Raw genomic sequence first — 72,089 nt, 5'->3', positions numbered from 1 at the left:
TCATGGAGATATGAATTTATTTGTGTTATGGGACAATTCATCAAGGTTGGCCAGCAACTAAACTGCCCCCTCTTGTGCTCCACGTTTTGGTATAAATACAAGTGCTTTGCAAGTCATTTGCACACGCAACTCTCTTGAGATTTCTTTTTTTCCATTTGCTTTGGATTTTAGTGGAAAGAAGAATCTCTAAGGGATAAACACTGTCCTAAAAGGATGCCCTAAGCGCAGTCCTAAATGATGCCCTAGCAGCTCTACGCATGACCTAGATCTAGGAAGCAGCCAACCCTAGTCCAATACGCTGCCAAGGAAGACGCAAGTCATATTATGAAGAAGACAACCCTAATCCTCTATGCTGTCAAGGAAGACGCAAGTCATATTATGAAAAAGACAACCCTAATCCTCTATGCTGTCAAGGAAGACATCCCTCATCTACTACGTTGTCCCAAAGGTGACTCTAACTGCAGTTATGGAGATGCCCTAAATACATAGCCATGAAAATGAAGGCAGAAACCCTAGCCGTAGGTCTAAGGAAGAGAGATGCCCCAATCTTAGTTGCTACGCTGCCTAATGGAGATGGTACCTAAACGCTGTCTTAAAAGAGAAGTGCTACACAAATAATGCCTTCACTGTCATGGAGCTCTCACACTTAAATGCTGAGGTAAAGAAGCCACCTCTAACTATCCTTAACATTGTTCTCTAACTGTTGTTTTGATTATCATAGATTGATGTCTTAATGGAAGCCTATTGCTGTCACCTAAACGCTGAGAGAAGACATTGACATTGCTATGTGCTAGGCCGCACGTTGTAGCACTATAGCTAGCCACCTTGAATATGACAGCTAGATGTATAATGCAGCATATGGTACAACAATGGTCAATGACATATAGTGCGCAATGGGACAACAATGGTCAATGTCATATAATGCACAATGGTACAATGATACAACATTGTGACAACAAGGTACATGGTGCTGCAAACTCATTGGACGACACAACGATAGGACAACATGTTGGGACAACAGAATGTTAGGACAACAACATGTTGGGACAACACAATGATTAGGACTTATATGACATTGTGCAGCAGTGGCACAATAGGACAACAACAACAAGAAGTACATGGTGGCTGTACATAGTGATATGGTACATGGGACAACAACAACAAGAAGGTGCATCAAGCATAGTGCTGCAAGCACATTGAGACAACAGTATGGTACTTGGTGCAACAAGTACACAAAGGAACAATGGCGCAACAAGCACATGGGTGACAACATGGTGCAACAGTGACACAAGGTACAACAGTGCTAAACACTGGGACAACAGTGCAGCATAAGGTGCAATAGTATGATGTGTACAACATGGTCATAAGGTCCAGCATTGTGATGATGGGTGCAACACGGTGAGGTGTAACATGATGACAAGATGCAACACAATGATAGGTGAAGGTGTCACCTTGGAGAATTAGTTGAAGCAACATGTCTTCAATTGATCTCATGTATCTTCTTAGAGATGATCTATGCTCTTATTTAGATAAGTCAAAGTGTTGACTTCTGTTGTAAATGTACTATCTCTCTCTCTCTGTGTTGAACTATTGAAGAACATATAAGAAGAATTGATCAAGGGTTTCCCTACATTGGGGTTTGTCCTTGCTAGCGCCACATCTTGTGTCCTCTTGTCTTGGCTTGTCTTCTGCAATTTATGTTTATGTTCTATCTGCAGTTTACTTTAATGTTGATGTGATTGCTAATCTGGAAAAGGTATTGAACTAACTATGAAAATTGAAATAAATTGCTCTAAGCATAGAACATACCTAAAATTAACATGGTATCAGAGCTGAGGTGAAGACAATGCCCAAGCAAGAGTGAACGAGCAATCATCGAAGATAGTTGGGTAAGGACGAAGGATCAGTGGATTTCTCATCCCTCTTCAAATTCACCTAGGGTGAAGTCGAAGTAGAGTATATTATCAAAATGGTGCAGCGGAAGCTTCTGATGGCCTACCTAAAAATCACTTCAATGGGAAGTCCGAATCTAAGGGTGGAAAGAAAGACAAATGCCTTGTTTGTAATAAATTCGGCCACTATGCGAAGGAGTGTTCGAATGGTAGGGACACATCTCTTGATGAAGATAACAATCATTCTAGGGACATCTTCAATGATCAGAGGAATGACAGGTAATGCAGGTTATTAAGGAAACCACTGATTCTTCAAAGAAAGCAAGGAACCCTAGGTATGAAGAATCAAATGTTGTTTATGATAAGATAAAGAAGCGTTATCTTGTATTTGGCCTTCTCCTTCAGATTCTGTGGCAATCTGGCTTATTGATTGTAGTGCTTCAAGGCACTTCATCGGATAGAAGGGTGATCTCTCTAATTTGGTAGAGATGGAAACAATTGTGGGATTATACTTGGAGCTGAGACCGCCTATCTCAGAAAGGGTGTATGGAATGTTACCCCTCAATTGAATGAGGATAACTTGATTCATTTACAAAGATCTCTTTTGTGTACCTGATCGCAAGAAGAACCTGATGTCCATTTTGGCAATGGAAGTCAAAGGTTTCAGGGTGGCATTCCTCGATAGAAAGGTATGTGTTTGAAAATAATTTTTTCAAAGATGCTTTTACTCATGGGTTCAGGGTTGGCAATTTGTATCAAGTTGTAGGATGGTCCATTGGGGATCATGTCAATTGACATATCTCATCTATAACACCGGAGGTCTACTTATGGGGCCCTACCTGATGTGAGCCAGATGGTGATATGGATGCTTGAATTCAAGAAGAGCATGAAGGTACATGTCTGAGATCTGTTAAAGGAAAATCTTGCAAGGGGACCATTCCCCTCATGTACCAGGTCCACAGGTTTGGAACAACTCGAGGAGTTTGAGATTCATGATCGAGAATCTCATGTATACAAGTGGAAGAAAGCCCTTTATAGATTGAAGCAAAACACCCCGAGTGTAGTATGAGAGGATTGATAATTGACTGATGAAGCTGAGATTCACTATGAGTGAAACCGATCCAAACCATTGCTCGAAGGCTGTGGATGATAGACCTCTCATACCGACACCTTTTGAGGACGACCTATTTTTGATAGGTGCAGACCCTCTCATTTGCAGAAGTAAGAGTGTTGGATTCTAGATGTGGAATGGTAAACTACAAGCCTGTGACTACCTCGGGGATCTTAACTTTCAAAAGTTATATGGTAGTGATGCCGGATCAGATTTGGGAAATGCTTCTGAGTTTCATAAACTCATTCGCGTTGATGTTCTTGGTGAACTTTCGTTCGGACATATGTTTTGCAGTTAGCATGATGAGCTCATATATGGTTGAGCCTCACTGGATTCGTACCAAGAATCTTCTGAGATATCTTCGGAGCACAATCTCTCATGAATTGAGATACACTTTTGAAAATGTGAAGCTTCATGATTATTCGAATGTTGACTAGGCAGGCAATGTGGAGGATCTCAAGAGCACTTATGAGTGTTGATTTTCTTTGGGTTCTGCTCGATATCTTGGATGAGCAGAAAGCAGATGGCAGTTGCTTTGAGCACCGCTGAGACTGAATACATAGCTACGAGTATGACCTTGTGTGAAGCTGCTTGGTTGTGGGAGCTCTTCAGTGAGCTATTTGTACACATGATGGATACCACCGTGATTTTCTGTGTCAACCAGGGGGGATTCGATTGTTGAAGAATCCCATATTCTATAATCGCTCCAATATATAGACATCAGATACTACCTTATTTGGGATATGGTACGTCGATTAGCAAGGAGGCTCTATCGCATTGAGATTGATGTACAGGTCGTAGACATTTTGCCAAAGCCCCAGGGAAAGGTCAAATCTGTGACTTTCCCAAACGACTTGGGGTCATTGAGAGACCTTCTTATAAGGGTTCTACATGTTGCATGCATTGAGCTCTGGGAGCTCCGGGGGGCTTGGGGTACTATTGGAGAAACACGCGACCATAGGGCGACTCACCCTCCCCTAATGGTGTGCTGTGTACAGGGTGAATGGCTCAACCTTCCCCTGTGATACCCCGAGGCGACTTAGGGACAGGATGAATGGTTCTCTTGTCGAGGCATCCTACCCATGCAGTCTGGGACTCATGGGAAGTACCTCTCATCTGGCCAATGAGCAGGGAAATGGAGTTAGGGACCATAGTAGTACTATCGATGGATGCATCGTTGTATCTACCATACTCCTTATACTAGGATGACCTCCATTGATCTGGGATCAATGTAACTGATCTGGGATCAGTATGAGTGGTTTGAGACACTCTCTTGTGATATCGATCTGGGATCAATAAAACTAACTTCGGGTTAATAGAGAATGGTACGAGACATTCTCAATCAATTCTTCTTCATGGTTCAGCAGAGCAAAGCTCAGCACAAAGCTCAGCAGAGTAGAGCAGAGTAATGCAGGGCATTAATGGTAGAGATAGTATAGTTTGGCAGATGGATTAGCGGATGGAGTTATCTCTAGTTGAGAGGGAGTGTTAAAATTGGCAACTAGGGCCATACTCCATGTGGGTAATCTTATTTATGGTAGCTGATATTTTTCTTGGATCCATCTCATTGAGAGGTGTAGGATTAATCTAAAGATCATCCGATTCCGATAAGTATTCATGGAGATATGAATTTATTTGTATTATGGGACAATTCGTCAAGGTCAGTTAGCGACTAAACTGCCCCCTCTTGTGCTCTACGTTTTGGTATAAATACAAGTGCCTTGCAAGTCATTTGTACACACAACTCTCTAGAGATTTCTTCTTCACCATTTGTTTTGGGATTTAGTGGAAAGAAGAATCTCTAAGGGATAAACCCTGTCCTAAAAGGATGCCCTAAACGCAGTCCTAGATGATGCCCTAGCAGCTCTACGCATGACCTAGATCTAGGACGCAGTCAACCCTAATCCAATACGCTGTCAAGGAAGACACAGTCATATTATGAAGAAGACAACCCTAATCCTCTACTCTGTCAAGGAAGACAACCCTCATCTACTACACTGTCCCAAGGGTGACCCTAACCGCAGTTATGGAGATTTCCTAAATACACAACCATGGAAATGAAGGCAGAAACCCTAGCCACAGGTCTGAGGAGAGATGCCCTAATCTTAGTTGCTATGTTGCCTAATGGAGATGGTACCTAAACTTTGTCTTAGAAGAGAAGTTCAACACAAGTAATGCCCTCGCTGTCATGGAGCTCTCACACTTAAACGCTGAGGTAAAGAAGCCACCTCCAACAATCCTTAACACTGTTCTCTAACTGATGTTTTGATTATCATAGATTGTTGTCTTAATGGAAGCCTATTGTTGTCACCTAAACGCTGAGAGGAGAAGACATTGGCATTGCTATGTGCTATGCCACAGACCATAGCACTATAGCTAGCCACCTTGAATATGATAGCTAGATGTATAATGCAACATATGGTACAACAATGGGACAAGAATGGTCAATGGCATATAGTGTGCAATGGGACATCAATGGTCAATGACATACAATGCACAATGGTACAATGATACAACAATGTGATAACAAGGTACATGGTGCTGCAAACTCATTGGACAACACAATGATAGGACAACATGTAGGGACAACAACTTGTTAGGACAACAACATGTTGGGACAACACAACAACACAATGATTAAGACAGCTATGACATTGTGCAACAGTGGCACAATAGGACAACAACAACAACAAGTACATGGTGGCTGTACATAGTGGTATGGTACATGTGACAACTGTATTTAGCGCAACAAGTTCATGGTGCTGCAATAGAATGGTATCGGGGACCGCAACAACAACAAGGTGCAACAAACATAGTGTTGCAAATAGATTGAACAACAATATGGTACTTGGTGCAATAAGTACACAAAGCAACAATGGTACAACAAGCACATGGGTGACAACATGGTGCAACAGTGGCACAAGGTACAACAGTGCTAAACATTAGGACAACAGTGCAACATAAGGTGCATCAGTATGATGTGTACAACATGGTAATAAGGTCAAGCATTGTGATGATGGGTGCTACATGGTGCAACACGGTTAGGTGCAGCATGATGAGAAGGTGCAACACAACGATAGGTGAAGAAGTCACCTTGGAAAATTAGTTGAAGTAGCATGTCTTCAACTAATCTCATTATCTTCTTAGAGATGGTCTATGCTCTTATCTAGGTGTTGATTTTTGTTGTAAATGTACTATCTCTCTCTCTCTCTCTCTTTCTCTGTGCTGAACTATTGAAGAACATATACGAAGAATTGATAAAGGGTTTCCCCACAATAGGGTTTGTCCCTGGCGAGCGCCACATCTTGTGTCCTCTTGTCTTGGATTGTCTTTTGCGATTTATGTTTATGTTCTATCTGCAGTTTACTTTAATGCTGATGTGATTGCTAATCTGGAAAAGATATTGGGCTAACTATGAAAATTGAAATAAATTGCTCTAAGCATAGAATATACTTAAAATTAACAGTTTCAAACTTCAAATCCCAAATTGATTTTGGACTCGTTTTTAACTAAACCAGTTAATTTGGTCAAGAATTGGCTAAGTTGTTCAGTCCAATAATATAATTGGTTGTACTCATTGATTTTGATTTGAACTAGTTGGTTTGGCACCAACTCTACCTGCAACACCCCAAAAGGCCAAAACCACAAAAAATAAAAATACGAAAATCCTTTGCTTTTCTTGCCCCTATGATTGAGCTTTTGGGACGATTTGAAGATTTCAAAGATGTAGCAAAAAAAGTTGATTTAGAGCAAGATTTGAGTTGTTTGTGAACTGATTTTGGTGGATAAAGAATCTACATCAGCAATCTTTGTGCAATACAAACTTTAGTAGACACGTAACTAGTTGAAGAGAAAAACATTTTGTAGATCTCATTGTCTTAGAGGAGACTGATCCCTCTTGATTATGATCTAGGATGAGGATGATGTTGTTGTTGAGAAATCAATGGCTGCTCGATTAGGGTGATTTCTCTTATCTTTGATAATTGCTTGTGATGTTTTTGTACTTTAACTTGTAATACTTGTATTTAGCTTTTTCTTGACTTGATTATTATAATGTTCTTATCATCAAACAACTACCAAACTATAAAGATCAATAGAACAAGAGGACACAAAATATAGGCTACTATCCAGGGCCAAAACATTTCCCTTGAGAGTAAAACCCACAAGAATCCTTCTCTTCTTATAGAATTTTCAAATGATGAATTCCAAGACCTAAGACCTAAGACAAAGAACCCTCCAAGGCCAAGTAAACCTTCTTTAAATGATTTTCTTCTTCACAAAGTCAACCCATGTCAAACTGCTCCAAACCTTTAGATTTTGGCCTCACTTCAGAATTTCGGTTACTGCTTCAGGTTTGCAATTTTAGGCCTTTCTAAAATCACTGCAATTTCGCACATGTGGGAGGAATCTGGGAAATCAAATCTCCTTGTTTTGCTTAGTGTGCTTCTCTTTCCTTAATGATACAGTCTTCAATCTTCATGTTTTTTACCCCAAGTTTCAACCTTTTATGTTGACTAAGATTTCGATCGTGTAGTAGTAGAATGTGCCCTAATTCTCTTCACATGTGTGAGTGGATGTAGCCCAAAAACAATGTCAAAATTTCGACTTTTCTTCCTTTGGTTTTCCTGCTTTTCGCTTGTTCCTTTAAGTCTTCTTTTTGTCCTTAAATGAACTTCTTGGATACTCTCTAAATGAGGTCGAGTTCCATCTTATGTAGGCTTCTTGTGAGGGTTGAATAGCCCTAATAAGGTCGACTTGACTTCTTGCACGCTGACTTGGTCTTGGAGGGAAACTTTTGTCTTTTTTTGACTCATAATAAATTTGTTTGACTTGATACATAATGCCCAATAGGGTCTTTTACATATTACAATGAATCTTTGATTTCTTTGACTCAATGACAAAGCCTTAGAAACACACAATGGATGCTTGACATAAAACAAATTAACCTAATGCATGAAACTCATTCTATAAAGATAATAATAATAAATTTCTCTCTTTACAACAAATACATAAAATCAAGATTACATAAGACATTATGAAGACTAAACCTAGTTACATATTTCAACAAATGTAGATAAGGATGATGATGTAAATGTCGATGAGGATTTTGATCTTGGGGATGATTTTATTCAAATCTAAAGATTTGTTTGTGTAGTATCAATGTGATAATGTTTAGACTCTACACGTTTTTTTTTCCCTTAGTTGGACTTTACAAGCTTTTTAAAACCATTTTTTTTTGTTTTTTTTTTTTAAATATTAAGAATATCTTTTTTTTTTTTTTTCTTTGAGATTTTTTTTAAGAAATATAAACGATTTAGTCCTTGTGGGACTTTTAGACAACAAAGTAATATCTTTATATTTCATATGAATAATATACATGTTTTGGTCCTGAAGGGACTTTCAGTTTGAAGTTATTGCAAGTATATACTCATATGAGTTTAAACACGTCACATGTGGGAATTGAACTTAGGTGGAGAGGATAACAACATTTCTCTCAACCACTTGAGCTACATCTAGTTGACCATTCAAAATATCAATTATTGGGTTGAGAGACACATTTTATAGTTGAATATGAGGGAGATGTATAATTCCTTCTATGCTCAACTTGGAGTTGACATGTGTTCTTTTTAAAATAAGAATAATTTGTTTTCTAAATAAAAGAAGAATGTCAGTGATAATAAAAAACAAAAATGAATATGCATGTTTGGTTAGTTTTTATTAAAAACATTATCAAATATAAATAATCTTGTTGTTGATATTACAACCCAATATAAAGGAGATGTTGTAAAAATATTTCACTTTCACTCATCATAAATAAAATTACAATCCAATATGAAGGGGATGTGGTAAAACTATTTTACTTTCGCTCACTATAAATAAAATATTTCGATGTTCATATGAGATAACATTGTCTTATATCAACTATATATATATATATATATATATAGTATGAGGAAGATGTATAATTCATATATATTTTAAAAATATATGAATACATAAATTAAATGAACTATTTGAATACCCATGTTAACAAATTTGTTTCATTGAGAAGCACTCTCCATCTTAGTATGGAAGAGATGCTGTAATGTTGTAAGTAAACATTTTGATTTGGTTAAATTATATAAAAATAAAATTAAAAATTGAAATTAAAAATCAAAATAAATTTGACGTGAAATAGTCAATTTACCATTGACGATGTTTGGTCTTCAAGTTTTGACAACCCATAGTTTTTTCAATAGTATTATATATATATATATATATATATATATACTCTTGGTAGATCTAAAGTTAAAATTGATCTAGTAACTTAGATTCATTTTAACTCGAGATCTACCAAGGGTTGAGAGGGATTAAATTATTTTAGGTGCAGTCCTCTTTTTTCCCTAGGTAAAAAGACACATAATTCTTTCATTATATAATGGAAAAAGTTAAATTTGTATATACACTGACCAAGGTATTCAAAATTTGTAAGTCACAAGTTAAGAACTTCATAACAATAGGTAAGGGGAATCCACCCCCACATGTCAGCGATTATTGCATCATACAAACAACATAATTATAACGAGTTTGATAAGAGTCCGAACATATATACAAACAAAGATCGCCAAAAGATCACATGTGATAGAGTACTAACATGATCCATCAAATAGCTTAGGCCATAACAAAAATATATAGCGAGAATGCCCAATTAAGGGCTAAAAAAATATGGGTTGTTGTGAGCCATAGTTGCAGATCAAAGTTTAGTAATCAAATCTGACAACAAAAAAGCAAACAAAATTGTAGATCCTGAACATGGCGAGATGATTCCACTCGCTAATCTCAAAGCTGCTGCACTATTGTCCAAAGATCTTTTTCTATATCCAAGCCATCCTTTGATAAGCAATAAGTGTCATAATTCCTCTCCTTGCAAGTGTGTGAAAAATAGAAAGAATCAAAAGAGTTAACAAGATGAATATTCTCCTCTAATATAGGACAAAGGGTAATATTCTTGTGTGTGATGATGCCACAAATCCAATTAATAGCTAACTTGGAATCCCTGAAGATGTGAATACACGTGCAACCTTGTTCCTTGGCAAATATAAGTAAATTTTTGCATGTAGTGCGCTTTGATCTATTGTTTGAACTTGGGCCTAGACCCATTTTGACTTTTTAAATAATGGGATGGAGAGAGATAAAGAATAAAACTGCGCCCACAAGATTGGCCAAAATATTTGGAGGTGCCATCGAAATAGCCCCAAGGCTTTGTAGTATCAATTCCTTTAGCCAGAATAACCCTTAGAGTAGGCTCGTTCTTCTCAGAGGCAATATTAGAGGGGATTGAAACTTTGTCAACAAAAAATGCTTTGTTTTGTGATAACCAAATGCCCCAACAAATGATTAGGGGGACAACATGGAAAGGGAAACAATTTGGATTTTAGTTCCATGATCTCCAAGCACTCTCCACATCAGGACCAGACAAGTGAATTGTGTGGCCAAGGGCCTCATCGCATAATTTCCAAATCACCTGAAAGAATGAGCATTCCATAAAAACATGAGAAACACTTTCACCTTTGTTTTGACATAAATAACACCATCCCGGGCCCACCAAGAAGTGCCACTAGAGGACATCCCAAGTAGGAAATTTGTTATCATCAAGCACCACATGGAGATTTTTGATTTTGACAGACATTTTTCCCTCCATACAAATTTCCACCCCCATCTCCCCTCCAAATTTAAATGATCAGAGATAAGAGAGATAAAGCCCACTTTTGGTGTATAGACACCTAAATGAGATATACACCAAACTAGCTCATTCGGTCTATCAGTAATGTGAATACGAAAATGCCTGAGATATTGCATGTAATCATTCCAGGAAGCACAAAAATCATCCCTAATACCCAGGTTTGTCGCCGAGAGGCAACCCTGGTGCCACATAGAGGACCACAAAATTAAAGAGATGTTTGAACTCTGCCTGATTGGAAACCTCAACCAATCCTCCACTGATAATGGAGCAATATATACAAATAATCACCGCAGTACACCGACTATCAATGGATAAAAGCCTCCACCTACAATTTGCAACAAGAGCCTTTGAAAACAATGGGCGATATTTGAGTCCCCACCACACAACTATTTTGGTCTAGCAATAAAGTCCCATTTGACCCATGGTAGGACATGTTTCTTGTTTTTACCTGACCATAAGAAGAATGAGCATAATTTTCTAATATTTTCCAGAATGCACTTTGGGATCCATGCCAGCGATGCCAAATAAATCGGGATAGCCTCCAGGACTGACTTAATCAACACCAACCTACTACCTCTAGAAATCCACTTGTTGCACCAATGGTTGATGTGGCGACAACCTTCGTCGCCAATCAAGCCCAATCCTCTTGGACATAAAAATTTGGCTTGAGATAAAAACCCAAATAATTTACACCAAAGTCCAAATAATTGGCATGGAAGGGGAAAGAAACAAAAAGGTGATGAACTGTTGACTTAGAGAGATTGTGATAAATGATGGAAGACTTTTGGGCATAGCACACATGAAAAGGGAGAGAATATCAACAAGCTTGGAGAGATCCTAAACATACCCATTGCAAAAGATTAAGATATCGTCCACAAATAGTAAACGAGAGATAAAGAGATTCCTGGCCACACATACACCTTTGAAAGATCCCATGTGCTTTGCATCATTAATAAGCTAACTTAATCCCTCCACCACAAGGAGGAAGAGGAGAGGGGATAGGGGATAGCCTTGTAGTAAGCCCCTCTGAGCCTTAAAGAAAAGAGAGGCAACACCATTTATGAGAACAAAATATCATACCAATTGCATGTAGGTCATGAACCAATTGATGAAGTCAAGACCATAGGCCAAATGAATGAGAAGAAGCTTGATATAAGTCCACCTCACCTTGTCATATGCTTTAGATAAGTCTATCTTCATGATAGGCCCCTTCAAATTCTGAGCTTTGAGATTGTGGATTCCTTTTTGACACACCAATGGCCTCATGAATCTAGCAACCTTCCAAGAAGGCAATTATTTTTATTTATTTATTTATTTTATTTTATTTATTTATTTTATTTATTATTATTATTATTTTTTTTTTTATTTATTTTTTTTTTTTTTTTTTTTTTTTTTTCAGAAAAATTATATTGAGAAAGGATAGGCTTGAGACGAAGGGCAATAACTTTGACAATGACCTTATAGATAACATTACAAAGGGAAATATGACATAAGTCAAAGAAGGAGGACGAATGGCTAGATTTCGGAATGAAAGCAACAAAAGGTGGAATTGAAAGTAGGTAGGATGAAACCTTGTCGGAAAGATTCTTCAATCACCGCAAGCAAGTCCAGACCCATGAGATCAAAGAATTCCAGAAAAAATTCCACTCCCCAACGATTAGGATCGAGACTTTTGTACCTTTGAAAACTGTGCAGTGTTGATTTTAGTTCATCCAACGAGACCTCTTCCATAACACTGCAACATTCCTCATCATCAACCATACGAGGGAAAACTTGAGCCAAATGAATAACTTCAGCAATTGATGCAGTTGAGGGAACTCTAAATTGATTTTTGAGAAAATGTTTCCCCAAATTTTCCAGATCCTGGAAAGAAGAATGCATTGTGCCCTGATCATCCTTCAAGTTCTAGATAGTATTCAATATTTTCCTCCCTTTTGCAAAAGCATGGAAAAACTTTGAATTTTTGGAAACACATTTTAACCATATAGCTCTACTTTTTCAATCTCCATTCCTCCTCCCTAGCTTTGAGAAGGGCTAATCTCTTGCTCTCAATGGATTTATGCGCAATTAGAGATTCCAGGGAGAAAAAACCTTTGCCCTCCCTGGCCAAAGAAGCTTCCAACTCTTTTTTCAATTTCAATCAATTCTTTAACTTCCATACTCTTCTTTCTCTTAGCCCATTCCTAGGTGAAAACTTGTTTTAGAGTGAAAAGAGATTTGATTCCTCTCAATGCTTCGTAGATCTGGGGCTAAGATAGATCTAGGTTGGTTTTAATATAAACTTTATATATAACCAAAAAGATTATTTTAATGTTGACTATAACAAAATATTTCAATGTAAAGAAGTAATAGAAAGTAAAAAAATCAATTGCTTTCTAATAGTAATAACAAGAGATGTGTATTTCATTCAATCTTTAATATAAAATGAATATGTGACTTTAAAAAATATTAATAATAATAAAAGAATTCAACGTGAGTCAAATAAAATGTTTCAATATACATGGTTAAGTAATATTGATGTGCATTTAAAAATATATTAATAATAAAAATTCATTGTAATGTGGAGAATGTGGTTTATAAATAAAATATTTCAATTGGGCATGGAGAATGTGTTAACACTGTTTTTACTTGGCTAAGAGTCCTTTCTCGGACGCAAGGAAACAAATTAATGGGCCAATACCTAGAAGCATTTGGCAGAAGTGAAAGCCTGCCCCATTATGGACCACCACTGGGTAATTCCAGGTGGTGTGTTTTCTTTGAATAACCGTAATGAGTTAGCCTGCATTCATGAATACTAGCCATGGTGACTGTCTCCACTTTGGTTTGACAACTAATTTATGATAGTTTTTTCCATTGTAGAAAAAAAATAAAAATAAAATATTTCAATGTCAACTATATACATATTATATATGGTTCAAAATGAACATGTATATACTATATAAAACAATTGAAAAAAAACAAGTTCTTATGGTAACATCATCTTTAAAAATTCACACTTGTCGAGAATTATGATCTACAAATTATCCACTCTCAATTTAAACAAGGGTAGGGAGGATAACACCATCTTTCCCAACCAATCAAACTAAACCTAATTGGTTATTTATGGGGTAGTCTAACTTATAGATGAAATGGCCTTTTTTCCACAACATTTTTTTCTGTTTAATTTTAACTAAAATCTGACAAATATTTTTAAAAATTTGAGTTTAAGTTGTTTAATTTGTAAAATTCTAGTGCCCTAAGGGTTTTTCAGGGCGTTGAATACATTTATGCATTCAAAGACGTATTTTAAATAACAAAAAATCACATTCTTGCTTGAAATGGTAACACCAAATTTCGGTGTAAAAAACGATTTCGTCTATAAATTAGACTACACCTTTATTTATTCATTATTATATTGATTTAAATTTAATTTTTAAAATATTTTGAAATATAAATGCAATAAAAGTTACATTCATTCTTATATTACTTATAAAGATTTCATTCTTATATTATTATTATCCAATTTTAAGGTCACGACCAAGCCAGACACCAAATTGTTGTATGAGATCCCCTTGTTTGTGGGACAAGAGACCCACCTCCACGCAATGATTTGATTGGTAAGTCTACAAAGGCATACATCCTCTACCCCCCTCTGGTTTTGAACCCGAGACCTCTTAGGAGGAAACACATGCTCTTAACCATTAGGCACACTCATTCTTATATTATTATCAATGTGTAAAACGTTTAAAAATAATATTTCAATGCAATGTTATAAAATTATATAAATGTGATAAAAATGTGTTAAAATCATTTTCAATAGTTTAGTCTTCCACTACATATGTTCTATTGAAATATGATTAAAACTTTTTGTCCAAAAGTGCTTGATGACAACACTATAGGTGTATTGTTAAATACTTCGTCCTAATTAAAGAATGACAATACGTCTAAAAACATGAAATAAAACTAATTTAGTTCAAAATGGGCATCAACATCATTAAAACTTTTTGTCCAAAAGCACTTGATGACAACACTGTAGGTGTATTATTAAATACATTGTCCTAATTAAAGAATGACAATATATCTAAAATAAAAACATGAAATAAAACTAATTTAGTTCAAAATGGGCATCAACATCTCGATCCATTTGTGTCGTTGAGTCTTCATGTTGCATAGTTGCATTATTAGCATTGATAATTAGTCAATCGAGGCTCTAACTCCGTGTATAAGGTTATACAACACCATGTTCCATGGAGGTAGTGGGTAAACCATAGGAAGTTGAGTCCAAGTTGTCCATTCTACAAGGTTGAGGAGACACCACGAATGCAATATGAGGGAGGTTGAGGTGTACCACTATGCGCTCTACTACAAAATGATTGAGGCCACTTGTATATGTGTTCCCCTAAAAATTGTCTGGAGGGCCCAAGATCCTCTTCTCATTCACTTAAATTAAGAATATGTTCACTAGTGTTTATGGTACATTGATCTTGAACCCTATTATTGTCCTTAAATCAACACTTGAACCCTTATTTCCAATAGTTCCATTATTGGCTTGAATTTGTCACATTTTAATTATTTCTATCATGCCTGTTAGACATTGCTTTAGTCCTTTTTTCAATACTTTTAGGCTGCATGCCATGGATACATGCACATGGGGATGAGGGATACCCATAAACACAATACACATGTTTGGTTGAGATGCTAGGCTCTTTCCATGTGGGTAAACAATATCCTCCACATCTTTAATACCTTGAATTAAACCCTCAAACAACTACTTCATCTCACATGTAGGATTTGTCTTTGCCATTGTAACTCTCATCATTGTGCTGGTGCGAATGGAGCATGTTGTGAATGAGGTAAGATGGTGGCTAATGTTTAATTTTCTTCTTATCATCCACGTGTTGGGACACATGTTTCTTTTGTGGTCTCTTTTTAATGGAATTCATGGTGGGGGATACATGGTTCTTAGAGTGCCCCCTCCTTTTGCATAGTGTTACTTCACCTAGTTGGACCCCCTTGCTTACTTGTTTATCCACCTTTGTGTTAAGGTAGTAGAGGACATGGTAGAACTCTATTGCGTAAAATTACCCCCCCCCCCATATATCACTCGATATAAAATTTAGAAAGATAAAGATAGGATGAGATTGTTCAATAGCAAAGGGATCTTATGATAATCATGGAGTTGCCAAGCATTGTGATTTTATGCACTTTGATTATTAAAATAGTGAGGCCTCATAGTAAAACTAGAGATTTTGCCTCATCAGTTTTGGTAGTACCTACCAAGTCCCAAAGCATATTCAATCTCTTTCCTTCCTTTAGGGTCACAGAGGACCACAACTCTGTTGTGCCCAACTCCACTCTCCCCATTTTTATGCCCATTATCTTTGCTTTTGGGTTTTTCTCATTTTGCATTAATAATAGTACTTGTCTAATGGGTACTTTTTCTTTTGTTCATGTGATTTCTTTGGTAAACAAAGGCACACCAAATATTATGTTCTTATTTGAATATCTATAAATATAGAAAATATGTAAGTTATGAGAAAATATGCACAAGTGACTAATCAAGGCTAGTAGTTGACATTGCTTACAACTTCTAGAGATATACATTGGGATTTAAAAGTAGGTGGTTGTTAATCCAAAGATACAATGAGATTTCCTTTTACCCCTTTTTTCTTTTAATCATCTTTCTGATTGAGGAGGTTACAACTAATAGAAGAGTTGAATCTAGACCCCTTGTTGTTTGTGCACTAGGTGTAGACAATGTTTCTTTCTTTTGATCTAAATTGTTTGATTCATGACATTGTTTCCTTTAAGAGGGATTTTTAATAGTGTCTATTTACATAGAAGGGGAAGGCACTAAACCCATATACAAATCACCACCCTCAAATAGAGGGTTAGGTGCTTAAGCAAATGTTATTGTTCTTGGGTTGGGTACTTAAGCCAATGTTGTTGGTCTCGATTGTTCAACATGGTATTTTGCAATTGCCTTTGTTGGGTATGTGTTATATTATTTTCATGACTATCCCCACGCGTTGCGAGTTGTGCTAGGTAAAACAAGGGGGTCACATGGAGTTTGGGGTTGCCACAATTTTTTTTGGGTGGAGTTTTTGCGTTCGATTTGGTAATTTTCAACACATGATTTTCGTGTATAGTAGTTTTTTTTTAGCCCCTAGTTTTTTAGTGTCTGTTAAGGGACTATAATTGGATTCTACTATGTGTGTGTGTGTGCGCGCATGTGTTTTTCAAGGAACAAATTTTGGGCATTGGGGACCATCTGAGGAAAGAAATCAACCTCCCTCTCAAACCGAAGGCAAGAGAGAGGTTGCTGGTACTTGACCAACCCACATTATAGGTGCACTTAAGAGTGCAACATAGTTACTTTATTCCAAAGCTACAACATGTCAAATAATGAGACTTGAACTTATGTGGGGAGAATCACAATGATTCTACTCAACCCCCCAAGCTAAACTCAATTGGTCTCTCTCTCTCTCTCTCTCTCTCTCTCTCTCTCTCTCTATATATATATATATATATATATATATATTGAAAAAATGTTGTTTTCTTTCTTGGTTTGGGTTTCTAGGATAAAATATTTGTGTTTTCTATGGCATCTTTTCTATCTTATTAACAATTTGTTTGTAGCAATTATTTGTATAAGGTTAAAACCTACATTTGGTATTAGAGCAATTTTGACTTCAAGGGAATGGCTTTGTGGCTAAGGGGTTTGTCTAGGGCCTATGGTAGACCCTGCTATAGTGGGAGATTTACAGAAGCGATTTTTGTGGTGAAAATAAATAACAAGTAGTTCAAAGATAGAGATCGAAAAATTCAGTGGTATATTTTTGAGCCATGGAAGCTAAAATTGGAATATTTGTTGGTGGATAGAGATCAATGTGTTGTTGTGGATCCAAGTTTTGCATCGACGAAGATGTTAATAGAATATTGTACCAAATTGGATCAAAAGGAAAAGAGCACAATTTGATTGCCTCTTAGATTCAATATCACTAAATGTTTCAGGGGAAGCTACAAAAAAGGCTTTGCGGAACAAGTTAGGGGCTTTGTATCAGTCTAAGTCCTAGTGGGCAAATTGTTCTCATCAAAATTGTTGTATAACATGAGGATGAAGGATGGAGACTCTATGATAGAGCATCTTAATGCCTTCAATACTGTGATAAGTCAATTATTATATATTGATATTAAGATTTCAAATGAAGATAAATGTATAAGTTTGTTTACTTCATTACAAGGCTTGTCGAATGGTCTAGTTGTTTCCATATGTAGTAATGCAACTAATTTGAGTTTTGATAAAATAGTCTCATTCTTGTTTTTTTTTGTAAGCTTGGCAGGACTACATCCTCATCATGTCCAATATTTCACCCCGATTAGGGCGGAGAATTGAATCATTGACTTCACATCAAGGAGTGCCTTAACAAAGCACCCGATCACCGTCTATCCAAGATCCCATGGACATAGTCTCATTCTTGTTATTGGAGAAGATGGGACCAAAAAACATGGAAAGTTAGAACATATTACTTTTCTGTAAGAGGATAATCCCAAAATATAAATAAAAATATTTCCTCCAGGGTGCGATCTAAATCTAGAGGAAGATCTAAATCTTCATAAAAATTTGTTAAGGTATGTTGGAGATGTGGAAAAGAATGGAATTAGAAAAAATATTATAGATCTAAAATTACTGAGAAAGGGGATGGATTTGAAGGTGCTCCTTTTGTAGAAGAAAAAACCTCCTTAGATGAAGGAGGGGATGTGCTTGGATTTTTCAAGTACACATGTATACCATGAGGCATGGTTAGTGGACTCAGGTACATCCTTTCATATGACTCCTCACAGGGAGTAGTTTTGCGAGTATGAAAGATATGATGGCAGTGATGTTTTCTTAGGAGATGACCCAACATCCAGAATAATAGTTTGCGAAAAAGTCAAGTTGAAGCTCATGGGTAGAAGGATTAGAATACGACTTGGTGTTCTACACATCCTAGCATTGACAAGAAATTTGATTTTTTTAAGAAAGATGAACAATGAAAGTTTAAAATTAATGTTTGAAAATGATACATGTAAGATGGTTCGAGGAGAAATGGTATTGTTAAGAGGAGTTCAAATTGTGACTCTATATAAGTTGCTGGAAAAAACTATTTGTAATGGGTGCAATAGTTTTGTTGTTCCTAAGAGTCAAGATGAAGAAGGAAAAATTCCTATGGTCTATGGAGAAAAAGCTCTGTTGTGGCATCAAATACTAGGATATAGAGGAGAGTAGGGTCTTCGAGTATTGCATGATAATGATATGGTAGCAGGTATGTTTAATTGCTCTATGGATTTTAATTTTTGTGAACATTATTTATATGGGGAGTAGAATCAAGTAAGATACTCCTCCGGTGCTATAAGGGTATAGGGAATATTACAGTTGGTGCACAATGATGTTTTTGGACCTGTGTTAGTTCCTTCACTAAGAAAATTTGTGTACTATGTTTTATTTATATCTAAATTTTTGATGAATACACATATTTATTTCCTTATGAAGAAATATGAAGTCTTTCACAAGTTCAAAGAGTTTAAGGCTATTGTGGAAACTCTAAAAGAGAAGAAAATTAAGGTGCTAAGGAAAAATAACGGTGCAAATTTATGTGGGAATGAATTTGAAATATTCTATAAGAAGTTTGGTATAAAAAGATAGAACACTACTCCATTCACTTGATGGAGAAAGCAAGGAGCACACTCAATGGCATTGTGTTATGATATGGATTTTGGGCAGAGGAAGTGGAAATTATGTGTTATTTAGTAAATAGATCACCTTCATCAACATTGGATGACAAGATTCCACATAAGGTATGGGTTGGTAAGAAACCTTCTCTTAAACATCTTGGGGTATTTGGTTGTGATGCTTATGTACACATTCCAAAGGATAATAGGAGTAATCTAGATAAGAAAGCTGAAAGTGTATCTTTATTGGATATAAAGATGGTTTGAAAAGTTATAAGCTTTGGAACCCAAACTTTTAAGAAGGTTGTATATAGTAGAGATGTGGTATTTAGAGAAATCAAAGATGTTTTCAAACGGGAAGTCCTACAAAGGGAGAAATAACTATAGAATACAAAGTTTGAATTGAAGGAAGATGAATCATAATTTACAAAAGAACATGAATCAGAGGAAGAAGAACCACATACTTCGACAATAAGGAGATCGATTTGGAAAATAAAGAAACCAAAGATGTATACTCCACCTAATTTTCATTCAAATTTTGCTTTGTTTATTATTGATTATGCTCCTAGAATTTCTAGGGAGGTAGTGGATTTAGAGGATGGAAAACTATAGAAAAAATGGCATGGTTGAAGAAATGACAGCCTTGGACAAGAATGAAGCTGGGGACTTACTGAAGTTACTAGTTGCAAGAAATTCCATTAGCAACAAATGGGTGTTTAAAAGGAAACTAAATGCAGAAGGTAGAGGGGAGAAATACAAAACTCGATTAGTAGCAAAAGGTTTTCTAGGTAGAGGGAATTGACTTTGGAGATATTTTTTCTCTTGTTGCCAAGTTAACTTATATTATATTTATTTTATCTGTTACTGCTGCTTTGATTTTGGATACGGATGAAAAAATCTACATGAAGAATTCTGAAGGATTTGTTATGAAGGAAATAAATAGCTAGCATGCACACCCGAAAAAGTCCCTGTATGGGTTAAATCAATCACCAAGGATGTGGTATAAAAAATTTGATACTTATATATTAGGACTTGGATTTACAAGAAGCAAAGTAGATCATTGTGTGTATTTCAAATTAGTTTGTGACCATGTTATTTAGTTGGTCTTATATGTGGATCATATGTTGCCGATTGGAAATGACAGAGAAATCATTAATGAAGTGAAAAATCAATTGTTCTCTAAATTTGACATGAAGGATATTGGTGGTGCAAATTTTATTTTGGGCTCGGAAATTAAAAGAGATTAGGCATATGGGAAACTATGATTAAAACAGATGAAGAATGTCGAGACAATATAAAGATTTAATATGCATGAATGTCATTGATTTGCCACCATCGACGGCTGCAGTGGCATTGCCAAGATCCTTTTCCGATGCAAATGAAGTCAGACCTCGACCATTGATCTCCAGAATCCCACGATACCTGTGCGATGATTCTTCATCAATCTTCGCACTTATACTTTGCGGCCTTTCTTCATTGATTTGTGGTTTCTTGTCCTGAATTATCGGTCTCTGTTGAGAATAAACCTGCTACTATTGATTGCCAAACTGTCTTGGGTTGCCTGGGACCCTATAATGATACATGTGGATCATGATATACATTCTCGTTATTTATACTGTGAGAGGGGATCAAGGGATACTTTCTTCATAAACTTCATTGTTCTCTTTGACTATGCCCACTGGTTTGTCAACTGCTTTGTTGGCATGGCTATCCGCATCCTTATTTTGGTTTCTCAGGATGTGCTTTAAGGTTATATTTCCCAGACTTTCGAAACTTGCTTTGATCCTTTGATAGATTTTATTGATGGCTATGCTTTTGAAGTCCTTATTGGCATCCAGAGCGGCTATTTTGATAGCAGAGTCCCCTATTATAATAGGGATTTTGAATGCATTTTTGTTTTAAAGCCTTGTGCCTAAGAGAAGGTTGTATGCTTCAGCCCTGTTGTTTGTCATTTCTCCTAGGCTCCATTCATAGGTTATTATTTTTTGTCCATTTGGGTCTAGTATAACTCCTCTTGCCCCTGCTTTTCCTGGGTTATTTTTTGCAGCTCCGTCAAAAAAGAGAATGTGTCTCTTCTGTTCTTTTATCCATTCTGCAAATTATTTGTCCTCAAATGTTAATTTCCAATTCTTGTTTGTGTGGGATTCTTTATTATTTGCTGTAACTGTTGCTTTTTCTTTGTTTTCTAACATTGCTTTACTGTACCAATCTTTCTCTTCTTGTTGTAAATTATTCTGGTCCATTTTTGAGATTCTATTTGTATTGATTATCTCTGCAACTTGGCCCCAAGTTTTGGCTAAGATCTTGCCTAGATTTGGCTTTTGTTCTTTGAAAATGCATTTGTTTCGGGCTAACCAAATTTTCCAACATAGTATTGAAGGGAGACATTTCCATATCCTTTTTTATTGTTGCCTTTTTTCTTTGTATATGGGTAGCTTTTATCCCAGTTTTTATGAATAATTATCGATTGGATTGTTGGATTTATGTTTATTTCCAAAGGACTTGTTGCCTGTTTCTAGTGCTCTCTCGCCACCATACAGTTAACGAAGAGGTGTTGGATAGTTTCTTCCTCCTTTTGGCACATGACACATTTTGAGGGCCCTTGCATTCCTTTTTTATTTTTATTTTCAAAGGTAAGAATTTTACCTTTGAGAAGGGTCTAGGTGAAGAATTTAATTTTGGGCAGACTCTCTGAATTCCATGCTGCCTTCCAAAAGGTGAAGAATTTAATTTTGGGTAGACTCTCTGAATTCCATGCTGCCTTCCAAAGACTCCAGTCATTTTGATTGTGAAGGTTTTGGAGGAGGTTGTACCTCAATTTCGCTGTGTAGTCCCCTCCATTTGGGTCCCAAACAAAGTCATCCCGCTCTTCTATGTTGATGGGCGCAACCTCGGCCAAATGGACTTTTAAAATTTCCCACTGACTTTTAAGTCTTGATGGAGTGGCCAGATTTTTCCATCTAACCCAGCTATTCTGATCCCAATCTGAAATAGAATAAAGTGTGTTAAAACTTTACTCTTCCATCCATCTCTGAAGTCCCCTTAAATTTTGTTGTTGATTTAAGGGGTTTTCCCCATTATTCTATCCTCCCAGATAGAAATTGTTTTGCCATTCCCTGGATTTTTGGATATTTGATCTCTAATAAGAGGAATTATCCTTTTAACCAATTTCTAGATTTGGGTGCATGGCCTGTGTGGAATAGTATCAGTGAGCAACTTTGTTCTATGACCATTCAAGTATTTCATTGTTAGTACTTTTTCCCACCAGTGGTTGTTCCCATTTATCATTCTCCAGATAATTTTTGTCCCTATGGCAATGTTCATTAGTCCTGGCAGTCTTATTGCTATACCTCCTGTTACACAGTAAATTGTCACCGTTGGTCACCGTCCCTATCGCCTCAATTTTAGTACATTGGAGGATGCTTTCCGGGACCTGTGAGCAGTGACATAGCCTAAAAACACTTGCACTATGTTCCCCTGAGTATGTACTTCATGTTCCCTCAAGACACCTTCTGCAAATTATCCCTGAAAAGTGCCCTTTTCCCATTGGCGCAGGTACCCAATGTCTGACCCGCGCCAATAACTCAGATCCTCAAAAAGGGGCGCGATCATTGGCGCTCTGTCTTAGAACAATGCCCGCGCCAGTCAAGTTTAGTAATGTTTTTTGCTAAAAGCACGACTGTATGATTTTTCCTCCCAGATCATGAGCTCCTTTGAGGGAAAAATCCATTTGATAAAGCTCGAAGAGTCATCATATCTATCCACAGTAGCTTTTCATGGATGTTGCCAATTCACAATGGGTGTCCTGGTGCATTGAATCTTTCTCCCTTCTTCATCTATAAAAGCTTGTCCTCATGCATTAGACAAGCTAGAGAGTACTAGTTCCAAGTTTATGAGTTCCGAAGTGCTGTAGCTTTGAGTTCTTGAGTTGTTGGAGTAATGCTAGAGAGGTTATGCTGTCGGAAGTCCGAGAGAGAGGTAGTCTACTGCAAGGCATATAGCTGCTCGCCCAGCCAGAGGAAAGGTTCAGCGTCAGAACCTTGGTTGTAACTTTTCCTGTCTATTATTAATTAATGAACGACTGTTATTATAGTTCCAATCTCATTGTCTATTATGGTGATGTTGATTTATTTCCTTTCTGACTGAAATATAGTTGTGCCTTGGTGGATTTTATGCTTGTATCTGTTTCTTCCTTTGCATGTGCAGGTGTCCGTTTGCAAAGATCGCAAGGATTGTGACCTGCCGGAGCGAGGGAGCGGGAACACCAACTCTGCTTCGACTATAGCATTGGATTCCAGGTTGGTCTTCTTAATTCACCTTTACTGTACAACTAGGAACTTGCGTAGCAGCGTGGATTGATTGTGGCTAGTTCTGTTTTAAGCTAGTGGGATCGCCTCTGTCCGCAGAGGGGATTTACCTCACCAACAATTTGGCGACTCCACTGGGGAGAAGCTATTTGGAGTTTGTCTTGCATGATTAGTTTTCTCTCGCTTGCCTGAGTTAATGAACTTTCTGGGCCACTTTTGAAATTGCTATCTACTGTTTGGTTCTTCTGGGCACTGTCAGTCAGGGTCAGTAAACGCGGCTGGCGCGTTTTTTCTTCTGACAGTCGCGCCAGTTGGCGCATGTTGCTCCATAGGAACCCGCGCCAATTAATTGTTAGCGCGAGTTGCAGTTTCACAGTCGCGCCATCTCTGTGAATTTTGCCAGTTTGATAGTTGAAAGCTCCTTAAACTCGGATTTTTTGTTCTTCCCTATCTTTTGCTGCTTCTGGAAGTGTGTTGGACCTCTGTGTGACTGGTTGTTACTTTCATCCTTCAGTTGTTTGCTTATTTCTATCGATTTTGTATCCCAGCCCTAGAGTACCTAGTGGCTGTGCATGTCGAGCCTTCTGTGGGACGTTGTGGTTTGATCATCCAGTCAGCTTCTCGATTGTTTTCCGCACTCATCTAGTGATTCACTTCTAGCTTGCTTGGATCTTGCTTGACTTCATTTGAACTTAGATCACATGGTTCATTGAACGTCTTTGTGTTTTCCTTTGCTTTGACAGTTCATCTTCATGTTTCTGAATTGGTTCTGTGTCCATTGAGTGAATTGTGTTTGTACTCGTGGATATCTCTTGAGGTTTGTTTACATGCATTATGCCATCTTAAAAATCAAAAAACAAAAGAGCTTTTTGCATTATATTAGTTAGCATTTATTGTTATTTGTCGCTTTTAAAAAGAAAAAGAAAAAACTTTTATTTCTTGTTATTAGCTGCATTAGGACCTTTGTTATTTGCTTGATGATCATTTTGTTTGTGTCAAAAAAAAATCTCTACTCTTCTGTAGGTAGAATTCATCGAATGCAACGATATAATTTTGGCATATAGATTGCATTTAGCAAGTTTGGAGAGACCACATACGGTAGGACCAAAAAACTGAAACATAATTGAAGATAAACTATAAAATAAACTCAATAAACCTAACAACGCATTGGAACATAACGCAAACATTCTAGAGGTCTAGGTTAGAGACGTGTTCCGGCGTCGTTAAACCTGGTAGCTTACCGTCGAGTGGTTGGGTGATTCCTCCACGGTGAAACGATAAGTGCCAATACGGACTGTGCTCCCACGTACCGTCGCGTATATATTGGGAGACCCCTATAGGAATAAAGCCTTTATCCATAGGAAGCCGTGTCGGCCGCCCTACGATTCGCAATGCAGTGAACACAACATTCACGAAGATTGACCACCCGTACCCTAAAAAGTATTCTGTGGTTTTGCGAAAAGTTTGGCACACCCTCTACCTAGAATTCCAGAGCAGTCACTTTTGATCCTTTTCGGACTCCTTAAACGAAAAGGTGCCTGTGAGCGTCTTGTCACTTCATGCTCATTAAATATTCGAAGGAGACTAGAGTCATCTTTTCGTCCTTTTCTCGACTCTTAAAAAGTGAAAAGGTCAAGTTCAAAGTTCAGTGTCTTAAAATTTATTTGACCACGATCACATATAACCCGGTTAAATTTTGCTTGCGTTAGCTTGAGTAGCATTCTTTCTCGCTCAAATGGCATCCTTCCCTGAGCCCACCGGCCAAGGTGGTCCTCCGGCTGGTCCGATTCCTTCTGTCAGAAATGTCGGTGTCCAGTATATAGCAACTTTGTCTTTGCCTGGGTTCACCATCGGTTTACCCGTATGGGTGTTCTCAAACTCAGTGGTCTCGAGTGTGATAACTCCTGTTCCACCACCACCTCCTCCACCCGAGCAACGTCGTTTTGATTCCAAGGTGGATCCCTGTCCTTCTTCGCCTACTGCTGCGTCCTCATCTTCTACTTCGCCTGGTGAAACTCTGGATTTAAGTAACCAGGTGGCTAAGAAGAAGAAGAAGAAGACCAAAAAGAAGAAGTCTCCCAAAACAAAGGTCCCATCTACCCCGAATATAACTGAAGTAAAGTCTCCTCCTGCTCCGCAGCGGAAGACTAAATTTCCTTGTAGATTATGCAAGGAAGACCATCTTCTTCGCGATTGTCCTGGCATCCCCAGGGTCTTAGAAGTATGGGCTCACGATCGGGACCGCCCTGCATCATCCTCTGGAGATCATGGTGATGCTACCCTATCAGCTGGAAATGTTAAGGGAAAAGGGAAGATTCGAATCCCCTGTAGACTTTGTGAAGGCAATCATCCCCTTCACCTTTGTCCATTCATGGATAGAGCCTCTATTGTATTGGAAAGTCTTACAGCTCCCTCAACTCAACTTCCTGCTGGTTATCGACGTCTCTCTGCAATTGCAGAACGTTCCCCTGCTGACCAAGAAATCAAGCCTGATTCCTCTTTGGTCCAGCTTTCTCTTCCCGAACCTGGCTGTGCTCAGCCTGTTCCAGACCAGTACCTGGTCGGAAAGAGTGTTGCTCAGCCTGTTCCAGACCAGTCCCTGGTCGGAAAGAGTGTTGCTTTACGGCCTGTTCCAGACCAGTCCCTGGTCGGAAAGAGTGTTGATTTTCAGCCTGTTCCAGACCAGTCCCTGGTCGGAAACGCTGTTGATTTACCCTCGTCGTCTATACACCACTTTGTTCCGGAAATGTTTGTCATCAAAGATGAACCACCTGAATCCAAACCAGATGAAAGTCCAAAGGTCCAGATGACAAGTGACCCGGTCTTTCAAAAGGTCCAGATGACAGTTGACCCGGTTTTGCCTTCAGAAATTCCATCCTCAGATGATATTATCACTGCAAGAAATGTCTCCACCCCCAGTCCTTCTTCCCGATGAGCGCGAGTAATTCGGAAGGATGTAACTGGAACCCAGGGGGCATGCATCCTGGTCTGCTTCGGGCAGAGAAAACTTTGGGTATAGAGTAGGTTTCCGCGAGAGAATATGACTAGTCCGTACCCCGTCCGTGATTGGAAGAGGGGTTGTTCTAGAATAAGATTCTTTTGTCAAAGTTATGTGTTTGACGGAACAGGGTCACTCACCTTTGTTTATCTCGGTAGACATCGCCAAAGAAGTGTGCTATTTGCAACAGAACAATCTTTGGGTAACCTGTAAGAGGTAGTGCCTTTCCTGATAAAACAAATGTTTTGTCAGCTCGAATAGAAGGCAACCCTTCCTGATAAAACAAATGTTTTGTCAGCTCGAATAGAGGGAGACCTCGAAACTCTATTTTATGCCTGGGGGCATGCAAACCTTTTTTATTGCAAGCAAGGGGCGGCTATTTATTTTTTAAATTTTTAGGTCCTCCCTTTAAACCTGTAGGTCTAACCCTTTAAACTCGTAGGATTAGTCGTTTCCGAACTTGCATAAAGAAAGGATTCGGGGCATAGCTTTGTAAGGCGCAAGCTCCCTTAAAAATGGAATCTTACGTGAGACATTCTTATCATATGACTGGAGATTCGAGCAGTTTTAGCACACAGTTCATGCTCGTTAAAAAATAAACGCAAGATTCGAGCAGTTTTAGCACGTAGTTCATGCTCGTTAAAAAATAAACATAAGACGGAGCATAGTTCCTGATCTTATGTCAAGCTCATTAAAAAATGAAATAAGGGTTATGAGGATAGTTCTTTTACTGTGTCAACCTCATTAAAAAATGAAACAACTCCCTTTCCAAATCGAGTCTTTTGATTAAGATCTCGTAAAATACAAGTCGAGTCTTTCACAGATCTCGAGAGTGAACCTTCATTCCATCCACTCCGTGAATGCCATGAAGCTTGGGGGGCATGTACCTCGATTTGCATTATCATGCTGGGGGCATGCAAATTTATAACAAGCATGGTTTTTTCGTTTCAAGCTTGTGTAAACATGAAACTGAATCCAAGCAGAGTTCTCCATGGTTCAAGCTTGTGTAAAAATGAACCCATACCTGATTTACATCCCGTGATTGCCTTTTATCTGCTAAATTCTGCTAGATGAGCCTTGGTTGTTTCATTCCATCGCCACCATCTCTTTGGCCGATCATATGCTTTCACTTGGTTGTTTATCCTTTCCTGAGGAACCGCAGCGATGAGTGGTTTGTATTAGCCAGCCTCTTGACCATTACGTGTTTTGAGCAGTTCCACCATTACCGGAACCAGTTGCTACCCTTTATACCACTCGTTCCTCTAGGACGAGTCACCTTTAAGCTCTTTTCTAACTCGTAAAATATGAAAAGATTGCCGAGTATTTTTCCTTTTTGACTCGTTAAAGAGAATAAAAATGAAGGTCCGCTTTCAGCTCTTTTCTGACCGTTTAAAAACGAAAAGATTGCCGAGTTTTCCCTCTTGACTCGTTAAACGTTAATAAGGGGCGGTCGTTTTAAGTTCTTTTTGTCGACCGTTAAAACTTAAAAAGATTACCGGGTTTTTGTCGTTTCGGACTCGTTAATGGTTACGAAACGACGTGGTCTTGATCACTTTTTTACTTTTTCAGGTCAAAATCACTATTCATGAAAAGTACTCCTCGATCGTAATGATCGGGCGGTTCTTTCGGGTATTATTTTATACTTTTTCGGGCCCGAGAGACACAACTTTACGAAAAAGGACACCCCTGGAGTTTCCTTTTTGCTGTCTTTTCAAACTCTCTAAACATGAAAAGACGCCGAGTTCTTCCTTTGTCAGACTCGTTAAAACCTAATGACATCGGATCTTGTCGAAATGACGCACCACAAGCATATGCTATCCCCATCAAGCTTGTTAAAAATAATAGGGGTACTCGCCAGAAATGGTGGGGGAAAAGAAATTTTGGAACCATAATTATTGTTGTGTCGGCAGTATGTCACTCTTGAACATGGCACTCCTCTGCTTTCGTGTCTGGGTGGGGACATCTCATCTTATTTTTCATTTGCCTCCGTGGGATTGGGTAATCCTATTTGACCTCTCATCTGCTCATTGCCTCGTCACTATGACCTCTGATCCGTCGATGTCAAATACTGCCAACTCCACTCTAGTGCCGCCGGTATGTTCAAGAGAAGTTGACCTTTGCAAAGAAACAACCTCCCTCTGATAGCTCATACAATTTTGATTCACAACATCATCTCTCTGTCTCGTGTCGATGATGTGGGAAACATTATGGCCCACCTTCGATCAAGGTCACTTCCTGTCGACTTCAGCTCATTATCCAGGAAGCTGATCTAGAGACTCCCTTCCGGTGCCTTGGAGCCTGCATGCCTCAATGGCAGGTTCTTCGTGTTCGACGCGAGGTTTTCATCATTGGCCTCCGATCGAATGATTCTACGGGTGTTCGACGTCAGATCACTAATTCGCACGCCGTAGATTGTACCAATAGTACCTTGAGGGCCATTGTCATTATTGGTGGTACCTCTCGCGTCTGTTAACAGTTCCAAATATTGACTGGTAATCAGACGATGTTCACGCATGCTCGACTTCAGCTCACATATTCGCATGCTTGAACTTGTACTTCTGTTTGGGTCGAGATGGAGCGCAAGACCTTGGATTCTGTCTGTTGTAATCCAGGCGTGATTCCTGATACATGACTCATTCACTGGATGGCTGCGACCATACCTGAGTCAATTCATTGATCCTACCCAGATGGCTGCGTCCATACTATGGATCTAAATTATCATGTACTCTCTTATGGATGGCTGCGACCATACCACGTACATCATGTATTTGAGCTATCAATAGTATCTCTCAATGCAGGTTCTCGGCAGCAGCTATATGTGTTCTTGCAAAGCATTTCACCCCTCTCTCTCGCTCGGGCCTCATGCTTTGGGGGGCATCTGTTACACAGTAAATTGTCACCGTTGGTCACCGTCCCTATCGCCTCAATTTTAGTACATTGGAGGATGCTTTCCGGGACCTGTGAGCAGTGACATAGCCTAAAAACACTTGCACTATGTTCCCCTGAGTATGTACTTCATGTTCCCTCAAGACACCTTCTGCAAATTATCCCTGAAAAGTGCCCTTTTCCCATTGGCACAGGTACCCAATGTCTGACCCGCGCCAATAACTCAGATCCTCAAAAAGGGGCGTGATCATTGGCGCTCTGTCTTAGAACAATGCCCGCGCCAGTCAAGTTTAGTAATGTTTTTTGCTAAAAGCACGACTGTATGATTTTTCCTCCCAGATCATGAGCTCCTTTGAGGGAAAAATCCATCTGATAAAGCTCGAAGAGTCATCATATCTATCCACAGTAGCTTTTCATGGATGTTGCCAATTCACAATGGGTGTCCTGGTGCATTGAATCTTTCTCCCTTCTTCATCTATAAAAGCTTGTCCTCATGCATTAGACAAGCTAGAGAGTACTAGTTCCAAGTTTATGAGTTCCGAAGTGCTGTAGCTTTGAGTTCTTGAGTTGTTGGAGTAATGCTAGAGAGGTTATGCTGTCGGAAGTCCGAGAGAGAGGTAGTCTACTGCAAGGCATATAGCTGCTCGCCCAGCCAAAGGAAAGGTTCAGCATCAGAACCTTGGTTGTAACTTTTCCTGTCTATTATTAATTAATGAACGACTGTTATTATAGTTCCAATCTCATTGTCTATTATGGTGATGTTGATTTATTTCCTTTCTGACTGAAATATAGTTGTGCCTTGGTGGATTTTATGCTTGTATCTGTTTCTTCCTTTGCATGTGCAGGTGTCCGTTTGCAAAGATCGCAAGGATTGTGACCTGCCGGAGCGAGGGAGCGGGAACACCAACTCTGCTTCGACTATAGCGTTGGATTCCAGGTTGGTCTTCTTAATTCACCTTTACTGTACAACTAGGAACTTGCGTAGCAGCGTGGATTGATTGTGGCTAGTTCTGTTTTAAGCTAGTGGGATCGCCTCTGTCTGCAGAGGGGATTTACCTCACCAACACCTCCTTTTTCATAGGGAAGAGTAACTTGCTCCCATTTAACAAGGCTAAATTTTTTATTATCTTGTTTTGCTCCTTGCCAGATGAAGCTTCTAATTATCAGTTCCATTTGCTTGTGGACGCTTGCCGGAGCCATAATGATTGCATACTGATATATAGGCAAGGCCGAGAGAAGTGCTTTAATTAGTGTCACTCTTCCTGCCAGGTTGAGCCACATCACTCCCCAGTTCTGAATTTTTCCCATCATTTTCTCCACTTGCCTATTCCAGACTTCTGGTTTTCCACTTCCTTTGCTAAGGGTAGCCCAAGATAAGTGATGTGGGTCCAATTTATTTGTAGAGGTATTTCCAGAATTTGTGAGATACGCTGCATTGTTGTTGTTGGAGTGTTCCAACAATAAATTCTGCATTTGAAGTTGTTTAAAGTTCCTCCTGAGGCTAGGAGAAATTCATCCAAGACTTTTTTGAAACATTTTGAAATAATCCAGGATGCCCCGCCTATGAGAAGGGTATCATCTGCAAAGAGAGAGTGGTTTATATCTTTGACTCCTCTCTAAATGTGGATCCCTGATATTGTTTTCTCTTTTCTCTGATTTTCTAGCATAGCACTCAGCGATTCAGCCATGATGATGTACAAGAATGGAGAAAGCGGACAACCTTGCCTCAGCCCTCGTGTGCTTTGGAAGATAATCTCTATGAATTTTGTTGAAAAGCCAAACCTTTTGAGAGCTGCTACAAGAAATTTATGGTTAGCTCTATCAAAAGCATTAGCCATATCTAACTTCAGAACCATTCCTCTTTCCTTTCTTTGGATATTGTTGTGGATAGCCTCATGTACAATTATCACATTGTCTATGATTTGCCTCTTGGGCACAAATCCTCCTTGGTTCTCTGAAATTATTTTCGGGAGTAATTTTTTCATTCTGTTTGCTAGGATTTTGGTAAGTATCTTATAAGATGAGTTGCAAAGGGAGATTGGACTATATCTGTTAAAAGTTGTAGGATTGGGTTCTTTGGGAATGACGGCTAGAAAGGAGGATTTAGTATTTCCTCCAATCTTTTTTTCCTGGAAAGCATTTTTGAGCATTATCATTAGGTCTTTTCTGATAATTTCCCAATGTTGTCTGTAAAAGGCCATTGTAAACCCATCTGGGCCTGGTGCCTTATCAGGGTGGAGATTCCACACAACTTCTCTGACTTCTTCCTCAGTAATTTCTTTGTCTAATTCCCTGTTTTGCTGGTCGCTTATTTTTTTTGTTATATGCTGAGAAATTTCTTCATTAGCTGCCTACTGGTCAGTTGTTGAGAGGAGTTCTTTAAAGTGTTTATGGGCTGCGTATTTTACTGCTTCTACTCCTTTTATTTCTTGATCATTTACTTGAATATGTTCAATTTGATTTTTTTGGCCTCCTTATTTTCATTATATTATGAAAGAAGGCTGTATTTTTGTCTCTGGATTTTAGCTAGAGGCATCTTGATTTTAGTCTAATTTCCTCTTCTTCTTGCCTATTTTGCTTATATATTTCCAGATATATTTCCTTTTCTTGTATATAATCTTGCTGGCTTTATTCCTTGTTCTCTTTTTCCTTGCAGAGGTTATCCATTTTTTTTTGCAATTCGATTTTCCTGGCTTTGTCCCAGAGATGATTTTCTCTTGCCCAATTTTTTAGGTGTATCCTTAGGTTCTTTAGCTTAGTTTCCCAAACATACTGTGGAGATCCTGTGACGCTTTGTTTCGAGCTGTCCTTTATTTGCTTGTCAAAATATTCCTTACTATCCCAAATTGAATTATATCTAAAGGGAAGGAGTCCTTGATTTTCCAGTTTCCCCAAGGTTAACACCACCGACTTATGATCTGAAGCTGAGTTGTGAACAATTTTAATTTTCACAAGGGTCTGAGCAGCTGCTATGCTTTCATGAATAAGAATTATGTCCAACCTTTCTTTTATGTTGCTTTTTCAATTCTTTTGTTGTTCTAAGTGTATTTCCATTGTTTGGCGGAATGTCTATTAATTTGTGTTCTTCTATCATTCCTTCAAGAGCTTCTCTTAACGGATCGTTGTGGAAGGTTCCACCAAATTTTTCTTATGTATTCCTTATAAGATTTAAGTCTCCTCCTAGGATTAAGTGCCCACTTTGTCTCTCTGCTATTTCTTCTTTAACTGATTTCCAAAATTGTTCTTTCTCTCTATAGTGATTTGGAGAATACACATTTAAAATGCTATACTGTTCTTTTGTTTTGAGATTCCTCAACTCTGTTCTAATTCAGCGTGTGCTGATTTTTTGGGTCATTAGTTCCCATTTTCTTTTATCCAAGATAGTGTTGATTCCTCCTGATGCTCCTGTGGCTTCTAACGCTACCTCTTCATAATTTTTTAGTTTTTGAATCATTTTTTGATTTTCTTGCTTGTTTAGTTTGGTCTCTTGGATCATATATATGTCTAGTTGTTCCTTGAATAAAAAATCTCTAGCTGCATTGACTTTGAAGGAGGTGCCAAGGTTGCAACAATTCCAAGAGACCACTATCATTATTTACTGTTGTGTTGGTGTGATCCTCCCTTTCCTCTTTGTTGAGTTTTTTCATGACTTCCTGTTTGTTTCCCAAGGAATGAATCCATCGGCTGTTGCGTTCCTAGGGCCATTTCTTTAGCTGCTGCCTCATCTTTGATTTCTTTATTGGATTTCCTTCCCACTTTTTTTTGCTGATCCCAGGCTTGGGGAATTTCTTTGGCTTTGTTTCTAGTGAGGATGCGGTCCACTAAGGGAGGAGGTGGGGAGGATATAGGGTTGGGGTGGATATGAGAGTTAAAGAGGTAGGGTTTGAGGGAGGGGATATGGGAGAGGGTGGATCAAAGGAGTCTTCTAGTGGCTCAAAAGGATTCAGAGTTGTGTGGTTAGGAGGAGTAACCTTCGCTGGAGGCTGAGAGGTTGTTTCATTTGCTTCTTGGGACTGATACATATTTGATGTTGTCTGCTTGTTGGTAGGTGTTTTCCTTTTCACTTGTTCCCATGTATTTTCTTGCTCTTCTACATTTTCATGCTCTACTTTTTTAAGATACCTATTTGCAAAATGACCATACTCGTGACATACCTTGCATTTAAATGGTATTTTCTCGTAGTCCAGCTGCTGAAGGTGTGTCCACTAGTCGACCTTGATCTTTATTGCTTCTGGGAGGTCTTTTCCGAGATCTACTTCCACACATATTCTTTGCGCACGCGTGCATGTTGTCTTTTAGCTCACATATGCCAATACATTTGCCCATTAAGTTTTCTATAGCCTTCACAAATTCGTCTCCCCAACAATGGAGAGGAAGATGCGGGAGCCTGACCCACACTGGCACATCGTTTGGGACATCCATCTCCGGATCAGAGTCTGGCGTCCATCTATTTAGGTATAAACCTCTGGAGTTCATGAAGTAAGGTCCACTTCTAAATATCAGATCTCTATCCTCCTTTGTTTCAAAGATAAAGGTGTAGTATCCCCTTCCACATAATTGAATTGCTATCTTCCCCTGTGTGGTTGCGTTCCAGTTTCTTTCCACCCATTTTTACACTGATTTGGGTAAAGGCCATAGCCCTGTGAACTGTCCAACATGTCCGCGTTCTGCCAAAGATGGTTTCTCTTCTTGGAAGTGCTGGAGGGAGAGAAATCTCTAGGATACTTTCGAGTTTCTTTACAAATTTATTGACTGATGGCCTGTTCCTTGGAGCACCATTCTCTGCGATCAGAGATGCAAAGGCTTCTGCATTTTCTTCAATCCCTGGCTGCGTTGAAGAGAGGGGATTTCCCTCCTTAGAGAGTTGCATGGTCTGGTTGGCCTCAGAGTAGGAGGCTGTCGAGGGAAGGATCTGCAGGGGCAATGACGGCTAGGGTAGCGCAACTCTTAGCAACATACACACTCAATTATTAGTACATTAAGGAAATACTATAAATAGGTGTACCAACTGCCATTTCATGATGATAAACCAAGCACAAACCCTGCGGTTGGTCACACATCTCCAAATTCTCACTAGCCACATGTCTCAATATCCAAATCATGATTAGGAAATTTCAAAAATTAGAATTTCACATGCTCATGCGTATACTAGTTAAATTACAATTGTGATTTCCCCAGTTTAAAAGATTAATATTTTTCTAGACTCTCAACATTAACTGAAAATCAACCTCTTGACTGAGACTATTATTATCAGTTTAAAAATCATTAAATTTTAAAATATTAGTCTTCTTGTCAAGGCTAGTAATAACCATTAAGTTCAGCCTCTTCACCAAGGGAAATTATCAATGGTGTCTGTAATCTCAAAAGGTCAATTAAAATCCTTTTAACATACATCATATGCCATTTTATAACTTATAATTTTTCACTTTTATGAAATGTATCATGTATATATAAGCAATCTCACAATCAATGTATATATATAGCCACTCAATCATAGTTATACACCTAACACCTACTTTGCACAAGAAAACAATCAACATACCATCAACAATCATAGCGCTAAAAATGTTACAAGCAAGGTTCAATACATAATCCATGATTATAGTTGTATAACCAACACCTACAATAAGCACTTAAAACATCCGACTCTCTAATAAAGTCACAAACATTATGCCTCTAATTCATTGAGGCTCTTTGTCATATAACATATTGGCCATGGGATTGCCCCATCCCATCAACACACACACACACACATATATAAACAACCGAAACAACTATGCTATGCAACACAAGCAACACAAGGATTTACCCAACCCCTCATATCATATGAGTGTTCACATGCAAAACTATCCCAAGGGTAAAAGAACACACCATTTAAACAATCATGCACAAAAACATGCAAGTAGTTTTGCAAAAACTAAAGAAATAACAAGGATCCATGCTCGTAGCAATAGAATGCCCAAACCTTCAAGACGCTTAATAGCAACACTTTCCATACCATTGCATTTTCAATAAAATCAATAATACCAAATCATCCTTGCAAACAACATATAAATCACAAAAGAATGTTATACATAACATGCAATTTCTATCCACCTCAGCTAGAACACTTAAATCTAGAGCTCCACCCTAACTCCCAATATCCATGCATTGGTTCCACTGCTTTGTTGATTTTGTAACAAGGCACCAAATATCCCCCCATAGAGGCTTGAAGTTGAAAATTTTGTCTACACATCTTCTATGATAAAGCCCATCCAGTCCAAGTGTTGAACCTTGAAGCTTTGATATATAAAATACCCCCAACTATCCATAGCCCCAAATAAGGGTATAAGGAGGTAGTTAGTAAGTTGACCCAACCTCCAAATTCCAGTTATTGAAACGGGGTCTAAATTTTTCGACCTTTTTCGACTTTCTTGAAACTTAAAGCTAACGACATCATTGTGTTTCTCTCATCAAGACTTTTTGGATGATATAAAATTTGTCTCAATCCAACTTTGAGATCGAAATATAGGGCCCTTCAAAGATTAGCTTATTAGATAGTGCCACATCACCTAACCTGCAACATGGCACCCATGTGCTCATCCCACTCATGTGCCATGTCATCACCCATGTGACAGTTCCACACAATTGTCGACCCATTAACGTCGTGCCACACATTCTTCCATCTCTATGGCTCACAATACCCAACCTATAACATACATGCTATATACACACTATAGGTGGGTGCATGCCCCTCCATGGCCATGTCACCCCAGGAAAATATCACAACAGAAACCTATGCAGTTCCCTGTTGAAACTATCGGGGGGAACCTTATGGGGTTTTGTGGACCCCTTGTCATACCTTCTCCATGTGTCTCAATGCCATTTGTTATCGCTGCTCGCATGGGCTCCACGCTTGCCACATCGTCCTGACCCATTCTAATCTGCCTCCATTCACCACTGTTGGGGTTACATGGAAGCTGCACATGGCATTCCTCCACTTCAATTCTATTGTGTGAGTTTCACTAATCATAATATCTTACACCTGAGCAAGTGGGATTTGCCTCGCTGCCTCACCCTATGAATTAAATATCTGCAGGATTGCACCTGACTCCCTTAGATATTTCTAGGAACAGAGAGTTGAGGTGAAATCATCGGTCCTTTCCTCCAGGGTGATGTCACCCTCCATGTGGATCTACTTTATGGGTGCCACATGTCACTCGAATCCAGACCACTTAGACCCTCTAAACTCTCAAATCGGATGACATTTGTCCTGCTCTCCAGTTGCCACATGACTCTAAGGCCATATCACCTACCATGTTGGGCATGGGTCCTGCATGGTCCATCACTGCACGATAATCTTGGATTTCACGTTATAAATGGTTTGGGGGTTCCTCTACCTTCAAATATATCAACCACTTACCGACTGACTCCACTTGCCAAGTCACCCAAAGAACAAAATCTCAGGAGTTTCCCTTAGGGCTCCCAATTAATCCTCCTAGGTAGAAAATATGAGACACATATACAACTATAAGCACTTGGATTTCAATGCCCCGGATTCCTCCTTCGTACACCCTTGGTATTATCTCTTGGCCATATGGTCCAATGGGGAGCCACTCCTTTAATCTTTGATAATGAACCTTGAACCCACTCTTCAATGCTTGGTCATGGAGTTTGGTCACACAAAGCTTAAACCAAAGCCCCTTTTACCTCCTCTAGGCCATGGACTTTCAACTTTGTGACACTTGTTAATATGTAAATTTGGTGCTCTTTCCACCCTTGGCACTTTGGTAACTATTAATGCACGTATCATGAGCCTTTTCCTAGGCCTCCAACACTTATTCTATAAACAAACAAGAGTATATGCAAGCCCTTCCATCTATCCCTACTAAGCTTGCCAAAGCCTTGACCCAACCTTCAAATATGTAGATAGTTAAACACACACACATGTATGTACGTATGTATGTTATCCTTCATGAGTTTTAATGATGTATGTCTCTCTCATGAGCTTTCAACAAGGCTCAGTCCAATCCATCATACATAAAGATTTTCCCATTCATTTTCATTGTGGCCCATTAAACAAATTTCAAGCTCCTATCAATTCAGAAAGTTACATGCCTCTTAAGCCAATGATAAACAGAAAACAAGCCCATGGATACATATAGGATTCCTTTCATTTACTCAGGAAATACATAGGAAATCAACATTCCTCAAGTAGGCAAAAAATTCCATTCCATGACATCACATGCATTGAATAAGCTAGAGTTATTTCATGGTCATGATTACCATACTTTTAGCAACACAACTCAGCAAATAAGAGGCCAGACAATAAATTATTGATTCCTTAGAGATCTGAGCTATGAATTGCAACTTTATTCTCTACCACACAAAGATATATTACTACAAACATTCCCATCCTGAATAGTTCCATAGCCACACTTATTTGGTGGGATTAGCTAGTCTCATTAGTCCATACACATATAAGGTTCATGATTTCAATCCAGTGGTTTATATTCGGTTCTTTCATTTGTGCAGAGATATATTTACATATGTGTAACAATCAATTCATTCTGAGCTTTGCCTAATCCAAAATTTTAGGCTATGTACTGCAAGGATTCATCATAATGATTCAAGGTTGAGTGCCATACATGTAGACAACTTCTCACATGTGAACTCATTACACTATTCGAGCTTTGTTGAGACAATATGGACTACCATACCAAACAACCACATAAACAACCAAGTCCCGGATCACATCTTATACTTCAATGGCACCATTTCAACTTAAATAACATAAACATGAAATTCATGATACAAGTCAAACATACGAGTTACTTATCTCAATTAGAAATGGGAAACTAAGTCTAAGACTTCAACTCTCCACCCAATCTTAGATAAGGCGTAGCCAAGCCTTTCTTGCAACTGCCACCTCCAAGCCAGATTCCAAAGAGGATGAGTGCTTAAGGGATTAAAAAAATTCTTCAAAATAGGGATTCCATAGAACTATCTTCCTCCACCTACTAGCTACAGTTTCATGCAATCAAGATCTCACATGGAATCTAGAGGTCCACCACCTCCACCCTTCAACTACTCTAATAAGAATTGTGGCTCTACCAATATAGGTTGGAACATGGAATCCAAAGGCTCATCACCTCCACCCTAAATTGAATGAGGGAATCCAGAGGTTTAACATGCCCACCCTCAACAATTCCTTCACATAGCGGTTCCACCCAATCCTGGGAATCCAAAATCCATTGTAAAATCCAGAAAACAAGCAGAGGGGGTTAAGGAAATCTCCTTACCATAATTCAAGGAACAAGCCTCCACCCAAGTTGTCAAGGGAATCCACAGAAAACCATCTCCACCCTCCAATCTTATAGGGAATCCAAAGACTATTGCCATCACCTAGGAGATATTCGTCCACCTCCCAATGTCCAACCAAATGTTTGCTCTACTCCTTGCCTTCTATTACCAACACAAAGCTGTGCATTCTTTTCCTTCCTGCACTATCCTTTCTTTCCTCCTTTGCAGTGCAACAAAATGCTTCTTCAATCTTTTCCTTGAGGCACTCTATCTTTTTTCTTGTTCCATCGAATCTCTCCCTCTGTTATCCTATGTTCTTTGTTTTCTATCTATGTATCTGAAATTAGTCTCTCTCAATGCGTGAGAGTGTGATGGACGATAATTCTCTTATAAATGCTTCTCCTCCCTTTTCTGGAGTGTGTGATCATCATCCCCATCACACTACTGCAACTATTTTTTTGTTACATGGGCGTACATTCTCTGTCACCGCCCTTTCCTCTCGACTACAGTGGTTGTCCTGGGTGGTGGTAGGGAATGCTATTGTATCATCCCCTTCCTCCCCACTTCTGGTTGGTTGACTTCACTATCCCCCAATTGGCAATGCATCCCATTCTTCATTTAATTTTGTCCTTTCTACCTTGTGGATTTATCCAAGGAAGGCATGGTTCTTATGTCCTTTCTTGCTCAATTAATTTGATAAACCAGTCTATTTAAAACACATTTTCCAACCTTCAATGGATGTCATGAAACCAATCAAGGTTCTTTCAAATCCAAAGCAATATCCTTCCTCAAACTCTAGAATATGTGTCCCAATTATCATGCCTATTTAATTTAATCAAAATACATGAAATATTTATAATGCACGTAAAATTTTTCCCAAAGGGGCTGTCACATCACATAAAACAAATTTGCAAGTGACATACCCTATATCACATAGGTGCAACTTCTCCAAGAGGCCATAACTTGGTTCCCCAAGCTTTAAATTACACAAAATAACAGTTGTTGGAAAGCTCTTCATAAGTAGATCACATTGGTGATCTCATATGAGTCCTTAGATTTGTGACTAAGAAAGAAAATTTCAAATTACACCCCCTCTTCCTCCACCCCCTTGATGTATTAAGGGAGATGGGTATGCTACATTTGATGTAGATGTATAGTTGATTTAACCTTAAGCCTAAGGGGGCCCTTGTAAGGATCCTACTCAAGATGTCATTAATAATGGCATAATAGAAGGTTTTCCTGGTAAACTTGGCTAAGGGTGCACAATAAATATATATATTTGGCAACCTTGGTGATTAGAACATGGGTGGAAACCACAAGATGCTTATGATGATGTACTACTGTGTAGGCTAGGTAGACCAAGGGTTCGTCTAACTAAGTAGGGTGGATAATTGATGAGGTGCTACATAATATGGTTTGGACCCTCACATGATTTAGCAATGTGATGGATTCTGTTCTCTCTTTGGTAACACAACAACATTTATGAGTGCACTAAAGGTTTGTGAACGTCCCATGGAGTAGGGATATGATCTTAAGGGATTATCAAGTATTGGCCTAGATGGATAACTACACATTCTCATGTTGGGAAGTTGGTTATTCAAGTATTGGTGCCTCAAGGGAGGTAATGGTGCACCATCATCTATAGTTGGTTGGCGATGGTGTAATGTTGCCTATAGTGAATTGAGCACTTTAACATTCCACATACTTTAAGGTGTTTGGGTTGGGTTCAATTGAGACATGTTAGTTTGGCAAAGTCAGATACAAACAATTGATGGCCATGCCCAACTAGTAAGATCATGCTAGTATTGCATGATGATTAGGCTTTTTTAGTGGTACGAACACAAGCATAACAAAATGTCTAGCTCCATAACAAATACTATAAAGGCCATATTCAAATGTGGCAATTGTATAAGTGCATATTCACTCACAAACATTCCTTTCATTGAAGACGCTGATGGAATTACATTGACGAGGATGTCAAAAATTCAAGTGGGGGAGAATGTAAGGACTCTACTCGAGGTGACATTATCTTTGGCATTATGGAGGGTATGTCAAACAAACTTGGCCAAGGGTGCACGATGACTTTATATATTTGATATCCTTAGTGACCAACTCGTAACATTGTGTACTAGTGGGTAGCCTAGGAGGACCAAGGTTAATTAGTTGAGTAGGGCGAATGGCCAACAAGGCGTTGCATAGTAGGATTTCATGGAGGATGACATGGTTTGGCAATGTGATAGATCATGTGTTATGTGTGGTAAAGCAGGAATGTTGATGAGTGTGCTAAAGGTATGTGAATCCCTAGTGAAGCAAGGACACAATCTTAAAGGACTATTAGGCGTTACCTTCGATGGATGATGACTTGAGGGAGGCAATGTTGTAGCATTACTAATGGTGAAACCAATACTTATACATTCCCCACACTTTAAGGTCCCCTACTTGGATTCGGTGAAGACATATTCCTTAAATGTAATCCAAGCGATACCAACAATTACTGGTTATATTCAACTAGCAAATTCACATTAATGCCAAATAACGATTAAACTTTTAAATGGTAATGAAATTCTCAATTAAAACAAAAAATATATATATCCTAGTAACGAAAGATGGATAGGTGTGTCTATTTGGGAATAAAGCTTCCATATTTTTTATTGTTTGAATAACAAAAATTATGTGGATGGGTGAGATTTGATAAAAAAAAAATATTCTTCATTATTTTCACACATAAATGACTCATATTAAATGTTAACCCTAATCTTAGTTGTTAATTAATTTCTCTTTATTATTTTCTTTCCACCATTCTAACATTAACACATATGAGCTTTATAATCATTATTCTTAGAAAATAAAATAAAAATATTAAAAAAAAAAAAAATTAAATTTAAAATAGAAAAGAACCATTACTAAAAAAGAAAAAGATTAAAAAAATTCACTTAATTAATTATAAAGGATGAAATTCTATCTGTGTTAATCAAATGATTTTAACTTATATGACTCACCTACTTTTAACGCTTTTAAAAACAAGTGTAGCATGGCATGTTGGTTATATCTTTTTTTTTTGTAAACTGAGTCGAGATTCTATTACGTCAACTTAAAGGAAAATATACAAACAAGAGCAGATCATTGCCCGCCCATAAGGGAAACCGGGACCCATCTATAGTTTTTAACCGCCATCCACAGAAAATACATGTCCAAACTATCTAACCATACAAAATAACCAACTACATCTTCCACAAGCAACCAGTTTCGTGTTTGAGTCATTACCATGCAGGTTTACGAAAATCAAAAACTGAAAACAACAAAAAACCTCATGACAACATTGTTCTGCTCCTATTTCTTCGGGGTGTCCAGCTTTGGTCCACTCTCAGTCTTGATCTCAAAGCCATTCTCTTTGAACAACTGCAGCATTTTATCCATCTTGCGGTCCTGCATAATCAGGGTCATCTGGATATTCCTTAGTTCCCTTTTAAAGTTAGGGAAACCCTGAGCTAATTCCACCATTTCACCTGCAACTTGCTCCATGGCTTTAGCAAGGAGTCTTTTCATGCCCCAATAAGCATGCAAAGACTGTTTATATAGTGACATCCTTCCTCTAGTATGTCCTGGATCAGGGATGAAACTCTCCCAGTCCTCCATTTCCGGATCCGAAGCTGCCTGCATGGCTTTCTCTTCCAAATGGTCAATAATTTTCCTGACATGTGGATCACTGTCCTGAATATAAGCAGCTTCTGCTTCATTCAGCTTCCTTCTCATGTCCCGCTTTCCCCTGCCTCTACCTCTGCGCTCCCGCCCTGCTCCATCTTCGTCTTCCATTCGGGACTGTCTACTCCCTCTACCCCCGCCTCCACTGGACCTTCCCCGACCCCACTGAGTCCCTCGTCCCTTCGCTGGCCGCCCTCGCCCTCGCCTTATACCCGCGTCCTCGTCAAAGTCTTCTGGCTCCTCCCTCTGATTCATCTGGTTCAACACTCCGACGCCGCCATTTACCCACCTTCCCTCCTGTCGCCCTCGGCTCCTCATCTACCAGGTAATCTTTGAGATCAAATTCCTGGTCCGATTCATCCGTAATATCCAAATATATCTGCGGTAAGAATTCCTCAGAAACACCTTTGCCTCGTGCTGCCGCCTCGGGCAAACCCTTTCCTTTCTGCTCAACAGACTTACCCTTACTTCGTGTCCAGCGGCCTTCTCCCTGCGCCAGACTCCCTTCCATACTTGACACTGTCGATGGCTGCATGCTGCAGTCTCGCCTCCAGGAAATAACTATGAATATCCCTCTACTCTCCTCGCGGTTGTATACGTAGCAGAAGCCCCTCGTCCGCCACCCTTTCAACTTACTACAAAAAGCTCGTCTGTCATCTTCATCAACACTTGCCCCGTCTGTTGAATGATGATGTGAAGTGTACCCAGTGTTTTGAGCACAACTCCCTCTCGTCCTCGAAGGCGTACCCAGATCTATCCTTGGGATGATCATCCCACTCGTTTGATAATTACTATCGCCGCCCCTACGGTTACTCCCCTCCACACAGTTCATAAACGTCTGTCCATCCTTAACTACCCTGTCAATTCTTCTCCCATTCATAATCAGGAAACAATTAATGAATTTCGTGTAAGGCGATGGCCTCATCATAATATTTTTGGAGAATGTTTTGTAGTGCCGCCCAACGTGGGTCGTCCTGATATACAGCCCAACTCCCGTCCATCACTCTGCTGGATCCTTCGCTCCCCCAATTGGCTAGAAAATCCGCCACTTGGTTACCATTCCGAAGAACATGATTCGTCATCGTGTATTCAATCTGGTTAAGCAACCCTTCAATATCTTGTATGATCGCAGCTGTTCGCCAGCTCGACGCCACTTGGTCCCACCTTTTGCCATTCCGCAACTTGCTGAGCATATCGATTGTAATTTTGGAATCCCCTTCAACCTCAAGATTCCGATAACCATTTCTAACTGCAATTCGAAGACCATTGTAGAGGCCCCATAGTTCCGCTTCATTATTGGTCATATCTCCGCCCCATTCCGCATACACCCAACGTGTGTTCCCTATATGATCTCTAAAAAGGCCACCCCACCCTGCACATCCAAGATTACCCTTTGATGCCCCATCATAATTAAGTTTGATACGCCTATCCCCTGGAAATCTAAAATGGTTTGGATTGTGTACCTAATATCTATTATATCGCTGCACTACTTTTAACCCTTTAAAATAAATGTTGCTGGGAGATTAGTCCTTGACATTATGTTTATAAAAAAATGTATATAAGATCGTTTTTTCCAAATTAACTCCGAATAATTTGATGGGTTTGTCCAACTTGAGCTTGACTTGAAATTGATAGGAATTTAAGAGAAGAAATAACGGTATATAAATTGAAAATCTGGGTATTTGTGGAAATATAATTTTTTAACAGTATTAAAAAATAAATATTTATTTTTTAAATTAAAAAATTATAATTTATATTAGTTAAGGTTGAAATAATAATGATTAATAGGTAAATTGATTATTATATTTTTAATTGACTCCGATAAAATTAATATCTAAAATAGAGAAATTAATTGACTCTTCTACCACAAAGACTTGCATATATTTATATTTTAAAAATAGTAGCCACTACTAAATGTACTCCAATCTTGCTTATTAAAGTGCTAATAAACAAATAAATAATAATAAACAATAACTCTTAATAAATTTATTTATTTATATCTATTTCTATTTTTTTACAAATACTTATTTAAATTAAATTATACTAAATAATAATTAATGATAAATAAATTATTTATTTAAATATAAGTTATTTATCTAAATATAAAATTATTTTCAAATTATTTTGATTTTATTATCACTTTTAAATTAATAACTATCCATAACTATAATCCTACTTTTTACCATAAATTAATTAAAAAACAAAACCCAACTCAAAACTTGAAAAACAGAAGAAGCAACCATCGGTTGAGCAAACAATGCTTATGCTTTTCTTGAACTCAGCGACAGTTCCAAAATATATATCCCATTCAACAGTGGACTGCTTTAGGCTATTGCCCCAACTTGAAAAAAGGAAGAAACAACCATCGGTTGAGCAAAAAATGCTTATGCTTATTGAACTCAGCAACAGTTCCAAAATATATATCCCATTAAACAGTGGACTGCTATAGGCTATTGCCCCAGTAATTTGAAGTGTTGCGAATCAGATTCCGAGTGTTAAGTGGCCAATCAGAATCCGGATGGAAATTTTGCATTTGCAGATAGCTTGGGAAAACACGGAACCAGAATGATTCGGCATCATTCATAATAAGAGAATTTTTCTTATCAGTGTATACGCTGGCGGCCAAGTAAAATCATAATGTTTACCAATCAACCGCCTTCAATTTGCAAATTGACCCTGCAATTTTCAATTTGATGCAAATACTACTATGAAATATCGAAAACAGAGATTGGATTTCAGATCACATAATTTAAAATAAAGTCTGAACACGCTGACTATGATAACGAGCAGAGTCGTAACCTATTCCTGCAAATACTTTCCTTCGTTCTGTAAATTTTCCTCCTCATTCCCTGCACCCCAATGCAGTTCAATCAGGCCTTCTCGCCCCTCATTGACACCCCTCTCCAAACCCCAGAACTCTCTTCTCCTATTCCTGCGATCCCATCTGAAGCCCTACTTCACTCGACCTGCTGAGAGTCCTAAAGAAGATGCACTTCAACCCTCATCTCGCTCATTTCGATCTCCAGGTCTTCTACTGGGCCACCAACAAAGAAGGCTTCAGGCACGACCACAACACCTACGAATGGATCATCAGAAGCCTCGCGTCGCGGGATCAATTCCCAGAAATGCAGAAAGTCCTTGACGACATTGCTGCGTCTCCTTGTCCCTGCTCCGAAGGTATTTTCTCCTGCCCCCGCCTGGAGGCTATTTACATTGCTGTCATTAATTCGTATTGTAGGGTTTCCAGGGTTAACGAGGCCATGGTGGTCTTCGAGAAAATGTGTAAGTTTATTGATGGAAAGCCTCCTGTGGTTGCCTGCAATATTTTGTTGAGTGCCATGGTGAAAACGGGGAGAATTGAGCCTGCAAAGGGCTTTTATGACAGGATGCTTAGGATCAGGGTTTTTCCCGATGTATATACATTTAATATACTCATCAACGGGCTCTGCAGGGCTGGGGATGTGGGATCTGCCTTTGGGATTTTGAGGGAAATGAAATCCAGGGGATGTAGGGCGAATGTTGTGAGTTATAATACTTTGATAAGGGGATTGTGTGGGCAGAAAAAGGTGGAGGAGGGCGTTGAGCTGAGCTATGAGATGCTCGCTGCTGGTTGTATGCCGTCTATTGCAACGTATGAAATTCTGTTTGAGAGGCTGATTGCCCAAGGGAAGGCAGCAACTGCTGTTGGGATGCTGATGGATTTTGCTGGCCGAGGAGCCGTGCCACCTGGGCTGGATTACTTCAATCTTGTTGCGGCACTCTGCAGAGCGGGGGAGGTAGGGAGTGCGATGGAGCTTGTTAATGGAATGTGGGATAAGGGGTATGTGCCAAACGTTGTCTCATGCACGACACTTTTGGATGGGTTGGGGAGAGAAAGCAATTGGGAAGAAGCAGCTGGTTTGATGAGCAAAATGTTGGATCATGACATCCTTCCGGATACTGTAACTTACAATTCAGTTTTGGAAGGGATGTGTAATGAGGGGAGAGCGGTCGAGGCTGAAAGTATTCGTCTTTTGGCGATCAGGAAAGGGTTGGATTCAGATGCTGTAACATATGATATAATTTTCGATGGCTTTTGCAAGGAAGGGAGGGTAGAAGAGGGTGTTAAGGTTGTTGATGAGATGTTGGATAAAGATTTTATTCATGACCTCCGTGTCTACAATAGACTAATGGCCCGACTGAACAAAGCTAGGAAGCCAGCCGAGCATAATCAGTCTTAAGTTAGGTGAAATCATACCAGAATTGGAATCAATATTGTGTTACAGAAAGATGTTTACGTGCATACAGAGGACCTCATTGTGGAGCGAAAGTGGACAAACATAAGAGAGGTGAGATTCTTTGTCCTTTTGAATAAGCATTTAGGATAAAGAAAAGACGAGGGAAATTTAATCAATGTCCTTCTAATGTCGGAGTTTCTAAAGCTGAAATCATTCTTTTAAGCACGCAAAATGTAACAGTTTGCTTCTGGGGTGCAGTTTGAGCAAGAGAGTTTGTTTGCCGTGACATACCTCAGGTGTTGAGAAATGGAATGGAGATCCAGTTAGGTGGTATGTTGCTTCTCCTATTTGTTTTACCATACCATGCCTTTTTGATTCAGCAAACTATTCAGTTAAAAATGTATTTTCCTCCTTGTGCTTTTATAATTTTACAAAAATATTTATTCCCAAGCTTAGTTCATACACTGAATAGAATTTTAAACTTCGTTCATTCTTGGCTATGATCATACAAGCCCAAAACACAAATCTCCCTAGCTGATCAAGGCACTGGTTCCACCAACAACGATGCCTTTTCCATTGATATTGGAGCCTATTTCTTCTTGTGTATGGGGTTGTTGCAATTTAAAAAAATTGAAACTATTATTCATAGACCATTTGAGACTAAGCTGCCACCATGTTTTGAGAATTTGGCAACATGGTTAGTCTGCTTAAAAGTTAAAGTTGGTGAGCTTATTGAATGGCATGAGGAGCTCTTTAAAGGTTACTGTTAGGTCCATTCTCTTCTGTACTATAGGAGTCTAGACAATCAGCTTTATATTTCGACTTGTTTTTAGATGATGCATGCCAGAAGCTTGCTGAAAAACATTGTAGCGGAAAAAACATTTATTGATTTAAGTTTTCGCAGTTATTTAAATTGTCCATATTGTGCTTTGTTTCTTAACTGCAGAGTGGTTCCAATGTTTTGGGTGAAGCTATTGCCTATCACGACGGAAAAATGATGAAGCATGTTACAAACGAGATGCAGGGCTTCTCTACTCTTACGTGATGATGGGTCATATTTTCAGCCAAACACTGGAACCACTCTAAACACTTTACGCAATTAAAAACTTAAATCCCAAAACATAATATGGACAAGCTGATTAAGAAGCTAGTAGAGAGGAGCCTAGGACGTATATCTGGACACTGATATCTTCGCAAGTATTTGAAGTTGTGTTGTTTTACTATTTTTATATTGAATACTACTTCCCCATTCATATATGACTATATCATCTCGTGAACTTGGGTGAGTTGATCCAAGTAACTAAAGAACAGGTTCACCACACGAAGTCCAATGAAGGCATTTATAAAAATACTCGATCTAGAAATTTGATGCACAAATGTTTCAACATTTTCTTGGTTCTCTGAGTTTTATGTGTTTGTGTTACTGTGGCTAGATCTTCCAACTTCGTGACTTTTTCTGTTGTAATATTGCCTTTCAGTTTCAACATGTCTTATCATACGCTTTAGCACATCCCACGGAAGTATGACTTAATTTCATTTAGCTCATCATTTCAGTCTTTTCGAGCAATTCTCTATATAACTAGTGGTTTTTCAATATTATAATCTAAAATTCTGAAGTGCAAAAGTTACTCAGGTTACCCTGTTCATACCCCTACTTTCCTCTGTAGTCATTATCCCCTGAAAGGATGCAACAAATCCGAAACCATTTAAACATAGTTGCTCCTGGTAAGGGTCTTGCATTTGGAAGTTCAAAGGCATATATGCCACCTCTTATAGGAAGAGTGTTAAAATTTGAAATTAGGGCCAAACTCCATGTGGGTCATTTTATTCATGGCAGCTGATATTTTTCTTGGATTCCTCTTGTCGAGAGGTGTAGGATTGATCTAAAGATCATCCGATTCCGACAAGTATTTATGAAGATATGAATTTATTTGTGTTATGGGACAATTCGTCAAGGTTGGCTAGCAACCAAATTGCCCCCACATATGCTCAACGTTTTAGTATAAAAAGCGGTGGCTTGCTAGTCATTTGGACACACTCTTCTTGTGATCACTTCCTCTCCACTTGTCTTTGGGTTTTGGTGGGAGGAGAGATCCCAAGAGTATACGCTGCCTCAAGAAGAAGATGCCCTAGCTCTACGCTGCCATAGAGAAGCTTAACGCTGGCATGGAGAAGACCTAACAGCTGGCCTAATGATGCCCTAACTACAATGCTGTCATGAAAAGAGAACCCTCTTCACTGTCAAGGAAGGAGCTATATATTCGCTGCCCAAAAAGGGTCTGCCCTAGCACTAGATGTAGTTGATCCAAGTGTGCAACGTTCTCAAAGGGATAGCACTGAAATTGAGACAGCCTAGCCGCAGGAAGAGAGGGGTCTTGGACGGCAATGGCTAACGAGCCTGCCATAGGGCATTAAATGCCCGCTTAGCTGCATACTCCTTAAGCCGATAACACACCGCCGTTATTTTTTATTTATCTAGTCACCGCGCAAATAAAAAATAACGGCGGTGTGTTATCGGCTTAAGGAGTATGCAGCTAAGCGGGCATTTAATGCCCTATGGCAGGTTCGTTAGCCATTGCCGTCTTGGACAACATGGAAGCAAGGGTCCGAAGTCTGCTATAGGAGGCTGAAGCTGAGGCAAGTGCAGACTGTTTGAGGGCTGGAATTTTGCTGTTTCAAGGGCTGAGAGAGCAGGCTACTAGGCCGAGTCTTAGTAGGGCAGTATGCTATTGTTCTGAGATTGTTTGGTCACATTTTATGGAGGCAGAAGCTACAGGAAGGCTGTTGTGCTAGGCTGCAGGCCATAGCACACAGTTAGGGACTGCGTGAGGGCTGTCAAGGATGGACAGTGCCCTAAGAAGGCAGCGTGGCATGGGAGGAAGCCTTCCAAGATGGGCTGCAGTCCTTATGGGGTTGGTTTGTTTACTGTGGGATTTGTTTAAGGCTGCAACAGTGTGCCCTAACGAGATAGTCACAAACAGTCATATACAAACAGGGTTGGAGCAGCATGGATCAGTTTGATGTTGCTGCTGATGTGTGAGGGTTGGTAGGACTGTCTTGATGCCTTAACCAGTCCATGATGAAGGTTGCCCAATCTGCTGTTAGAATGCCGTCCAATGCAGCAAAAAGAGAATCCCCTAACAGTGAACTACTGTAGTGCATGATAAGAAGTGACAACATTGCTATAAGATGCAGCATGATGTTGAATGCTGCTGCATAATGATGGGCATAGTGATGAAGTGTAGTGTAGCATGATGTGTGCAGCACAAGTGTAATGAAGTGCAGCACAATGATAATGAATGCTGAAATGAGATGCAGCATGATGGGCATAGTGAGGTACAGCATGATGATGCAGCACAGGGAGGTGCAGCATGATGATAAGGTACAGCTTGATGATGCAGTACAGGGAGGTGCAGCATGATGATAAGGTACAACATGATGATGCAGCACAGGGAGGTGCAACATGATGATAAGGTGCAGCAGTATGATGTGTGCAACATGGTAATGAGGTCCAGCGTGATGATCGGGTGCAACACAGTGAGGTGCAGCATGGTGATGTAGTCACCTTGGATCAGTGGAAGCAGTATGCTTTCAACTCAACTCAAATCAGCTACCTCATATGCTATCTTCTTAGAGAAGATCTCTGCTCTTATTTAGATAAGTCAAAAGGTTGACTTCTGATGTATATGTACCATCTCTCTCTGTGCTGAACTATTGAAGAACATATAAGAAGAATTGATCAAGGGTTTCCCCACATTGGAGTTTGTCCCTGGCTGGTGCTACGTTTTGTGTCCTCTTGTCTTGGCTTGTTTCCTGTGATTTATGTTTATGTTCTATTTGCATTTTACTATCATGCTAAATGTGATAGCTAATCTGGAATTGATATTGAGCTAATATGGAAAATTGAAGTAAATTTGCTATCAGCATAGAACATACCTAAAATTAACATGGTATCAGAGCTGAGGTGAAGACAAAGCCCAAGCAAAACTGAAAGAGCAATCGCCGAAGACAGTTGGAAAGGACAAAAAGGCTCAATGGGTTCCTCATCCCTCTTCAAATTCGCCAAGGATGAAGTCGAAGCAGAGAATATTATCCGAGTGGTGCAACGGAAGCATATGATGGCCTATCTAAATATCACTTCAATGGGAAGTCTGGATCTAAGGGTGGAAGGAAAGGCAGATGCCTTGCTTGCAATAAGTTCGACCATTATGTGAAGGAGTGTCTGAATGGTAGGGACATATCTCTTGATGATGATAACAATCATTCCTGGGACATCTTCAATGATCGGAGGAATGGCAAGTAATGCAAGGCATCAAGGAAATGGTCGACTCTTCAAAGAAAGCAAGGAACTCCAGGTATGAAGAATCAAATGTTGTTTTCGATAAGCTAAAGAAGTATTATCTTATATTGGCCCTCTCCACTACTTCTCTTCCAGACTCTTTGGGAATCTGGCTTATTGATAATAGTGCTTCAAGGCGCTTCATCGGATAGAAGGAAGCTCTCTCTAATTTGGTAGAGATGGAAACAAATCGTGGGGATTATACTTGGAGTCATTGCCACCTATCCCGGAAAGGGTGTAGGGAATGTTACCCCTCAATTGAATGAGGGTAACACAATTCATTTACAAGAAGTTCTTTATGTAGAACCTAGTGTCCATTTTAGCAATGGAAGTCAAAGGTTTCAAGGTGGCATTCATCGATGGAAAGGTATGTGTTTGAAAAGAATTTTTCAAAGATGCTTTTATTCTTGAGTTCAGGGTTGGCAATTTGTATCAAGGTGCAAGAAGTCCATTGGGGACCATGTCAGTTGACACTTCTCTTCTATAGCAGCGAAGGTCTGCTTAATATCGGGTCCTACCCGATGTGAGTCAGATGGTGATAGGAATGCCTGAATTCAAGAAGAGCATGGAGGTACATTTCTGAGATGTATCGAAGGAAAACTTACAAGGGGACCATTCCCCTCATGTAGTAAGTCCACAAATTTGGAACAAATTGAGGGGTTTGAGATTCATGATTGGGAATCCCAAGTATGTTGGTGAAAGAAAGCTCTCTATGTTTTAGAGAAAACACCACGAGCTTGATATGAGACGATTGATAGCTGTCTGATGAAGCTGAGATTCACTAGGAGTGAAGCCGATCCAAACCATTGCTTGAAGATGGTGGATGATAGACCTCTCATACTGGAACCTTATGAGGACGACCTCTTTCAGACAGGTGCAAACCCCCTCATGCCTCATTTGCAAAAGTAAGAGGGAGTTGGATTTCGGATTTGGAATGGTAAACTGCAAACCCGTGACTACCTCGATGGAGCTTAACTTTTTGAAGTTATTTGGTAGTGGTGCTGGACTTGATTTGGGAAATGCCTCTAAGTTTCATAAACTCATTCTACCATTGATGTTTTTGGTGAACTCCCGTCCGGATATATGTTTTGCAGTTAGCATGTTGAGCTCATATATGGTTGAGCCTCACTGGGTTGGTGCCAAGAATCTTTTGAGATATCTTCGGGGCACAATCTCTCATGGATTGAGATACACTGCCGAAAATGTGAAGCTGCATGATTATTCTGATGCTGACTAGGCAGGCAGTGTGGAGGATCGCAAGAGCACTTATGAGCGTTGGTTCTCTTTGGGTTCTACTTCGATATCCTAGATGAGCAGGAAGCAAAAGACGGTTGTTTTGAGCACCACTGAGGCCGAATACATAACTGAGAGTACGACCTCCTATGAAGTTGTCTGGTTGTGGAAGCTCTTTAGTGAGTTGTTTGAACACATGATGGATACCATCGTGATCTTCTGTGACAACCAAAAGGGGATTCAATGTTGAGGAATCCCATGTTCTATGATCGCTCCCAACATATAGACATCAGGTACCACTTTATTTGGGATATGGTACATCGATGACCAAGAAGGTTCCATCGCATTGGCACTGATGTGTATGTCGCTGGCATTCTGTCGAAGCCCCTGGGAAAGGTCAAATTTGTGACTTTCCGAGAACGACTAGGAGTTGTGGAGAGACTCTCTCCTAAGGGTCCTGTATGATATGGACATTGAGCTCTAGGAGCTTAAGGGGGATTAGGGATACATCGTGGAGCGATGAGCAACCATAGGGTGAGTGGTTCAACCTTCCCCTAGTGGTCTTCTATGTTGGCAGGATGAGTGGTTTATCCTTCTCCTGTCGAGACACAATCATAGGGTGAGTGGTTTAGCCTTCCCCTAGTGATTTGTTGTGTATAGGGTGAGTGGTTCAACCTTCCCCTGGGATACCCTTGGAAACATGTAGGCAGGATGAGTGGTTCATCCTTCGCTTGCCGAGACATCCTACCCATGCAGTTTGGGACTCATGGGAAGTACCTCATCTGGCAAATGAGCAGGGAAATGAGGATAGGGACCATAGGAGTACCGTTGGACGCATTGTGTTACTACCGTACTCCCTATGCTAGGATGATATTGATTTGGGATTAATGAAACTGACTTTGGGTCAGTAAGAGTGATATAACTTGCTCTCTTTTGGAATTGATTTCTGATCAGTAAGAGTGGTATGATACACTCTTTATTTGAAACTGATTTCGGATCAGTAAGACTGGTATGAGACACTCTCTTTTATATGGGACTGACTTTGGTTCAGTAGAGGATGGTATGATACATTCTCGATTACTCCTTTTTCATAGTTCAGCAGAGCAGAGAAAAGTAGTGTAGGGCATTGATGGTAGAGATAGTATAGTCTGGCAGATGGATTAGTAGATGGAGTTCTCCCTAGTTGAGAGGGAGTGTTAAAATTGGCAACTGGGACCAAACTCCATGTGGGTCTTCTTATTCATGGTAGCTGACATTTTTCTTGGATTCCTCTCGTCGAGAGGTGTAGGATTGATCTAAAGATCATCCGATTCAGACAAGTATTCATGAAGATATGAATTTATTTGTGTTATGGGACAATTCATCAAGGTTGGCCAGCAACCAATTTGCCCCCACATGTGCTCAACGTTTAGTATAAAAAGAGGTGGCTTGCTAGTCATTCGGACACACTCTTCTTGTGATCTCTTCCTCTCCACTTGTCTTTGGGTTTTGTTGGGAGGAGAGATCCTAAGAGTATATACTGCCTTAAGAAGAAGATGCCCTAGCTCTACGCTGCCATAGAGAAGCTTAACGCTGGCATGGAGAAGCCCTAACTGCTGGCCTAATGATTCCCTATCTACAACGCTGTCATGAAAAGAGAACCCTCTTCACTGTCAAGGAAGGAGCTATATATACGCTGTCCAAAAAGGGTCTGCCCCAGCCCTAGACGTAGACGTAGTTGATCCAAGTTTGCAACGTTCTCAAAGGGATAGCACTGAAATTGAGACAGCCTAGCCACAGGAAGAGAGCGGTCTTGGACAACATGGAAGCAAGGGTCCAAAGTCTACTATAGAAGGCCGAAGATGAGGCAAGTGCAGACTATTTGAGGGTTGGAATCTTGCTGTTTCAAGGGCTGAGAGAGCAGGCTACTAGGCCGAGTCTTAGTAGGGCAGTACGTTATTGTTCTGAGATTGTTTGGTCACATTTTGTGGAGGCAGAAGCTACAGGAAGGTTGTTGTGCTAGGCCGCATGCCATAACACACAATTACGGACTGTGTGAGGGTTGTCAAGGATGGATAGTGCCCTAAGAAGGCAGCGTGGCATGGGAGGAAGCCTTCCAAGACTGGCCGCAATCCTTGTGGGGTTGGTTTGTTGACTGTGGGATATGTTTAAGGCTACAACAGTGTGCCCTAACCAGACAGACACAAACAGTCATATACAAATAGGGTTGGAGCAGCATGGATCAGTTTGATGTTGCTACTGATGTGTGAGGGTTGGTAGGACTGTCTTGATGCCCTAACCAATCCATGATGAAGGCTGCCCAATCTGTTGTTAGAATGCCATCCAATGCAGCAAAAAGAGAATCCCCTAACAATGAACTAATTTAGTGCATGATAAGATGTGACAACATTGCTATAAGATGCAGCATGATGTTGAATGCTGTTGCATAATGATGGGCATAGTGATGAAGTGTAGTGTAGCATGATGTGTGCAGCATAGTGATAACGAATGCTGAAATGAGATGCAACATGATGGGCATGGTGAGGTACAACATGATGATGCAGCACAGGTAGGTGCAACATGATGATAAGGTACAACTTGATGATGTAGCACAGGGAGGTGCAACATGATGATAAGGTACAGCGTGATGATGCAGTACAAGGAGGTGCAACAGTATGATGTATGCAGCATGGTAATGAGGTCCAACATGATGATTGGGTGCAGCACAGTGAGGTGCAGCGTGATGATGGAGTCACCTTGGATCAGTGGAAGCAGTATGCCTTCAACTCAGCTCAAATCAGCTACCTCATATGCTATCTTCTTAGAGAAGACCTCTGCTCTTATTTAGATAAGTCAAAAGGTTGACTTCTGATGTATATGTACTATCTCTCTCTCTGTTGAACTATTGAAGAACATGTAAGAAGAATTGATCAAGGGTTTCCCCACATTGGGGTTTGTCCCTGGCTGGCGCCACATCTTGTGTCCTCTTGTCTTGGCTTGTCTTCTGCGATTTATGTTTATGTTCTATCTGCATTTTACTATTATGCTAAATGTGATTGCTAATCTGGAATTGATATTGAGCTAATATGGAAAATTGAAGTAAATTTTGTTAAAATTGCCAAGTAGGGCCAAACCCCATGTGGGTCATCTTATTTATGGTAGCGGATATTTTTATTGGATCCCTTTCATCGAGAGGTGTAGGATTGATCTAAAAGTCATCCGATTCCGTCAAGTATTCATGGAGTTATGAATTTATTTGTGTTATAAGACAATTTGTCAAGTCGGCCAGCAACTTGTGTAGGCTCAGAAGCCCAATAGTCATGTCTATTCATCATCTACGTTTTAGTATAAATAAGAGAGGACTTGAAGTCATTTGGGACATACACTCTTTATGTGATCTCCTCCTCTCCACGTCTTTGGGTTTTTGGTGAAGGAGAGAGACACTAAGAGTACACTGGGCTAAGTAGATGATGCCCTAGCTGCAGTAGGTGATGCCCTAGCCACAGTAAGCCACAGGCTTATGAGGAAATCTAAATGCAGTCAATGGAGACCCCTGTTCACGCAGTCAAAGGAGATGTTCACGTAGTCAAAGAAGATATAGAACTTTGCATTCCTCTCTGAAATTACACGTGAATTTTGGATACATGTATACGCTATACAGGTATGACAAAACTCGCATAGCCGCAGTAGCTGCAGTGAGGAATGACGAAGCCGCAGGGATAGAAGAGCTCCAGTCAAGGTATATGAAGCTGTAGGGATAGAAGAGCCGCAGTCAAGGTATGTGAAGCCGTAATCAAGACTAAGGAAGCCGTCGTCAAGGAGAGGGTAGCCGCAGTGATAAGGAAGAGCTGTAGATGGCCGCAGTAAGGGTTAATGAGGCCGTAGGAAGGAGCTGCAGTAGTTGCAATCAATGTATAGCCGCAGTCAAGGGAATCTCTATCAAGGGCATGTAGCCGCAACATTGATCCTAAAGATGGTATCCCTGTAACAACCTCGACATAATGAACTACATTGGTTAGGGTTGTAGGAAATGGATCTACACTCTCGGCATACTATCTTTGCAGAACCATGTTGATGGAATGAGTTTCCATAATGACAATGATTCTCGTACCTGAATAGCACAGTATTTGGATCTGTGACTGAATATCAGTACCGTTCACTTGCTCAGCATATTAATATGCAGTCACAATGACAAGGATCATAAGCAGTAATGTTTATGATGGTTACAGTCTCAACATAATGAGAAAGATAAGGATGAACAGTCTCAGATCATGATGATGAAAAATGCAGCATGATGGGCATGTTAGTAAAGGGCATCATGATGATGGGAGCAAATGGGAGCAACTCAATGACTAGGTGTAGCACAGTGACAGGTGTAACATGAGTACAAGTTGCAACACTATGTTAGGTGAAGCCGTCACCTTGGAGAATCAGTTGAAGTAGAATGTCTTCAATTGATCTCATGTATCATCATGATAGGAGATGATCTATGCTCATATCTAGATAAGTCAAAGTGTTGACTTCTGTTGTAAATGTACTATCTCTCTCTCTGTTGAACTTTGAAGAACATAAAAGAAGAATTGATCAAGGGTTTCCCCACATAGGGGTTTGTCCCTGGCTGGCGCCACATCTTGTGTCCTCTTGTCTTGGCTTGTCTTCTGCGATTTATGTTTATGTTCTATCTGCAGTTTACTTTAATGCTGATGTGATTGCTAATCTGGAAAAGATATGGAGCTAACTGTGAAAAGTCAAATAAATTGCTTTTAGCATAGAGCATACCTAAAATTAACATGGTATCAGAGCTGAGGTGAAGACAATGCCCAAGCAAGAGTGAAAGAGCAATCACCGAAGACAGTTGGGAAAGGACAAAAGGATTAGTGGATTCCTCATCCCTCTTCAAATTCACTGAGGCTAAAGTCAAAGCAGAGAATATTATCAGAATGGTGCAACGGAAGTTTCTGATTGCCTACCTAAAGATCACTTCATTGGGAAGTCCGTATCTAAGGGTGGAAGGAAAGGCAGATGCCTTGGTTAAGTAAGTTCGGCCATTATGCATAGGAGTGTTCAACTGGCAAGGACGCATCACTTGATGATGATAACAATCATTCCAGGGACATCTTCAATGATTAGAGGAATGATAGGTAATGCAGGTCATCAAGGACATGACCGACTCTTCAGAGAAAGCAAGGAACCCCAGGTATGAAGAATCAAATGTTGTTTCTGATAAGATCTTGTATTGGCCCTCTTCTTCAAATTCTTTGGGAATCTGGCTTATTGATTGTAGTGCTTCAAGGCACTTCATCGGATAGATGGATGCACTCTCTAATTTGGTAGAGATGGAAACAATCGTGGGATTATACTTGGAGTCGATGCCACCTATCCCGGAAGGGGTGTAGGGAATGTGATCCCTCAATTGAATAAGGGTAACTCAATTCATTTACAGAATCTCTTTTATGTACTTGATCGCAAGAAGAATCTAGTGTCCATTTCAGCAATGGAAGTCAAAGGTTTCAGGGTGGCACTCATCGATGGAAAGGTATGCGTTTGAAAATAGAATTTTCAAAGATGTTCTTGACTTCAGGGTTGTATCAAGTTGCAAGAAGTCCACTGGGGACCATGTCCATTGACACATAGCACCGAAGGTCTGTAAGTCAGATGGTGACAGGGATGCCTGAATTCAAGAAGAGCATGAAGGTACATGTCTGAGATGTACTGAAGGAAAATTTTACAAGGGGATCATTCCCCTTATGTAGCAGGTCCATAGGTTTGGAACAACCCAAGGAGTTTGAGATTCATGATCGGGAATCTCATATATGTAGATAGAAGAAAGCCCACTATGGCTTGAAGTAAAACACCTCGGACCTAATATGAGAGGATTGATAGTTGTCTGATGAAGCTGAGATTCACTAACAGTGAAGCCGATCCAAACCATTGTTTGAAGGTTGTGGATGATAGACCTCTCATACCGACACCTTATGAGGACGACCTATTTTTGACAGGTGTAGACCCTCTCATTTGTAGAAGTGAGAGGGAGTTGGATTTTGGATGTGGAATGATAAACTGCAAGCCTGTGACTACTTCGAGGATCTTAACTTTCAGAAGTTATATGGTAGTGATGTCGGACCAGATTTGGGAAATGCCTCTGAGTTTCATAAACTCGTTCGCATTGATGTTCTTGGTAAACTTCCGTTCGGACATATGTTTTGCAGTTAGCATGTTGAGCTCATATTTGGTTGAGCCTCACTGGATTGGTGCCAAGAATCTTCTGAGATATCTTCAGGGCACAATCTCTCATGGATTGAGATACACTGTTGGAAATATGAAACTGCATGATTATTCGAACACTGAGTGGGCAGGCAGTGTGGAGGATCACTAGAGCACTTCTTAGTGTTAGTTCTCTTTGGATTCTGCTTCGTTATCATGGATAAACAAGAAGCAGAAGTTGGTTGTTATAAGCATCGCCGAGATCGAATACATAGCTACGAGTATGATCTCGTGTGAAGCTGCATGGTTGCAGAAGCTCTTAAGTGAGCTGATTGTACACATGATGAATACCACTGTGATTCTCTGTGACAACCAGAGGTTGGATTCGATTATTGAGGAATCCCGTATTCGATGGTTGCTCCAGCAGATAGACATCAGATACTACCTTATCTGGGATATGGTTAGTTGATGAGCAAGGAGGCTCCATCGCATTGAGACTGATGTACAGATCGCAAACATTTTGACAAAGCCTCGGGGAAAGGTCAAATCTGTGACTTTCTTGAATGACTTGGAATCGTTGAGAGACCTTCTTATAAGGGTCCTGAATTTTTCATGCATTGAGCTCTAGGAGCTCTGAGGAGCTTGGGGTACTTATTGGAGCAACATACGACCACAGGGCGACTCACCCTCCCCTGGTGGTGCGCGTTGAACAAGATGATTAGTTCTCCTGGGGGCCACGATGATTCGTTCTTCGTGGCAACTGTGGAACAGGATGACTAGTTCTTCTATGGGCTAGGATGATTCGTGCCTCGCGACGATTGTGGAACAGGATGATTAGTTCTCCTGTGGGCCAGGATGATTCGTTCTCCGTGGCGATTGTGGAACAAGATGATTCATTCTCCTGTAGACCAGGATGATTAGTTCTTCGTGGCATCCACTGGACATGATGATTCATTCTCCTGTGGATAGGATGATTAGTTCTCCTGTCGAGGCATCCTACCCATGCAGTCTAGGACTCATGGGAAGTACCTCTCATATGATCAATGAGCAGGGAAATGAGGATAGGGACCATAGTAGTATCGATTTATGCATCGTTGTATCTACCGTACTCCCTATGCTAGGATGACCTTCATTGTTCTGGGATCAATGATACTGGTTTGGGACCAGTGAGAGTGGTACATACTCTGAAACTGACTTTGGGTCAGTAGAGGACTGGTCTGAGACCAGTGGTACATACTCTGAAATTGACTTCGGGTTAGTGGAGAATGGTATGCTAGGATGACCTTCATTGATCTGGGATCAATGATACTGGTCTAGGACTAATGGGAGTGGTACATACTCTAAAACTGACTTCGGGTCAGTAGAGGACTGGTCTGGGACCAGTGGTACACACTCTGAGACTGACTTCGGGTCAGTGGAGAATGGTATGAGACATTCTCGATCAATTCTTCTTTTTCATGGTTCGGCAGAGTTGAGTTGAGCAAAGCTGAGCAGAGTTGAGTAGAGCTAAGCTGAGCAGAGTTGAGCAGAGCTAAGCTGAGCTGAGCAAAGCTGAGCTGAGATGAACTGAGTTGAGCAGAGCTGAGCTGAGATGAGCAAAGCTGAGCTGAGATGAGCAGAGTTGAGCTGATAGAGAAAAGCTGAGCTGAGTAGAGCAGAGCTGAGCTGAGTAGAGCAGTGCAGGGCACTGATGACAAAGATAGTACAGTTGGACATATGGATCAGCAGATGGAGTTCTCCCTAGTTGAGAGGGAGTGTTAAAATTGGCAACTAGGGCCAAACTCCATGTGGGTCATCTTATTTATGGCAGCTGATATTTTTATTGGATCCCTCTCATCGAGAGGTGTAGGATTGATCTAAAGATCATCTGATTCTGTCAAGTATTCATGGAGTTATGAATTTATTTGTGTTATAAGACAAATTGTCAAGTCGGCCAGCAACTTGAGTAGGCTCAAAAGCCCAATAGTCATGTCTATTCATCATCTACGTTTTAGTATAAATAGGAGAGGACTTGAAGTCATTTGGGACATACACTCTTCATGTGATCTCCTCCTCTCCACGTCTTTGGGTTTTTGGTGATGGAGAGACATTAAGAGTATGCTGGGCTAAGTAGATGATGCCCTAGCAGCAGTAAGCCGCAGGCTTATGAGGAAATCTAAACACAGTCAAGGGAGACAGCTATTCACGCAGTCAAAGGAGACATATTCACGCAGTCAAAGGAGACATATTCACGCAGTCAAAGAAGATACAAAACTTCGCATTCCTCTCTGAAATTCCACGTGAATTTTGGATACATGTATACGCTATACAGGTATGACAAAACTCGCATAGCCGCAGTAGCCACAGTGAGGAATGACGAAGCCATAGGGATAGAAGAGCCGTAGTCAAGGTATATGAAGCCGCAATCATGACTAAGGAAGTCGCGGTCAAGGAGAGGGTAGCCACAGTGATAAGGAAGAGCTGCATGTGGCCGCAGTAAGGGTTAATGAGGCCGCAGGGAGAAGTTGCAGTAGCTGCAATCAATGTATATAGCCGCAGTCAAGGGAATCTCTGTCAAGGGCATGTAGGCGCAACATTGATCCTAAAGATGGTATCCCTATAACAGCCTCAACATAATGAACTACATTGGTTGGGGTTGCAACAAATGGATCTACACTCTCGGCATACTATCTCTGCAGAACCATGTTGATGGAATGAGTTTCCATAATGACAGTGATTCTCATACTTGAATAGCACAATATTCGGATTTGTGACTGAATATCAGTACTCTTCACTTGCTCAGCATATTAATATGCAGTCACAATGACAAGGATCGTAAGCAATAATGTTTATGATGGTTACAGTCTCAACATAATGAGAAATATAAGGATGAACAGTCTTAGATCATGATGATGAAAGATGCAGCATTATGGGCATGTTAGTAAAGGGCAGCATGATGATGGGAGCAGATGGGAGCAGCTCAGTGACTAGGTGCAGCACAGTGACGGGTGAAACATGAGTACAAGCTGCAACACTATGTTAGGTGAAGCCGTCACCTTGGAGAATCAGTTGAAGCAGAATGTCTTCAACTGATCTCATGTATCATCATGATAGGAGATGATCTATGCTCATATCTAGATAAGTCAAAGTGTTGACTTCTGTTGTAAATGTATTCTCTCTCTCTCTGCTGAACTTTGAAGAACATAAAAGTAGAATTGATCAAGAGTTTCCCCAATTAGGGGTTTGTCCCTGGCTGGCACCACATCTTGTGTCCTCTTGTCTTGGCTTGTTTTCTGCGATTTATGTTTATGTTCTATCTGCAGTTTAATGCTGATGTGATTGCTAATCTGGAAAACATATAGAGCTAACTGTGAAAATTGAAATAAATTGCTCTTAGCATAGAACATCCCTAAAATTAACGAAGAGATATTGTTAAGAATACAGTTTATTGTCTTCCCGAGCAGCAGCATTTATTCTGTAACAAGAATGACTGGCTTTGAAGGTTGCTGTTATGATAGAATAGTTGAATGAAGAAGAATTCCCATAGCTGTGCTAAGTCCTGGAGCAGAGCAGCTTTAGACCATTTGCATCTGTTACCAAAGAAGTCATTCTTGCACCACATAATAATTGTAAAATGATGGACTCTATGATGATGATGATCATGTTCCCCTTGAGAATCCCAGCAGGCCAAGCCTTTCACAACTAAATGATCAAGGCCTAGTGTTATGTGTGATTTGTGCTATATGATCTGCATGGATACAGAGGATTGATTCATGATTGCAGATTAATTCCAGCATTGCACCTATTCTGGAAAATATAAATCAATGCAATTCAGAAGTTTCTATTGAAGTTTTGAATCTGTCTTCTAAAACACTTAATGCATGCTTTACATATGAACGACGGCTTTGGCTGATGAGAGTTATAGGCCTATGATTTACTCATGGGGGAAGTTTGACAGAAGAAATTTCTGTTGAAACAATATGTCAAACATTCCCAGAGGCAAAGCTTTTCAAAGCATTATGAAGAAGCCCTTGTAAATAATGTTCACAGCAAAGTTGAGGATGTTTCGTTGCCAGGTCTGATCAACATTTCCCATCCATTCCTCTCACTTCAAGTAAAGACTTTTGTACTGTGACAAATGTATTGTCTGGAGATTTAAGAAGACAGGACCTGTGTCAAGAGTTCATATAGATTTTGGTTTCATTTTTAGGAAGCTTGCACCTTTTGCAACCAATGCTGTTAGGTGTTTTCACATTGATCCTCTAGATCTGCACCTGCTATATAAACTCTAGGGATGCAAACATGAATAACTTTTACCTTCTGCATTTAGGTACGTGGAAGCATATAGGTCTGCCAAGAAGTCTTGTTAAACAATGGTGGTGGTGGTGATGATTCTCCTTTGCATAGCCACAGTATGTGTAAAAAGACTTGCAAAGTCCAGGAATCTAAGCCCTGTGTGGGGCATACTGTGTGCATGAACAACTGCCTAGATTCAGAGGATGAAAATCACAGCTTGGGCCTCAATACCAGCATTGTACCTAGTTCAGCAAATAACGATCATTGTGACCTACTAGATTCTCCCGAAGTTCTCAATCTGTCTTCCCAGTCAAGGTTATGCACAGTGTGTCTTTTAGATTTACAGGATCAAAAACACTCTACTTCATCAGGGCATTATACAGATGTTCCAGTCAGTGATAATGTTATACAGATTGTTTTATCTGGTGATGATGCTTCCAATGAAATTTTGTTATACAATTAATGCGTTGATTGCTCTTGCAGGTGATTATATTGAAACAGCATGAAGATGTTCAACCAAATAATTCTGAAAGAATGGCGTTACTGATCTTTCTTGTTGTGGGTCAGATGAGAATACTGCAAGCACTCCAGTCATCTCAAATAATGGTTTTAGTAGCATGGCAGGTGTTTTCCCTGGACCCCATTCGAGACAGGGCCTAACTTAAGATTTTGGGGCACTGCTTTAGGCTCTGTATGTTGGAAGCTTGAGTTCTGAAAAGTACATGTTGTTTGGTGTTTTTGTAAGTTTGCCTGTTTAGAACTGTCTGGTAAAGAGATATGTAAAGGTTGCAAGCATACCTAGTCTACACCTTCTGTAGTTAGAGGGATGGGAGGGCGAACATAATTTTATCCATCCAAGTTTCATGGAACAGATTTTGGATAACTGCATTTCTTTCAAAATACACAAAAATATTCTATTGATTTGACTCATTATTTTCCTCCACAGTTTGATAGGTTGTGGTGCATGAAAGTTTGATTCTGGCAGGAAAGAGTACATTCCTTAGGATGGTATTTGCTGAGCATAGTGAGTGTTAATGCTAGGGCTTCGTGTTTATGAAGAAATGCCGATGTTTTAACTTTTAACTTTTAAGGTAATGGTAGGGCTTAAGCTGTCTTTCCAGAGTCCCAAGAAGTCCTTAGATTATGCACTGCACTTATTTCCCTTTTGACGCGTGTCTAGTAGCCTACTATATCTTCTATGCCAGTTGAATTGTCTCCATTATTTGTCTGCATATTATCTTATTTAAACAATGCCGTAATAATGAAATTAATATGATAATATTTGATCATCTTGACAATTTATGTGTCCCACTGGGTGAAAGAGTTAATGTAATAAGGGAAGCCCACACTTCTCTTATTGTTGGTCACTTTGGTGTAGGCAAAACAGTTGCTCAATTACAGAGGTATTGCTATTAGCCTCGCATGAACGAAATTGTATCAAGATATGTAAAAGGATGTTATATGTGTGCTACTAGGAAGCCAAGCAATGGGAAATTGGGTTTGTACACTCCACTTCCTATCCCTTCTCGTCCTTGGGAAAGGATTTCTACGGATTTTTTTAGGGGACTACCAATGTCTAGGAAAGCTCATGATTATTTGTATGTTGTAGTGGTTCGTTTCAACAAAATGTCTGTGTTGATGCCTTATAAGAAACATGTTACAACTGAACATAACGCAAATATGTTCTTCCAAAATGTATGGGTTCATTTTGGGTTACCTACTTCGATTATTTCTGATCAAGATTATCGGTTTATTGGGAAGTGTTTGTCAAGTTTATGGGAACTTATAGACACAAAGTTGAAGAAGAGAACAACATTTCATCCACAAACTGATGACCAAACAGAAGTAGTAAACAAAAAAGTGGTGCATCTCCTTGCGGTAAGCATCCTAAACTTTAGGATGAGCATTTGCATTACGTACAACATACCTACAATTGTGTCAAACATTCATCTACACAAGTATCTCCATTTGAAGTTTGTTTGGGTTATTTTCCAAAGCCTCTGGATTTCATCTTTGGTAAAGATATTATGGGACATAATGAGGTGGACAAAGGCAAGCATTTCATTGAACAAATCAAGTTAGTGCATCAAAGGGTAGAAGAACAATTGGAGAAAAGCCAAGCCAAGTACAAAACAAGACATGATAAGCGTTGAGTTGATCATGATTTCCAAGTGGGAGATCAAGTTTGGTTGTACATCAGCAAGGAAAGATTACAAGGTGAAGATAAAAAGCTTATGCCAATCAGAGGTGGTCCTTTCAAAATCTTGGAAAACTTGAGATTGTATGAGCTTGCTATGATTGATGATCAAGAAGAGAATGTTTAGATTCCATCTACAAAAGATTTTTCTCTTGAATATTGAAATGAGTTGTAGCAAGACTCTATTCTTGAAAGGAGGATAAGAATTGAATGCAGAGGCTATGTGGAGTATCTTCGTGTGGGGCTCAAAGGTACCAATCTAAGTAAAGCAAAGCGGATATAGATCGAGAAAGTGAGGGAGATTTACCCTCTCTTATTTGTTGAGTAAAACATACTTTTGGTGGTCCAAAAGCTTCTAGTGGGGAGAAGTGATTCAGGGGTCGATAAAAAATATGCTTAAAAATGGAAGTGCTCAAAATCTCCCAAAACAAGTGCCAAATCATAGATCTCGTCGTTCTAAATCCAATGACGCTTGAATCGCCTTAATTTGACGTTGTAAGAGGAAGTTATCGTGTTCTAAAGTTTTTGGCAAACAACTAAAAATTCAACTTGTTGGGTTGACCGTGCAAATTGTATGATGGCGTGGTGTTGATGTCCGCAGGTTGATTGGATGGTACGGATGGTAGATGGGTCAATCTTGTGAGGACAGGTGGTGCACTAGTATTGGTTGGAAAGTTCATGAGATGGGCCAATCTCAGGCCATCACATGGGCCAATCAGAGGGTGCCACATGGCCCAATGAGAGGCTGCCACGTGGCCTTGGGATTGGCGCCAAAAATTGGTTTGACCGACTAATAAGCCTCCATAGGATTCAAACTGTCGACCTCAAATCTATTACTCCACCACTCTTCTATTAGAGCAAACATAGGACTTATCTAAACAAGAGCGACATCTTTTATTTAATGAGATTGGTTTCAGAGGTTGGGGGTAGTGCGCAAGTTGGTGGGTTAGATGACTAGCCCATCCCACAATTATTTTGGACAACATATGGCTGAAGATCGAAGGCGGGAAGGGCAAAGGTTGCATGGCCTATGACACGTGACCCACAACCATATGTGGCCATACGATTGTCGACGAATTAGAAGGGGTTACGCACATGGCATACCACCCATGCCCATGGTCCAAGGCCATGTGGTATCACGGGAACCAAGGGCGCAAAGTTCGAGAGGGCTTTGACCATTAATTAAAAATGTTTATATTAATTTAAATGTGCTAAAAACACCTACAATGTTGGATCTAATTTGTGACCTGTGGGATACTAACCAGTGCCCCTACCAATTGGGATATCACCATTTTGTTGCCCAATTTGCAGAGCCAAACATTTTTGCAAAGCAATTTACAAGCAGTTTTGAATAAAGAGGCCTATCTTGATCATTTTTCAACCTTTTTGAGCTAAAAAAGAGCCTATAAAAGGGTTTGTGGGCGTTCTAGACACAATGGCAATGTTATTTTTGCATATTGAAGCTTAGATGACGATGTATTGAACATTTGAGCATATAAATAAAATGTCCCCCTTTGAAGATTACACTCTGAAATTGGGCAACCTTCATCTAATTTCAGAGCAACTTTAGGGAGAACAAGCACGGTGGTGTAAACATCTTTGGAAATTAAAATGTCTTGCTAAATCAAGTTTATTCATGTAGTTCCTTTTAGGAAATAAGGTCCCAAACTAGGATAATGTGGAAAAAAACATTTGGAGGGCCCTAGTTGGTGTGTTATGTGAAAATCAAAGGAGGAGACTATAAACCATCAACTGATTGATTGCTTGTTTACAAAATGTATCTAGACAGCTTGTACAACCTAATTAGGATTACCGGTTATTTTGCAAGGGCAGAGTATGGAGGAAGATTGAAATTCATGGTTCAATAATCAAGATGTAAGAAGGTGTAGGAATCTATTGTTGTTAATTTGTTGGGGTGTTTGGTTAGCCCATAACAATTGTTGTGTTCATCTACCATTAACAACCCATTAACTTCAAATGCACAAACACAGATCAAGGCACATCACATTTACAACATCCTCACGCATTCTAGCATTTATGTTTAACCAAACATTTTGAAGCTTGAATAGAATTATTATAGCGAAAGGTTGTGGCAAAGTTGACTCCATATTACCTTATAGTTGGATCAATATAGCTCTAAGATCAGAATAGGTTTATTTTTGTTTTTATAGTCTAAACTTGTTATTATAATAATAATTTTGTGTCATAAGCATCAATATGCAATGGTGGTTCATAATTATATATTTATGAATATTTGAATATACGAATGGACTCTAGTATAATGGTTGTGGAAAAAATGTCAACAATGAAATTTCATCGTTGTGTTTGATGCATTGATGATGTTGTTATACATTAAGATAAAGTTTTGATATATGTTTAAAATCTCATTGTTGTGCTGATGATGTTGTTATATATTAAGATAAAGTTTTGATATATGTTTATTGATTATTAGATATTAATTTATTCACCAATACACTTAATTAAAAAATTAAAATGAACATATAGATGTTTATAATGTATTCAATATTTCATTTTTATTAAAAATAAAGATAAAAGACAAATGTAATGAAGAATTCTCTCACCACCAAAGGTAATCTATATTTATTTTCCTTTGTGTTTTGTTATTTATTTCTCATCTCACAATTCCAAAATTTCCCTTTGGAATGACCCATATTGATTGTCTGTAGGAGGGGTACTTATGGCAATGGGTCCAAGTTGGGAAACAATGTCAAATCAAGGCCATAATAATTCAACATTGATGATAAATCATCACATTAGGGTTGAACTCAAGATCGCTAACAAATATACTCCACATCCCTATAAATGTTTTTCAAATAATAAATATGAAGCATTGAGGGCTAGGGATTAAACTATAAAATGCATCCCTTAAATGTTAATATATCAATGTCTAATTGTCAATCCAAAAGTAAAAATGTAGATATCTAAACACTCACAAATGCCAATATATTGATGCCTTCTTTGGAATCAAACCTAAGACATTGGTTTAATGGCATTAGATATGTCATTTAAAATGTTTCTTAGAGACCTTAATATCATAAACCCATCAACATGCCTAACAAACAAAATGGAGAGATATCAATGATTATCATGAATGTTGATATATCAATGTTTAAAAAACGATGACAATGTTTAAATAATAATTGAAAAGGTTGATTTGTTGGAAACACTAATTTTCACATGTAAATGTTGAAACAATGTCCTATCAACATTGTCTTTTAACGCCAAATATAGTAGTGTAGTTAATTAAAAGTGCATGAGAAACATATTTGTATATTAATATCTATATTAATATATTAATGCTTCTATATTATGAATTACAAATAGTGTCTCTATATTAATATCTACTATGAATTACAAATTGTGTCGGCCTGGAGTATGCCGTAACACTGCTTCTGCTTGGCTAAGAGCTCGTCTTCCTCGGACGTAAGGAAACAGGTTAACGGCCCAAGACCCAGAGGCATCTGGCAGGAGTGAAAGCCTGCTCCCTTACGGACCACCAGCGGGTTATTACAGGTGGCGTGGTTTTCCTTGATAACGGTGATGAGTCAAATCGACATTCGCGGATAGCAGCCAGAGATGGTTGTCCTCACTGTTGGTTTGACACCTGAGTTTGATAGGTTTTGCCACTTTCGGAAAAAAAAATAAAAAATTACAAATTGTGTCTCTATATTAATATCTACTATGAATTACAAATTGTGTCTCTATATTAATATCTAGGATAATTTTTTTAAATAAAATGCATATTTTTTTAAATAAAATGAATATGGTGATTGCAAACTCATTTTTCCTTTAATAGAGAGATTTAGATACTCAGAAATAGGGAAAAAGCGATATTGTCCAGCTCCTTAACCTGAAAACAAAAATTATTTGTTTAAGAAAATAATAGAAAGAAATCCACAGATTTAATAAAATAAAAACAAATAGATACCAAAATTATATGGGAAAGCCCTAACCATAAAAGCTTTGAAATAATACAATGCACTAACTGATATTTGTCTACACTTGAAACTACCAACAAAAATTAACAAACCAAATACTTGGAACGAACCTTAGAATTCACTCATATTTGTGATAACAGCTTACGACAAATAACAGCTTACAGCACTACATTACAATAGGTTTCAGAGCTCGAGCCCCTGTAACATTTAATTCTTTGGCTAAACTGTGTCTGTAACATACAAATCTACAAAGGCCTTCGCGTCATTGGCCGCTCTCAGTTCTGGTATGGTAGATGTCACCTGATCCAAAAGCATGCGCAGTAATCATTCACACCGTCATTGAAGCCTGGAGAAGAGATCATGGCCCTTGTAACTTTCCCGAGACGATTCTGCATAGAAGCAATTAAATTGGCGTCGAGCCACGCCAGGAGTCTGTTCATTAAGCGTTTCGGGAGAGCAGCGTCCATCTAATCTCACGAGTTTGAGACATCAGCTACTTTCTTAAGAGTTTCGGCCTGCAATAGATACTTCAATATAATCTCGGCCTGTTATAAACAGAGGAATCCTTTTTCTGATAATCGATGCTACGATCCATCCTTGAAGGCCCACGGGTTGATTTATTTATCGGGTATTTGGAAGGTTTTAATTGCTGGGCCGACCTAAGTTTAATTCATTAAAAAAATACGGCTATTAACAGAGACAAGACTGTCTCGGATTCTACAAGTTTTCCTTGCAGGTATGCTACTTCATCAACGGCCTATGGCACTTGCTCCTTCGCCTCTACTGATGCTGGGTATACTGGTTAGTAAATTGATTCATATCAAGATCCATTGACGGGCTTTGTCTTCGCTATCGAGTAGACAATCGTATTTCAGCGAGTCCTTTGTAGTGAATGGTGATTATATACTTGAGTTTATTATGGATCATTACCCGTACACACCCATGGGGACACAGCACCATCGGTTGATTTGTGTAGCTTGGGTGGTAATCCCACAATTCTAGGGTAATGGGTTTGGCATAAGTTGGTACATAAAAGTGAGTTGTGGGCGCGTGAAGAAATAATTGTTTATCCATTGTTTGTACGAGGCTATATTTTTAATGGACCAAGAAAGACTTAAGGCAACATGAGGTGACTTAATCAAATGAAATAAATCTTTTTCCTTGAGATAGTCGGGGTTTTCCAAAGAAAATCAAGTCAGCTAGGCTTGAGAGGTGCCCCTTGAGGGCTAGTGGTTATCCTCATGGAAAACTATAAGGAGAGAAGAGGAAGATCATTTGGAACACATCCAAGTCACATTCTTTCAAATGATATATTGTCCAAGAAGAGGCCAAATACCTCAGGAGTTGCAGAACCTTAAACAAGTGACGTGTGGGCATGTGGGGTTTGTCTTATAGTTGTGATGAAGGTCGAGAATGCCCAGAACCAAGGATAATGTAAGTTTATGTTTATGTGCCCTTGCATAGGCCTATTGTGCGTGGGTTTGGAGGATATTCCTTATGTGCTTCATGCCATAGATCAGGGATACTTCCATGCATGAAGGATCAATCAAAGTTCTATTTCAAGGTTTGTGAAATTATGTTCACGCTGGAGAGGGTCAAGACCCTTAGAGAGGGGTGACAGACAGTGGAATAATTTTGTGTCAAGAAGTCGTAGTTTTGGGCACCTTTGCACATGTTTTTTATGTGTTTTCTCTTCTTAAGAGAGGGTCGAAACTTATTTTCTATGTGGACAAAAGGACGAAGAAAGGGACAATAAGGAGAGTTGTCATGACATGAAGGAAGAGGACAATTTCATGGAGAGAAAAATTTTGAAGCTGATGGTGTATTAAGGATTGTCCTAAATGGTTTAGGAAAACAGCTTGTGTACCCTAGTTTAGGGCTTCTTATGCGCAAGATCAGTCACTGAGGTTCTGTCCCTAAGCGGCCTAGACTTTGTGCATCATCAAGAGGGCCAAGTAGGCTTAGAAGATGACATCCATTTGTGGAGCACATTTGTGATTAGGGTCATAGGATTAAGGAGTTGAGTACATTGAGAAAGTGGGTCAAAGTGTATCTCCTAGTATGAACAAAGATGCATGTAGGGCAGATGTGTTGGGACTTTCTTGAAGAGAATAGAATTATGTTGAAAGTGATCAAGAGGACGACCTAAAATTAATGTTCTGTGTAGACTATTAATGGCTATTAGGAATCCCTACGTACAATCACAAAGGGTATTTTTGTCACTGTTGTGTGGGTTGTCTAAAATTCCCTAGATTAGCAGAAGAGGTGGCAAAGGACCTTCCAGATGTGTTCAAGGTACGTGGATTGAAAGGTTTGAATAGAGTGCTCCTTTAGCAAGTAAGTCAAGTGTACTTTGTTCAGGGAAAGATTGGCATTCATAGGTTGTTGACTTCAAGCCCTAGTTTTCCTTGTATTAGGGTTATATATAAGGGCCATGATCCCTGGTACGAGAGCCCTACGTTTGCTGTATTAAGATTTGTAATATAATAATTTGTGTGTTATAAATTGTCTTGTGCATGAGATTGATTCATTGCTATATGTTTTACACTATGCAAAGTGCTTTTGTTGTGGCATTTGAATGTGTTTGTGATCATGATCTTAGACATAAGCATGATTCTTAAGTGTCGTGGAAAACTCTACACGATTCACTATCATCAAGTAACGAGTTTTCCATATCCACTATCATAGCATATTTTGTCCTTCCTTAATATCAAATGAAATGGTGTGATGAGGGCAACCAAATGGCGATGGTTTTGCACCAATACCAACAAGCAAATGCGGGGGCATCTTAGGGATACTTCCAAACTCCTCAATGGCCCATTCACCTTTTGATATTAATGACAATTTCTTTCAACAAACCCATCTTTATAACCTTCATCCCTACTTTTCTCAGGGTTTCACAGGTGTATTTCTGAGTGTATTGGAGCAAATTCTTAAATCTACACCTTAGGGGAAGGGTCAAGGAAGGAAATTGCACCTAACCAAAGCCCATGATAAGGCCCAACTAGATCTAGCCATTGGTAAACAACTTTTCATTTATGGGAACACGCTTAGAGCAATGAAAGTTTTAGGAGGAGTTTCCTCGTGATCATTC

The 72,089-nt window shown here is 39.4% G+C and overlaps 1 protein-coding gene across 1 annotated transcript; it reads left to right on the top strand.

The window, feature by feature from the left end:
* Positions 1 to 45,428: 45,428 nt before the first annotated feature.
* On the top strand, positions 45,429 to 63,765 carry LOC149159750 (uncharacterized). Its single transcript, XM_089436556.1, has 3 exons — positions 45,429 to 46,920; positions 47,050 to 47,139; positions 63,323 to 63,765. The coding sequence occupies exon 1, from the start codon at positions 45,580 to 45,582 to the stop codon at positions 46,810 to 46,812; it is 1,233 nt and encodes a 410-aa protein (XP_089292682.1). The 5' UTR covers positions 45,429 to 45,579; the 3' UTR covers positions 46,813 to 46,920; positions 47,050 to 47,139; positions 63,323 to 63,765.
* The last annotated feature ends 8,324 nt before the right edge of the window (positions 63,766 to 72,089 follow it).

Source organism: Pinus tabuliformis, chromosome 5_2 (genome assembly GCF_031772625.1).
Source record: "Pinus tabuliformis cultivar Carrire ecotype Pingquan chromosome 5_2, CPIR1, whole genome shotgun sequence".
In the NCBI taxonomy this organism is placed as follows: domain Eukaryota; kingdom Viridiplantae; phylum Streptophyta; class Pinopsida; order Pinales; family Pinaceae; genus Pinus; species Pinus tabuliformis.
This window is presented reverse-complemented; position numbering and strand designations above follow the sequence as displayed.

What these genes read in the sequence shown, in the direction of transcription:
- LOC149159750 (XM_089436556.1), top strand. Translation starts at nt 45,580, where the DNA reads ATGCACTTCAACCCTCATCTCGCTCATTTCGATCTCCAGGTCTTCTAC.